The sequence below is a fragment of the Carettochelys insculpta genome, chromosome 3 (assembly GCF_033958435.1).
Source record: "Carettochelys insculpta isolate YL-2023 chromosome 3, ASM3395843v1, whole genome shotgun sequence".
Classification (NCBI taxonomy): Eukaryota; Metazoa; Chordata; order Testudines; family Carettochelyidae; genus Carettochelys; species Carettochelys insculpta.
Genome location: NC_134139.1, coordinates 106,867,673 through 106,928,620, shown reverse-complemented (window position 1 = coordinate 106,928,620; position 60,948 = coordinate 106,867,673). Strand labels below are relative to the sequence as shown.

At 44.2% G+C, this 60,948-nt stretch overlaps 1 protein-coding gene and 4 non-coding genes across 5 annotated transcripts; all 5 read left to right on the top strand.

The window, feature by feature from the left end:
- Positions 1 to 17,236: 17,236 nt before the first annotated feature.
- RPS12 (ribosomal protein S12) lies at positions 17,237 to 21,794 on the top strand. Its single transcript, XM_074990548.1, has 6 exons — positions 17,237 to 17,343; positions 17,499 to 17,544; positions 17,867 to 17,983; positions 19,240 to 19,342; positions 20,323 to 20,424; positions 21,707 to 21,794. Exons 2-6 carry the CDS (start codon positions 17,531 to 17,533, stop codon positions 21,767 to 21,769), a joined length of 399 nt encoding a protein of 132 aa, XP_074846649.1. The 5' UTR covers positions 17,237 to 17,343; positions 17,499 to 17,530; the 3' UTR covers positions 21,770 to 21,794.
- Positions 18,376 to 18,450, top strand: LOC142011730 (small nucleolar RNA SNORD101). The gene has a single exon (XR_012645194.1). It is a non-coding gene; the product is annotated as a small nucleolar RNA SNORD101 (small nucleolar RNA).
- LOC142011741 (small nucleolar RNA SNORD100) lies at positions 20,169 to 20,257 on the top strand. Its single transcript, XR_012645205.1, has one exon. It is a non-coding gene; the product is annotated as a small nucleolar RNA SNORD100 (small nucleolar RNA).
- LOC142011740 (small nucleolar RNA SNORA33) lies at positions 20,806 to 20,938 on the top strand. The gene has a single exon (XR_012645204.1). It is a non-coding gene; the product is annotated as a small nucleolar RNA SNORA33 (small nucleolar RNA).
- A 195-nt stretch (positions 21,795 to 21,989) lies between the features above and the next one.
- LOC142011742 (small nucleolar RNA SNORD100) lies at positions 21,990 to 22,074 on the top strand. The gene has a single exon (XR_012645206.1). It is a non-coding gene; the product is annotated as a small nucleolar RNA SNORD100 (small nucleolar RNA).
- The last annotated feature ends 38,874 nt before the right edge of the window (positions 22,075 to 60,948 follow it).

The window sequence follows — 60,948 nt, the reverse complement described above, 5'->3', positions numbered from 1 at the left end:
TCATGAGTAAGCACACTTTCATGGAACTTTGTGAACTGTTTTCCCCTACCCTGGAGTGCAGCAATAGCAGAATGAGACCTGCTCTAATCGTGGAGAAGCAGGGAGAAATTACCCTGTGGAAGCTTGCAACCCCAGACTGTTATCGGTCAGTCAGAAATGAATTCAGAGTTGGTAAATCTACAGCTGAGGCTACTGTGAGCCAACCTGAGGGGATGTGCACCCTGCTCCCCTCTGTGCTTGCTGGAGCTGCAGCAGCAGTGAAGAGGCACTTCTCACCTGGCCCCAACTACTGTAGGGAGAGGGCTGGAGTAGTTCTCTCTCCCCAGGGCAGCCTGCATAGTGAACGCCCCACCCCCATTCCATAGCAACAATTTAAATGATGTATGTATGTTTTCATTCTCTTTTCTAAAGCCAGAAAAATTAATTGAGTTAAGGACCCAAGCAAGACCATGTAACTCTTCTAGTAACATGCAAAAAGGGTGGAATCAGTTGATCCCTATGGTCAGTGTCCACAGCTGTGTTCTTGTAATCAAGAGTGTTTGGTCAGTCACTCACGAGAGATTTGAATGCCACCACAGCCAGTAAGGCAAGGCAAGGATGATTTTTTACTTATGGTGCATATCTATATATAACAAAACTTATTCTGCACATGGATAGAAGAATATAGATGGAACATTGGTCCACAGTAATGAACTTTTTCAACATCCTTTTCAGGAACTTTTTGAGCAGTTCATCAACAATATTAGATGTCTGCAGGGTCTTTAAGTTTCCTAGATCACACTCCTTCTACAGCTGGGATGTAAAATTGGTTGCCTTGACAGGATAGGCTCTCCTTCGGTATCTTTCCCCTGGACAAGACTTTTACCAGTCTTTGTTTTAGAAAGCACTGTAGAATTGCCTCCAGATATCATGTGATGTAACCAAGTATAATATGTATTTATTTCTAATTGCAGCGGGCCCATTCCTAGTCTTTCAAAAAGGTTGCCTAGTACAGAGAGTGAATCTAAAGCACTTTGGTTACCTCTTTAGTTCTAACAAACTGGCACTCAAGCAGGGCTGGCCTGATGATAAAGACAAGGTAGGTGATTGGTGCCCCTTAATGCCTGGTACCCTAGGCAAATTAGAAAGAAGTGAATTATTTTTCTGTATTTAAAATATATGTATGTATGTTAATATTATTACTGTTATTAATAATATTACTAACATATTAATATATTGTTATCTCTTATAAACAAAAGAATCAAATATTGTACTTGTAAAACAGTGCATCATTGTCTTGTTAAAAGTTGAGCTATATTATTTATTTCACATTGTGCAGCAAAGCTATGCATGTAAGCACAGTTAAAATGTGTCACTGCATAGCCTCAAAAGAGCATTGATTGGGTTTGACACTTAGAGCCAGGGTCTGGCAGTTCATTCATTCCAGACTTCTCATTTTTTCTCTGTATTAATGTGGTGGGGTGGAGGGAATACCAAAGTCATAATTTGCCTAGGGCACTAAGAACCCTGGGGCTGCCCTTCTGATCAGGACTGGAGCCACAGAATCATAAAGTTGGAAGAGACCTCAGGAGGTCATCAAGTCCAACCCCCAATCAAAGCTAACCCCCAACCCCAACTAAATCATCCCAGCCAGGACTTTGTCAAGCCAGGACTTAGAAACCTCTAAGGGATGGAGATTCCACCACCTCTCTAGGTAATGTATGCCAGTGCTTCACCACCCTCCTGGTGAAATAGTTTTTCCTAATAACCAACCTAGACCTTCCCCTCTGTAACTTGAGACCATTTTCCTTGTTCTGCCATCGGTCACCACTGAAAACAGCCTCTCTTCACCCTCTTTGTAATCCCCCTTCAGGTATTTGAAGGCTGCTATCAAATTCCTCTGCACTCTTCTCTTCTGTAGACTAAATATGGCTAACTCCCTCAGCCTCTTCTCATAAGTCATGTGCTCCAGACAGCTAATCATTTTTGTTGCCCTCTGCTGGACTCTATTCCATGTGTCTACAACCTTTTTGTAATGGGGGGGCCTCAGAATTGGACACTGTATTCAAGATGTGACCTCACCAATGTCTAAGTCTTTGTCCTCTTGCTAAATCCTAAGCCAGGGTGTTTTCATGACCATCATGGCCAGTAAAGAGGACAGCAGGAGCTAATCAGATGACCTCATGACAGTGGAGCTCGGGGGTCAGCAGTTGTGATTAAATTTTGTTTATTTGGCAGTTTTCTCTGGATGGTGCAGTTACTGTACTTGGCGTTCAAATCCAGGGTGCTACTCTGCTCACGTCCTCATGATAGGTTTGACTCAAGGTTTCGTGCTCCCTGGTGAAGTTGGTTCTTCTAGTTATAATATCCTCCTGTTGTAAAGGGGAACGAGCATCATGGAGCTTCTTTGTCCAGACTCCCACCTTCCAAAATGCACCTTCTCAACTACACTTGCCAACATCTGTATCCCCATCTCTCACAGTATCCCCAGATAATTCTTCTGGGGCTGTTGTAAATCCATCTAGTACTTCTGACGAAAGTTTGCAATCCCACTCCAAGATGTTGGGGTGGTATAGGCTAGTATTGAAGCCAGTCCCTCTACAAGGAGTCTTGTGTTTTTTCCCTAAGGTCAATTGTGCACATGTATGAGGGCAGGGTCTGACATCCTGATGAATACATTGTAGAAAAATGGCTTCCTTTGGGGTCTCTGGGTTTGGGATTATGTGATTCCAGACTAGAGTCTGACCACACCTGGCATCAACCAGGCCCATCACTTCTGTCTCTTTTATCCAAATAGGGACAGTTAGTTAAACCCCTTATGCTTTTGCTTTCCACCAGCCTCACCTGTTCGTAACTACACTCCACAGGGGAAAATGCAATATAGGTGTCCTGCATGCCCATATGAAAAGCAAACTCTCACTACTGGCAGGAGGAGCTCCATCCCTGAACCTAATGCTTGAGGCAGCTACTCCCAGAGCTGCTCATATTCTCCTTTTTAGAAGTCCTGTAGAATAGACTTTAGCAGTTCCAGGATCTTTTGTCCAGGCTTGGGATTAGGGTGCCAGAGTCTGTCCAAGTGAATTGATTCAGGGTCTTACAGCTTGCTGGGCCTCTTACAGGCTAGTACTCCCACAATAAGAACTGGGCTATCAAGCCACCAATAACTTTAATGTGACACTGTCAAATATACTTCAACAGCCAAATAGCTGTTTCCATGAGGCAGACTGCACTGGTTAGGGCAGGGGTCTGCAACCAAAATAGTGAAAAGAGCAATTTTTTTTCAAATTCAGTTACAAAATCAATACTTCAAGAGCCGCAATGCATGTGAATATGAGACGGACCGTAATAAATAACATCAAACCGCACCCCTGTTTTAAGAACAGTGATGGGTGGCACACTCGAGGATTTGTGCCAGTGAGAAAGTTTAAGTTACTTTCACCCCTGGATTGGAGAGCAAATGAGGAAAGAAAAACGCTGTGCCTGGGGAAAGTCTCTTAAGAGGAACGAACAATGTCTGCATCAACCCTCCATGCCCCACCCCCCGACTTCTCCAGGCTTTTTCTGCCTCAGCCCCCCAAATCCACCCACCCACTGCCAAGCTTTACCCCCCCATCCCACCAACCTGCCCCCTCATCCCCAGGTTTAACCCCTCCCAGTGTCAAACCTTCTCCCCGTCCTTCCTCAGGATTAACCCACCTCAGCCCCAAACCGGCCCTCAGGACTAACCCGTTGATGGTGTTGGCTGCAGAGCCTATGCTAAGCAGCCACATGTACCTAGAGGAAGGAAAGCTGGTGTGGAGGTGTTCCACGTGTGGGGGTGAGCTGAGACATACCCACCAGAGGGGTGTCACCATTCAGTTAGCGGGGCAAGTGAGGGGCTCTCTGCAGTTCTCTACCCTACTGGTGCTGAAATAATGGAAATAAAGTCAGTTGGTTATATGGCCAGATCCTTCCCGCTGCCCTTCCAGCCATTAAACTAACTACATTTAGTACTACTATTTCAGCAGCAGAAGGACAGGGAACCGCAGAGGAGTCAGCGATGGCAGAGTCAGGAACCACAAGTGACTCCTTAAAGAGCTGCATGCAGCTCTGGAACCACAAATTGCTGACCTGTTGGTTAGGGTTTCAGCCCAGTACTTGAGTATCTATCACCTAGCCCCACCTATGAATATGGGAATGAATATCATGAAGTGCTCAGCCTGCTCTGCTTTAACCTGAGTCTCCAGTTTTAACTGTCGCCAGCACATGTCAATTCATTTTTTGCATAGATTCAAAGTTCAGGAGGAACTATTGTGATCCTCTCATCTGACCTTCAGTAGAACCCCAGCCATACCTAATTCCTACATCATGTCTTCATTTAGAATAACCTCCTGTCAGTGGCAAAGAAATCACCATGACCGTTGGTAAATTGGTCCAGTGGCTAATTACTCGTTTGGTTAATGATTTATGCCCTTATTTCCTGTCTTTATGTGTGTAGGTTCAACTTCCAGCCATTGGATTGTGTTGTACCTTCCTGTTCTAGACTGAGGACCTCCATTATTGAATATTTGTGCCTAATTTAGATACTTACAGATTTTAATCAAATCACATCCAAATCTTCCCCTTTTTTCAGCTTAACAAATTGAGCTCCTTGAGTCTGCCTCTGTAAGATATGTTCTCTAATCCCTTAATCATCTTTGTGGCCCATCTCTGAGCCCTTTTCAATTTATCAGCATCCTTCTTGCACTGTGAACACCAGAACTAGATACAGTATTCCAGGCACATTTGCTCCAGAGCCATATCCAGAGATCAAATAATCTCAGTGTTCTTATTCAAGATTCTTCTGTTTATGCATCTCTGGATTGCATTAGCATGTCTGGTCACAGTATTGCACTCGGTGTTCATATTTAGCTTATTATCCACTATGATGACACTCAAATCTTTTTCAGTCACTGCTTTCCATGATGCAGCCTGTAAATACATTTTTTGTTCCTATAGCCACACTTTTACATGTAGTCCTGTGTAGACAAATTAGATGTCTTCAAATCACCAGGGCCAGATGAAATGCATCCTAGTGTATGCATAGAGCAGACTGAGGAGCTATCTGAGCCATTAGTTATAAACTTTGAAATGCCATGGAAGACAGGAGAGGTTCCAGAAGACTGGAAAAGGGCAAATACAGTGCCCATCTATAAAAAAGGGAAATAATGACAACCCAGGGAGTTACAGACCAGTCAGCATAATTTCAGTGCCATAAAAGATAATGGAGAAAATAACTAAGGAATCCATCGGAAAACATTTAGAAGATAATAAGGTGATAAGTAACAGCATAGATTTATCAAGAATAAATCATGTCAAACCAACCTGATAGCTTTCTTTAACATGATAACAAGCCTTGTGGATAAAGGGGAAACAGTATATTTGGTTTATCTAAACTTTAGTAAGGCATTTGATACATTCTCACATGACCTCATTAACAAGAAAGAGAAATACAACTAGATGGACCTATAATAAGGTGGGTGCATAACTGGTTAGATAACCATTCCCAGAGTAGTTATCATTGGTTCAGTCATGCTGGAAGGTCATAATGTGCCAGGTTTTGTAGGGAACAATTTTGGGGCCAGTCCTCATCAATAACGATTGAGATTATAGCACAGAAGGTACATTGATAAAGTATGTGGATATCCAGCTGGGAAGGGTTGCTTGTGCTTTGGAGGGCAGGATTAAAATTCAAAATGATCTGGCAAAATGGTCTAAGTTAAACAGGATGAAATTCAACCTGGACAAATGCAAAGAACTTCATTTAGGAGGGAACAATCAGCTGCACATATACGAAATGGGAAATGACTGCTTAGGAAGGAATATTGCTGAAAGGGATCTGGGGGTCATAGAAGACCACAAGCTAAATATAAGTCAAAAGTATAAAACTTGGGAAAAAAATCAAACATCACTCTGCGATAGTAACAGAGAGGAAGCCGTGCTAGTCTATACACTATCAAAACAAAAATCAGTCAAGTATCACTTTACAGACTAGCAAAATAGTTTATTAGGTGAGCTTTCGTGGTCTGAAGAAGTGGGTCTGTCCCACAAAAGCTCATCTAATAAAGTATTTTGCTAGTCTTTAAAGTGCTACTTGACTGCTTTTTGTTTTAATCATTCTGGGATGTATTAGCAGGAGTATAGCAAGGCGCAAGAAGCAATTCTTCTGCTCTACTCCACGCTGATTAGGCTTCAGCTGTCTAGTTCTGGGTGTCACACTTCAGAAAGATGGGGACAAATTAAAGAAGGTGCACAGTAGAAAAATACAAGTGATTAAAGATCTAAAAAACATGACCTATGAGGGAAGACTGAAGGAATTGGGTTTGTTTAGCCTGGAAAAGAGGAGACTGAGTCACCATTGCCCTACCGGGCTGCAGAGATGCACCTGCTGGCAGTGGCAAAGAGATATCAATAAGAAGCTGCTCTAGCCCTGCTACACTGCCAGTGGTGACACTACGTGTGTGTTTTGGGGGAGGGGTGTTCATTTTTAATCATCCAGGGGCCTGGGCAGCAGTTATAAGAGGCAAAGGCCTCCCCTAGGTCTTAGTGCTCCACCTCTCCCATTCTTTCCATCCCTATTCTTAGAGGTTTTCTCAGTAAGAAGGGTGCTTTCGAGAGCAGGGTTTCCCTTTGAAAGAACCCTGTCCACGCAGCTGTTTTGGCTTTCAAAATCAGCTCTTCCAGAACTGAGATCCTGTGTGAGTATGCAAATAAGGCATGAGCTATCTAAATCCGCAACTCATTTGCATTTCCAAATGGACATATTTGCTACAGCCTAGAGTATTACTATGTCTGCAGGATCTCAGATTAAAATTTGCTTTAAGTGTTTCATTAGTTTGTGGCTGAACTTTATAAAATCATATCTCTAAAAAGTCCTTGCATATTTATTTAGATGTCTTCCTGTCTTTCTATCCATCTCTATTTCCCTTCCACCCTCCCTGTTGAAGAGAGCCCTTAAAGAACAACATTTGTTTTCTTTCGGATACCTATTTTGCCTCTATTTACTCATAATCAAATCTAGTGTTCTTTTTGGAACTATTGTCCTGTCTCTACAAAAACACCTACCCTTGTGCAAGAAACTGTTCTGATGCCTGGATGTAAACCCTATGTCAGTTCCATTGAGAATTCATCATCTCCTGCCAGATTGTGCTGCGGGCCTGGCTTGTCTCCTGCCCTCTGGACCTGTGGTACCATCACAATCTGGGACCCCCAATCAGTTGAAGCTCCACAGAGTGGCGAGATCTCTCTCTCTTTGTCTAGGCATAGCTTCCTAACCTTGCCTTATGTAATTAGTTCTATGGTTTATTAGCCCTGACAATTGTAATCAGTTTATTTACTATTGTAACTGTTAAATATATAGTCACTACCCAGAAATAAAAAACTTTCATTGTTAAACTGGTTGCTGCTTTCTCTTTTTCTTCCTCTCTGGTTCACTCTTCCTCAGGGGTGTTGGTTTGTCTTCCCCATTCACTCTGCAACAACACTTCTTGTACCTAAGCTAAGAGATCCCTGTAGTGCCCAGAACTCCTGTGGGGTTTGCCCATTGAGTGGGTTACTAGTAGAACGATTGTGCTGTGAAAGTAGGGATTGGAGAGGGGGTGCTGAACTGCGATGACATGTGAGGGTGGCAGCTGAGAGTACTATTTAACCCTGCCACTGAGTCCAAGGGCTCATAAGGGTCACAGCATGGCACTGCTGTGCAACCCAGCCCATTGAGTACAGGGACATATAAGGTGTCAGCTTGTAAGTGCTGATTAACCAGTCCTCTCAGATGAGCTCTCTCACAGAGAGAGAGAGGGAGAGAGAGAGAGAGAAGAGTGTTTACCTGAGGCTGGGATGGGAAGAACTTAATCCTGTGGAGCTGGGTCAGGCAGAATATCTCCATTGGGAGGGAATTAGAAGAAGGGAGAAGTGAAGATCTTTAGGAAAACTAGTGTCACAAGCAGCACACTGATAGAATTACCCACCTCTCCCTGCTGTAACCCCAAATAAATGAGCATACCTCAGAGTAATGGGCAAGTCTGGTAACACTTCTGCATGCTCAGCCTTCGCAATCTGGCTTGCAATTGAAAACATACTCCATTTTGTTTAGGAAGAATTTTTTTTCCAAATATTGTTTGATACATTTGGGCTTAGGGATTTGACTGGAATGTAAGCAGAGAGAAGAGGGGAACAGTGGGAAGGAAGGGGGGCAGTAGGCAGGGTCTGGACAGAGCTGGGGTGGAGTATGGGTGGGGCCACAGGCTGGGGAACTTGCCTCTCCAAGCAGCAGCTTCATTCACCACCCATGACCAGGGCAGCAGGCAGGGCTGGGGTGAAGGCTAGTGGTGGTGGTGGACATGGGAGTGGCTGATGGGGCTAGGAAGAGCCCTGACCCCTAATTTTAGTGAAGCAGATCTCCAGGCCAGGAAAATTCCTGGTGTCTGGGCACCACGGTCTATAGAACTCACTGCCTCTGCAGAGAGGGATGAGAGCAGCTATGAAAGGAAGAAACCCTCCATTTCTGAAGGCAGAGAGGAACAATCAAAACAATCTGTTCCGGTGGATGATGAACACTGTCACAGATGTCATCACTGCCCCACTTTTAAAGTAGTTCTTCTGCATCAAAATGCTCCCCTTCCCTATTCCAATTTAGCTTTTTCCCTATTCCCTGTCCAATTCTGTCTTGTGATCTTTCTCAAACACAGCTTCTTTGCATTCATCATCCTGGAGGCACTGACTCCCGCTCTAGCTGGAGGGGGAGGGGGGCAGGGGGCTCGTCCCACCCCTGGTCTGCTCCACCTCCATCTCCAAGCCCCCGCATCTTCCTCCAAGCATGATCTTCTCCCTGGAGCTTCCTTGGTACGACAAACCGGCTGTCATGGCACTCCAGAAGCAGTGGAAGGGGGGTGGTGAGGAGTTGGTAAGTGGAGTCACTAGTGGGCATAAGGAATGGGGACAGGAGGAGGCAGAGCAGGAGCTTGGCTGCTAGTGGGTGCTCTGTACCCACTAATTTTTCCCTGATGGCACTCCAGCCCTGGAGCACCCACGGGGTCAGTGACTATGCATCCTACACTTTTAGAGCCTGAATAAGAGTTCTCACTTATTCTGACATAAATCAGGATTAACTTCACTGAAGCCTATGGAGTTACACTCATGTAACACCAGTATAGGCCAGAGACTTTCCTAATGACTATCATGAGTAACTAGTAACTATCGTGATCACCAGACAGGGTTTGTAGGCAGCTCACAAGAGTCAACAAAAACCCCCATTATAGATGCTTAGCAAAAATTTTAAAGAAACAACATTCTTCTGGTATCAGAGAGGTAGCTGTATTAGTCTGTATCTGGACCTTTTCCACCCTGACTGAACAGACCTTGTCAGCTCTTGCCCTCCCTTCTACTGGAACCCCACTCTTTAAATACCCCTCTGAAACCACCCCCCTCCACTCATGCATCTGATGAAGGGTGTCTTTGCCCACGAAAGCTTATGCTCCAAAATATCTGTTAGTCTATAAGATTCCACAGAACTTCTTGTTCTTAACATTCTTCTGGAATATTGGGTATACAAAGTTCATAGCTTTTTTGCTGAGGTGCAGCTTTTAAGTTGTTAAGCATATGCTGTTATAGGAACAAATGGATTAATTAATTAATTAATTAAATCAATACATAGATTCTTTGTTATGTTTAAAAAGGGAAATGATCCAAACGGTTACAACACAAATATTTTAAAATTGTACATTTGGAATTGGCACTTGACATTAACATGTGACATGATTAAGTCACAAACATGGGCTCACTCAGGGACATAAAAGGAAGAAAAGCAAACCATAAAAGTGCTTTCTTACTTGTATCAAGCCCCCAGGAACTTTTCAAGTCACCCTCTGTTCAGGATCCAAATCGCATGATGTGTCAAACTCATGCCTCGGTGCCACAGGCGCTCTATAAATACTGTCATACTCCTGTTGACCTTAGCAACTAGCCCAAAATTAGTAGTTTGAAAAATTGGTGATAGTGTCAAGTAGTTCTTTGATGCAGTTTTATTTGCAAAGAATGTACAAAGTCCTGTGTCTGTAAACACAGAATGAATCAAATAGCTCCATTGTTCATGGCACCAACACCATTCTTTTCAGCCTGACCACAAAACCTCTCTCTGGTTTCCTTAAAGGTCAAACACCAGGCTTCAGCAGCTCCTTCAGGCTCTTCATATGGCTCTCTTCAGTTCTTTGTATTCTGCCAGTTTCCCTCTCTCTCTTACCCCAAACAGCACTCAACAAAAGCTCTTCAACAGAGTCATTTACTCTCTTTATCTTAGGTGAGGGATTGTCTTTAGAGTTACATGAACTGAAAGGTGTACTCACATACATCAATCTGAATGAGATTTTAACTTAACTCATAAGGTTTTACCCACTTCATAACAATACTATGAATGAACAAGTGCATTCATTTTTTACTTTTTCACCTAGTACATGCAAACACAATGGCTACAGTTACACTGAGGTTTGTGTTTTGGGGTACACTTTAGGATACACCCCACAGCCAAACATGGCGCTCAAATAGCAGGGAAGTGTTTTGTTCCCACTACCTCTTGTTGTAATGGAGACAGTGGGAAGTTCGAAACAGGCACTTATTTCGAGGTAGGCCTACAATATAGCCCTAGCCAATAAGAATAAAAATTTCCCTTCATAACACCGTGGGAATATGTATTTCTCACTCAGGTATTGTATATTTGTAGAGGCCCATAAAATATTTTTGGCCCTTCCTTCAAGAGACATACCTGATTGGTATCTGCTGGCATGACACTTTGTGAAAAGGGACAGCCCCAAGTTTTAGGAAAGTTTTCATGAAACCTGAGGCTTTGTTGGACTCCCAATTGACCCATTTTGTGTAAAAAGGGAATCTTCCACTTGTGCTGAGATTTGTGCATCCTTATCAACATTTTCTTAAAAGAAGGTTTGCAAGAGTCATTAGTTAAATGAGTAATTTCAGATCTGAAGAAGTGGGTCTGCCCCATAAATGCTCATGTCCTAATAAATTATTTTGTTAGTCTTGAAAGTGCTGCATGACTGCTTTTTTGTTTTGTGAAGAAACAGACTAAAATGGCTACCTCTCTGTGATTAGTTAAAATAAGCTGGGAGTGTGTGAATCAGTGTACTGTCCAGTTAGGGATTTTTGTTTGCATTTTGGTGAATGTTAACACTTTATAAATCTTAATTAAATCACTTCAGCCTCTGAAGTAGTTTTATCATCATCATTTTACAGATAGGAAACTCAGGCTATGTCTACGGTATAATGTTTCACCGATTGTAAAGGATTTTGATCAAGTGGTTCCTCACTTGATCAAAATCCATTTCACCAATGTGAGATACATCAGTGTACTGCCAAGGACATTTGTATAATGCTTGAGAGTATCCACGCTTGGTAATTATGATGGCCCTCCATGTAGTCACCAAGAGCAGAGGACAACACAGTGCACCATGGATTTGTACCCCAGTGTATCCTGCACCACCATCCAATGCAGTGTCTTGTTAGGACATTTTCAAATGCTTTGGGGATAATAGTGATTCACTTACGAGAGGTATGGAGCAAATTCTCATAAAGCCAATGCATAATGCTTATTTCAGTCCACAATTTGTGTGCTGTTATTAAAATTCTCACGGTCCCATGCTCTGCTTTTTTAATGTCTGCTCTTTCTCTGTCAAAAGCCTATGCTCTGCAGAACTTAGGACAACACTAATGTCTGTTGCTGATACAATACATACAATTCTACTGCATTTGTGGAGTTTTAAGTATGTGTGAGGAGGAAGAAGAGGAGAAATTTGATGACAATGATTGGGAACTGATGTACATGGTGAATAAAAATGGCAGGTTGCTGCTGGCTCTCACAAAACAGTTCTATGTTGTGGATTGCTTGCTTTTGGGCCCAAGAAACAAGTACTAGCTTGTGGGGTTACAACAGAATGCAGCAATAGCTTCAGAACTTTCAGTTGCAAAAGGCCATGTTCCTGGATCTGTGTGCCAAGTTTGCCATAGTCTTCCACTGCAGGGTCATCAGAATTAGAGCTACATCGACAGTAGAAAAGTTGGTGGTGATCAGACTAGGGAAACGTACAGTGCTGGATTGCTATCAGTCAATGGGTGATTAGTTTGGAGTTAAATCCACAGAGGGTTCCACTGGCATTCTTCTCTGACCAATGCATTTGCATTTGTGATGTTGACATGCCAGTAGTGAGTCTGCAGGACCCTACCCATGGTTTCCTTGACAGTGTCAATGAAAGACTCATCTATCGGCTGAGCAGGTCCTGGATTATTGTTGAATGTGGTTTTTGGTAGATTAAAAGGTACTGGTGATGTTTACTAACTAGATTGGATCTCAGAGAGAAAAACAAACCACTAATTACAGCTGTTGTTATGTCCTGCATGAGCTGAAGGAAGGAAGGCTACCAATAGCGTAGGTGAGTTGTCTACTGAGATTGAACTGCCAGACACAAGGCCTATTAGAAGAGCAAACCATGGAGCTATATGGCTGTTGAAGGCCTTAAAAAGCATTTTAAGTAGTGTTGTGTGATGTTTTTCACAAATGAGTATGTGTACAGAGTTTGCATGCTGGTAGGTTGTTGACTTTTGTTATGAATTTTATAGTGCAGCAATTATGCTTGGTGAAAAACTAATATACTCTGAGTTTGCATACATTCTATTTTAGAAACAAAGTTAAAATGCAAATAAACAAGGTAGGAGCCATACTGTAAGACCGTGGCCCATACCTTAAATCTATATATAATTGAGAGAGTCTGTATCCGTTTGTTCAAGAACTCCTAAATGGTAAGAGCTGGTACCACCACATTTAGTATACAGCTTCCTCTTATCTAACTTGAAACAAGGTAAAGGTTTGGTTGCATAAGAAAATAGGATATGCCTGGAGTGGGATTGCTTCTCACGAAACCTCACAGAAAAGAGACAGAATCATCAGGCAGGGGGAAGGGGCTGGCTCGGGGCAGGCCTCCTCATCCAGGACTGCCTCAGAAGCACCTGTCCCCTGGCTGTGCCTGCTGGGGAGCTTCTCACATTGCCCCAAGCTGCTATGATGAGAGGTAGTCCTCTCTTCCCAGGGCATCCTGAACCTCTCATCTCTAGTCCCACCCTAGAACAATGATTGAAATGCAACATGTACATTTTCATTTTATTGTACAAAACCCCAACATTAATTGAGATAGGGACCCGAGCAATGTCAGGTAAATCTTCTAATACCCAATAAGAGATAAAAACTCAAGTTAGTGTATTAAAAATATTGTAATGCATCATTCATGTGACAAAACATGTAATGTAGTCCATTGCCAATAATTCTATGGTTTTCATAAGCCAGTGCATTGGGATGGATGAGATTATAATTATTTTTCTTGCTTGATCTAATATGTACCTCTTCAGTTGAGCATACTTCCACCTATTGGATAGAATATATATTACATATGTCATTCAAATAGCTCCCTGTACAGGAGGGTAATGAGCCTTCTGACCCACTAGTGGTTGCCTCCCATGATGACTTTGAAGGAAAGGAATACAGTAAAATTCATTCTCATGCTTTTTCATTCTAAGACTATTCCAGTTTTTCTATTCTATTTTGATGCTTTTCTGAATACATTTATAGGCCACGGAAATCTTTTCAGACATTGTGGAGAAGAATATATATAAATGCTGAATATTGAAATGTAACATTGACAGGGTGTGGGATGTGTCTGGTTTAAATGTCTTGTTAATTCCTTTAATGTGGGAATACCTGAAATTCTTATACTTGGTCCTGTTGTCAGGTTTGTGAGATGAATCTGGCTTCTGACATACAAGTGTGTACAGTAAACCCTCAATATAATGGACCCTGTTATAACAGACATTGGTTATAACAGACGTCTGCTAGCCACCCCCTCTCCGAAAATAGAATACTGTGCTGTACAGTACTGTAAAAGACTCATCAGAGCTGCCACCAGGCCCTACAGTGGCTCAGATCTCCACGGCCACGGGGTCCCTGGCTGCACTGCAGCCGCCACTGCTGCCACCACCACCAGGTGCACACCATCCCCCCCAGCCCCCCCACCCCCCGCAGCTCAGACTGCCACAGCCAAGGCGTTCTTGGCCATGGCTGAGACTGCCACAGCCGCAGGGTCCCTGTCCCGGGCTGAAACTGCCACAGCTGCAGGGTCCCTGGCCATGCAACAGCTGCCACTGCCAGATTCCCCACCACCACTGAGACTGCTCCAGAGGCTGGAGAAGCCCCCGTGCTCTGCCCTGAGTGTGGGCAGCTCAGGGCCAGAGGAGCCGCCATGCTCAGGGCAGAGTGCCGGTGGCTGGGACCTGGAGAAGCCTCCTGGCTCTGCCCCAAGACCCAGCAACTCAGAGCCAGAGAAGCCCCCATGCTCTGCTCTATCTGGGAGGAGCTAGGAAGGTCAGTGAACTAAACCCTTGTATATAATGAACTTTTGGTTGTAACAGGCACCTCTCTCCCCCATTAGTCTGTTATATGAAGGGTTTGCTGTACTTAAAAGTTGCTATTAACTATCCAATGTCTTATTTTTGCTTCTGAAGTAATTCACACCTACATGTCATTATCACTGTTGGTCACTGAAACAAAGGGGAAGATCTTCAAAGGCACAGTTCTCATTGTGCAGTTGAAAAGGTATCCCGGATTTTCAGTATGCCTATGAAGCCAGGACTACAGGTGAGTATTATTCTCATTTTACAGATGGTGAAACTGAATGAGGCATTCTTCAAAACTGAATGTGTCTTCCTATATGTGTGAAAAACCTCTGGGGCAGTCCTTGTGCTACTAGCATAGAAATAACACGTTATTTTTATCAGCTCATATAATGAGTTTTCAGAGCAATAGAGAATAGAGCCAAGATCGTCTGACTGCCTTTCCCCTGCCCTAAATGCCATTGCATCCCCATAACCATATCATAGTTCAATTTCATTGGGCTCTCTGTTTGTTATCTTATATGAATAGCTTTGGCCTAGCAATGTGTTTTTTTTCAATTATTAATAGTGCTTGCAGGTTCAAACCGAGATCTGGGTCTCATTGTGCTAAGTGTTGTACCAATACTTGGGTATTACAACACTGCAGCCATTACAGTGGCACGACCAGGCTGTACCTGTGCCATAACACCATACATTTCCTATAGTGACATAAGGGGATTTTCCATCAATGTAGTTAATCAACCTGTCTGAGAGGCAGTAGCTAAGGTGCAGGTTAAATGCACCTAACTATGGTGCTCTGGATGCAAAAGTTTTAACAGCCTGGAGCAACAAAACTGAGGGCTGGTGAACACCAGGAACTTATATTAAAATAGCTACCTCTCTCAGGGGTGTGAAAAATCCACGTGCCTCAGAGATGTAGCTGTACAGACCTAACTGCCAATGTAGATAGTGGAAGGCTAATGGAAGAAGTGCCCCATGAATGTAGCTACCTGCCTCAGCTACATTTCTGCTAGAGTAGGTAGTATCCACAATAAAACACTAGAGCCCTGTAGCTATCCTACTGCTATGAAATTTAGTTCAGGGTAGGTTTAAATCTATAAACCAGCTCTATTGACCCTGCAATAAACTTTGTATAATAGGAGGACAGGTTATATTATTGGGCCAAATGTATCCCTGTTGTAACCTTTGAAGGAAAAGGATTTACAACAGAAAATAAATAGGCTTATCAATTTGTAAAGCAGCATCTTGGGCTGCCTTTGCTCAGTGCTAGGCATGAGTGTAAGTGTGCCATGGTTGACACTGTGTGCTTCATGTTACATGAGTGGCAACAAGTGCTACAGTCACTTAGGACATGTTTACATGTCCAGCACTGCAGTGCATCAGATGAAGACACTCTATGGTGATGGGGGAGAGAGACCTTGGCATAATAAAGCCACTTCTGGCAGGTGTCTCCTGCTGAAGTAAACTTATGCAAAGCAGTGCTTCTGCTAATGTAACTATGTCATTCAAGGGGGTGATTTAGGTTATGTCTACACCACACTTTTCTCAAAATTTTTGTTGCTCAGGGATGTTACAAAATGCCTCTCCAGCCAACAAAGCTACTGCGCCTGCTTGGGGGTGGGTTTGTCTGCATGAGAACTTTCTCATGGCTGAGAAGAGTGACCACGTAACCTGCATGTCCTGAGCAAGACTGTCGGGGGCTTGTCTATACTCATTGAAAGATCCATGTGCTGAGGGTTGATCTTCAGGGTTCAATTTAGCGTGCCTAATGGGGTTGTGCTAAATTGAACGATTATAGCACTGCAGTCAATCTGTCGGCACTCCTGGCAACTTTGAGAAGGGAAGTAAGTGATCAATGGCTCAATGTCTGATTGGGAGCTGGTTTCAAGTGGAGTGCCCTATGAAGCAGTTCTGGGGCCAGTATTGTTCAACATCTTTATTAATGATCTAGATGAGGGGATGGATTGCACTCTCAGCAACTTTGTGGATGACACTGAGCTAGGGGGACAGGTAGATACATTGGAGAGTACAGATAGGGTCGAGTGACCTAGACAAATTGGAGGATTGGGCCAAAAGTAATCTGATGAGGTTCAGTGAGGACAAATACAGAGTCCTGCACTTGAGACAGAAGAATCCCAAGTATTGTTACAGGCTGGGGACAAACTGACTTAATACCAGTGCAGCAGACAAGGACCTGGGGATCACAGTGGATAAGAACCTGGATATTAGTCAACACTGTGCCTTTGCAGCCACGAACGCTAACGGCACGTTAGAAGGAACATGTGCAGCAGATCTAGATAAGTTATTATTCTCCTCTACTCAGCACTGGTGAGGCCACATCTGGAGTATTACGTCCAGGTCTGCCCCCCCCCCCCCCCGGCATAGAAAGGACGTGGATGCATTGCAGCAGGTTCAGCAGAGGACAACGAAAATGATTGGGGGGGAGGGCTGAGCACGCTCCCTGGCGCGGGGCGCGGGTGTCTTCTTTTTGGCAGGGTCAGATAGAGCGACACCACTGAGCTGGCCTAGCTGCAGGGCTCTGCCGCCGGACACAGCGCAAGGGCCGACCGGGCTACGCTGCCGGGTGCACGCAGGGCTTGACTGCGGGACCGTAGTTCCCAACACAGAAGTAACAGCCGCCTGCTGTCAAAACCTGTTGGCTGACACACGTCACTGCGGGGGCGGGGCGAGAGCCACAGGCGGCCGGGGGAAGTGGTTTACGGACAGCAGCGCGTGCGCCAACGGCAGTCCGTCACGGTCACCGCCATGCGCTCGCTGGGAATCAGGCAGCTCCGCGGACAGCTCTTCCGGGAGCGCGCGATAGCGCCGGGGTCCTCGCGCCCTTAAGTACGCGCCTCCGAGGCCCCGCCCCCTCTTTCGCTGGTGTCTCGCGCAGGCAGCGGGGTAAGTGGGAGCTGGGGACGCGGTCCCCCCCTCTCCCGCCCCGTTTCTACTCCTCCCACCTGCAGTCTGGGCAGCGGGGGGCGCCCGGAGGGGGAGGGGCGTCTCGGGGCTGCACTGCGGCCGCCCCTAACCGTCTGGTTCTGCTTCTGTTTCAGCAAGACCCGGGCGGGAGCGACCCCCACCGACCATGGCCGAGGAAGGGTGAGAGCCGGGACGGGGGCGAGCGGCGTGTGGGGAGGGGCCGGGTCCCAGCAGCTCCGCTCGGGCTCGGCGTGGGGTGGGAGGGGGGGGGGGGGCGGTTCCGTCCGGCCCTGGGCGCGCCACGTGCCGCCCCCGAGGGTTGCCGGGCCGGGCCTACACGTCCCCGTCGAGTGTTCGGAGTCGTTGGGTGGCGTGATTGCAGCGGGGCCCTAGAGCAATGGTGAACCCCGGGTGTCGCCGTCCCGGCGTCTGCAGGGACGGTGCCCGGGGCGCCTGAGGCCAGGCAGTGAGTGAGGAGCCTTGTTTTTGTTCAATCATTCAGCATTACTGCTGGAGGTGTAATGGATGTTAACACCGCCCTGCAAGAAGTGCTGAAGACCGCACTCATCCATGATGGCTTAGCTCGTGGTATTCGTGAAGCTGCCAAAGCCTTGGACAAGTAGGTATCGTTTTGTGGCTGTGTGTTATAGATAAGACTTTTCTTGGGATTATTGGAAGAGAGAACCGTTTGACCTGGTGTCACCAAAACTTTCTAGTGTGCCTTTAACTTGAGATGAAGTTCAAGTTTTTAAAGGAATAGAATTATATAGATAAACTTGTGTTCAGCGTTTTCGTAACCTTTTATTTTCTGGCTTCATTCAGTGGGCTTTGGTATAATATATTGTAAAGAGAACATTCCAAAATAGAACAAGAAGCTGACACTTTACTATGAATGTGTTACCAAATGATGTATTAGTTGGTGTTGGAACACCCTCTGAGTAGGAAAAGTAAGCTAGAGATGTTTGTGTGAATAATCTTTGGTACAACTATAATAAATTTCAAAACTACAGTGTTTGAATGATGACTCTCAGAAATGTCGGATACCCCTTCACTCTTTTTGTGAGTGATAAAAGTAGTCTGACAAACCTGTAAGATTAAGAGAATAGCTAGTTAGAAAGATGTAATTCTATTCCAGTCGCCTTCATAACAAGGAAAGCTATGTGAGTGAGAGTACATAAGGAAATATTACATACAGAGTTTAATCAACTGCAGTGTGTTTAATGATCAAAATGTAAAGTTAAAAAATTTATGCCTGTTTTTTTCCTTGCCTGGAGTCCTGTAACTGAGTCCTTTCAGAGCTCCCATCTTTCCTTTCAGTCCATCCAAAACATACCTACTGTGGTAGTGTATAAAGATCCTAATTAAATTTGAGGTCCTGCTATGATAATTGCTGTGCAACCTAGGCAGACACATTCCCAGTTTTAAATGGTTCATAATGTAAATGTTAAATATGACTAGGGAACATACATTTCTACTTCAAAATCATACTTGTGCTAATGGGTTGCTAACCCAATGATGTAGTGTAGGCCTCACTCTTGTTGATTGCTTGTTGTAATATGGCGGTGTCCACATGCAATCTGAGATCTGACTATATTACACTACATTAAATCAAGGGTGGGGCTTCCATTTGATGAATTAGATCCCTGTCAGCTAAACCATGAATTCTGATATTGAGGCAGTAAAGCTTGATTGAAAGATAGTATTCTCTTGTAAACTGAATCTGAACATATTGATGGGATCAGGTAGGTTTTATTAATTTAAAAAAAAAACCACTGATTTAATATAGGCAAGCACATTGAAAATATAGTTCATGAGTTATACTAATGAAAAATCAATTGATTTTTGGACTTGCTTGTATATAAATGCTCATTTTAGACGCCAAGCCCACCTTTGTGTTCTTGCTTCAAACTGCGACGAACCCATGTACGTAAAGTTGGTTGAAGCCCTTTGTGCAGAGCACCAAATCAACTTGATAAAAGTGAGTATACAAATTTAGAATTGTCAGTATTTGCATGCCATAAATAACTCGTTTCTGCTGGAGTGGCATTTTAGTGGTATAAGTATGTTAACAGTGCAAAACCACCAAAGCATAAAATATAAGACAAGGAAGAAAACAGAAATATAGGTTGAGCTTCTCTATTCCAGCACCTTTAGGACCTGACTGGTGCCAAATGAGAATTTGGTGGACCATTGGAGGTCCATATTAAGTAGCATGTTACCAATATTTCTGTTGTCTTATTGGTGTCTTAGAATAGTAGCAGAGGTAGCCATGTTAGTCTGTATTCTAACAAAACAGACCAGTAGTCCCATAGTACTTTAAAGACTAATAAAAGAATTTATTAAGTGATGAGCTTTTGTGGGCAGACTTACTTTTTCAGATCAAGAAGACGACCAGATGAAGTTGGTCTGTCCCACAAAAGCTCATCACCTGTTAAATTATTTTGTTAGTCTTTAAAGTGCTACATGGCTGCTGGGGTTTTAAAAGACACTTAGGGATAAATTACAGCTAAGCAGCACAGTACATTGAGAGCCAGGACTGGTGACTGTAAACAAACTTCACGGGATCACAGGAAACTTGGTCGCATGCATAAGTGTTTCTTTGACTAACTAAAATCATGCCAGAATATGGATGCCAAGCAAGTGAGTTCCAGTGTAGAGAGGTTCAACCTGTATTTCAGTAAGTAATGTTCAAGTCCAAATAGTTGGGTGTATTTTGTATGTTGTGAAACATAGTTGCTATCACTTCTGGTGGGTCAGAGGCTCTTAAACGTGGCTTTGACTGTTTCTTTTAGACTCCTATTAGAGCTGTACAATGATGATAGGTTGGCTCCCTCTACTGATATTTGTGAGGAAAGCAGCCACAAATGTTACCCAATGTTTCTGAGTGTACAGCAGCTTTGGTTCTAGTACTGCGTATTCTCTGATGCAGTCAGAATAACATACTGTTGTTTTTAACAGGTTGATGACAACAAGAAACTGGGTGAGTGGGTAGGTCTCTGCAAAATCGACAGAGAAGGAAAACCTCGCAAAGTAGTGGGCTGCAGTTGTGTGGTTGTCAAAGTAAGATGACAGTTTTTTCCCGTTTTTGCTCAGTTTTCAAAAAACGAATAATGAACATAGAATGTAGTTTAAATACAAAAATATGTCCAGTTTGTAAATTCAGTGCAAGTCCTCTTCCAAAAAATTGCTTCCTGTATTCAAAAAAAAAAACAAACCCAAAAACAAAACATGCATGAGTTTACATTTGTGTTGTGTAATTAACTAGTGGGTTTTTAACATAGTTCCAGTCCAAGGTCAGTCTAAATTTTTTTTGTTGCTAATTATTTTTAGAAAGCATAACTAGAAATTTGAGTATAGGATTGGTAGGAAACAATGCTTTAGCCTTAAAGCAGAAATTTGATATTACCCTTTGTTTGAAGAGGGATGGTTTTGTTATAACAAATGCCAGTAAATTATGTCTGCTTAACCTGGAAATGTTCTGCAGAAATCATTAGGATGGTACTGGCAATAATAAAGCCGTGGTACGAGCCTTAAGACTTGCTAGTCTTTGAGGTCCCTGAAAATGGCTACATATCTTTATTGGGCGCACAGTTGACAGAAACATGACAATATTTAAGGTTCTTGTTTTGGGTTTTGATAAATGGATTTCTTATGATTGTTACGGCTTTCCTATGCATTCCATGTTAACAAAACAATTAGTAGTGCTCACCTACATTTTACTGTTAAGTTCCCTTAAGTCTCAGGCATTCAAATACCCTCCTCCGTACAGTTTATTTTCAGAGAGTCAAAGTATCTGGGAAAGTGCAGTTTACTTGTGCCCAAGGGAACATGACAAAGATGGTAGATGCAATTAGATCTTGAACACACCATTGTTTTTGTCAAAATACAGGGTATTTGTATGTTTGAGGGGAGTCCTGGGTGGGAACAGTCTTTCTTTCAAAAATACGTGGGGGAAGAGAGAGGGAATCCAGCAGTTAGTATGCATATTTATCACTGGATACTTTTTATCCCGTCTTCAGAGCTTGATTTCTTCAGAGTTGGAAGCAGATGAGGTGTTCACAAGTATTAGCATATTAAAGGAAACTAAAGTAAAGGCTGTGGCAGTCCTGCTGATAGAAGGGTATACATGAACAAGTATATACATATATGTATATCTTAGTTGGAGAATGAAGTTTGTTTTTAAAGGTGCCTATTTTTCTGACTACTGAACCTCTTCCATTAAAGTTTACCCCTACATAGGCAAACAAAAATATACTAATTTAGCCTGTGTAACTTAATCTGAACAAAGCTGTTAACTTCCAAACATGTATTTATTCCATTAATTGACTATTTCATATTCTAGGACTATGGTAAAGAATCTCAGGCCAAAGATGTCATCGAAGAATACTTCAAATGCAAGAAATGAATGAAAAATAAATTGTCAAGCCTGATTGATTGATGTGTGTCTGTTTTTGTTGGATGACATCTACCAAGATGTTTCAAACTCAAAGTACGCATTCTTAAACCCTTTATCTTAAGTGTGGTGGATAATTTCATTCATTCAGCAATACCACTTACTAAGCCAACTCTTAAGCTATCACTTGTAGAGAGACTAATTTTCTTTGAGGCACAAAAGCCTGTATTGTAGCATCTGTGATGAAAACTTGGCTCCCTCTACTGAAACAAGTGAGGAAGATTGCCTGAATTGTTACCCAAATCTTCTGAGATGCAGCCACATTTACTAGCTGTTCTTGTGTTTTCTTAGTTACCAGTGGATACATTAAGCATGTTTTCTTGTCTTTTGAAAAAATAACCACACAATCCTAAACATAATTAAGGTTTGAATTCACCATTACAGCTCAAATAGGTTTTTATAATGGGCTGAGTATATAAGTAAGCTTTATCCCAACTTTTGAGAGCTTTTGGATTTTATTTTCTTATGTTTAGATTTATTCTGTTAAGGATTTTGACTTCTCTGTGAACCAAAATTAAGTTATCCTTAGAAGGTTCCATAATAAGTGAAATGCTCAAATTATTTTGATCTCTTGATATTGCTGATTCTGGCTGCAATTTACTCCTGTGAAAAGTGCATGTTTAAACTACACTTTTTTGCCAGTGTGGGGAACAGTGGTGACTAACTTTTTCCATCCGTGGCTGGAATAAATTTTGTGTACCGAGGCATGTGTGGATGTGCACCACCAGTAGAAACATAGTGCCTATTCAGAGAGGCTGTGGATGCTCTGTTAATCCACCCAAGCACTCAATTTATGGGGAACATTGGTGGGGAATGTACTGGATTGAGTTCTGAGGGAGTTTATAGCAACCGCACTAGTTCATGTGGCTTTCCCTCATATAGTGTGTTTAATACTTGTTAGGGTGCATCTGTACTAGGAACTAATTTTGAAGTAGCCAGTGAGAGCGTACACACATTTTTCCCTTACTTCAAAGTAGGTAGGGATCCCAACTTGGAAGTCCTTATTCCATTCCTGAACTTAATTTTGTAGTGTAGACACAGCCTTGGGGTAATATGATTAAAATGTATGAGGTTGAATGGCTACAAGAGTAATGTCAGTCTTTGATAAAAAAGCACTTTTCCTGCAGGATGAGTTAACTCAGGACAATTAGGACCTCTTAAAATCTCTGCAATAAGGCAATTAGGTTTCTCTTGGATGAGAAGCAGCTGTCCTCCCTATAAATAAAGGAAACAACTGGTGTTATATAGGGTGAATTACAGGATGCACCTCTCAAATATGGTAGGCCCATCTGGCAGCATCCTCTGGGAGCTTGGAGGCTGCTGTGGGGCTGGGAGTTGGAGACTCCATCTGCCCTGCATTAGCGAATGGCTGTGCTGGGGGCTGGAACCACAACTTCTGCCTTTGCCCAGTAGCAGTGGGGGGGGTGGGATGCTGTGGGGCAGGGAACTGGAACCACTGTCTGCCCTGCAGCAGGAGGCTGTCATTGGAGTCCTGTCCCCCATCTACTTTAGCAAGTGGATAGGCAGTGGCTGGCTAGAGCCCTGTGGCAGCCCCTAGGAGTCTGGTCTGGGGCTAGAGCCCTAGGCAAGTGCTCTAGCAGTGCCTGAGCACAGCCCTGGACCTTCCCTTATCTGGCAAATTGTTTGGGACCTGTTTGGTTCTGAGCATGCTGGCTAAGGGAAGTGTTAAATATGGGTTGGACCTGGGTGAGAGTCACAGTGCGGTGGTGAGAAATTGCATGGAAGCGGGGAGATCTGAAGAAGTGGGTCTGTCCCATGAAAGCTCATCACCTAGTAAATTGTTAATCTTTAAAGTGCTCCAGGACTGCTTTTTTTAACCCAGAAAGTGTTTGGCTTAAGTGACTTTCACAACATCAAGGGCTCTAATGTGACAGAGGCAGGAATAGAAGCCAGTTCTTCAGGACAGCTATTTAGCTAATCTGAGACACCATCCTGTGCTTTGTTCACTGCACCATTCTGATTTGTTCTGAGACCTAAACTGCACCTGACAAGGCATAGTTCTGTGTGAGGGGGACAGTCTGATAATTCATATTTGTAGCAGAAGCCTTTTGAGACTCAAATCTTAGGCTGTGTTCAGGTGATGTAGGCTACAGTGTATTTCACTTGTTGAAGAAATGCCACTGTAAACCAAGTTATGTAAGCAGAAATATTGTCTGGCTGACAGCTCATCTATGCTGGGTTAGGGCAGTATAGTTAATACAGGATAGGTTTTTTCCCCCCTAAACCTTGGCCCTCATAGCTATTAGTCTTGGAGGGGAAGCAGTGTTAGTCTGTAGCTTCATAAATAACAGGCAGTCCTGTGACACCTTAAGGACTAACACATGGATTAGGTAATGAGCTTTCACAGGTAAGACCTGCTTCCCCAATCAACCTAACAAGTGTGGACCAAACCATAGGTTTGAAAGGAGTGTGCTGTAGTAGTTGGATCCTTGCTTGCCCTTTCTGTGCTTGAAGGACAACCTGACCTGCTTCGTCTCTAGCCTATGAAGAATAGTCCATCTTTTGTCCTTTCTGCCTGGCTTCTCGTGCTGTACCTCAGTTTTCCTGCAGTTTTGCCAGCTGTCTTGGTTTATGGGCCCCCCCCCCTTTTGCTGTAGTCCATCAGCTTCTTCCTTCATTGCTGCCTCAGCATAAGCTAGGGAGGGGAGGATTGAGCACAGAAGTCCATTTGCTCTGTTTCTGTACCATAGTTCACAACAGCTGGCAGCAACAGTTGCAGGGAAAATTGAGTTCAGTTGCTGCAGCTTGGAGCATTTTTGGTCATTCTCTGGGAATAATGCAGGCAGCATGTCTGCAGTGATGGGCTAGAGTATGGGATCTTCTGAGACTTTATCTGCCGAATTCTAAGTTTCTACTAAGCATGTGCAAAGTTTCTTCTGAGTCTCATAATTTAGGCATTTTTTTCCCCTTTGGGACTTCAAAAGACCCATCCCAGAAGCCAGGGTGATTGTCCTATCAAAATTGAAGTCCCATATCTAACAGATGGTGGTACTACTGCATCTCTGTGAAAGGTGAGAACTTTTTTTTAACATGAGCGAAGCCCTAGCTCTGACTCTGTGTGGTTGTTCCAGTACTGCAGCACCCACGGAGAAAAATTGTTGGGTGCTCAGCACCCACCAACAGCCAAGCTCCCTTTTCTCCCCTGACCCCAGCACCTCTCTCCTGCCAGTGGCACCACTGATCAATTGATTCCTTCCAGCACTTTCTGTCTGTTACAAACAGCTGCTAAGCAGTCTGCAGGAGGCTCTGAGAGGAAGAGGCAGGGGCAGGTATGGGGTACACTTAGGAAGGGTTGGAGTGGGGGTGGGAGGAGGTTGAGTAGGGACTTAGAAGTGGCAGTACATGGCTGGGTGCCAGGAACAGAACTGAAGGGTTTAATCATGGCTTGGCTAGAATGGAAGTCAGTATCTATGGGCTAAACAATGTAATTTCTTTAAACTCTCGGAAATGACTGAACTTGTTTCTCACCAGTGGTGCTTGTAATCTGAGTGCTTGGGCAGCTGTCCAAGAGATTCAGGTACCATCCATCTAATTAGCAGAGAGCTCACAGCCAGCAGCATGTTTCTATGGGTAGTGCACATCACCCCACGCTTCATTTCACACAGCAAAATGTATTCCACATGTGAATGGAAAACATTAGAGGGAACACTGCCGCCCACCCCCTGACTCTTTACCTGCACCCTCTCTTGCTGCCCTCTTTCCCCAGCCCTGCTGTTTTTTCATCTCTCCCTGGCCAGTGTGTCTTCCCACTGGTTCATGGAGAGCTGGAACCAGGTCAGAGCATTCCTGTCACCTGTAGCCTGGATGGCAGTCTCCTTCCCTGCCTCACTACCTTTGGGTAGGTTGGCACCCCAGGAAAGACCAAGATCCTCTGGCCAGGAGAAGCCATACCCTACATATGCCAAAGCCCTATACAGCACTGGCATGAGGAAGTCTCCACCCCTCAGCTAAGCTCTAGGATGGCGGGGGGAGACATTTGATTTCCAGTCTGTTCCTGCCCCTGCTCTGCCAGTTCTGCTGTAGGCACCCTAATAGGGGCTTACTGCTCTCCTCACCACCTCACCTGGAGGCCTACCTCAGGGCATCTTTCTGTAGCTGGTCACTAAAGCCCCTGCAGTCAGCTTCCCTGGGCCTGGTGTACAACCACAATGCATCCTTAAGGCTTAACCCCTTGCTTCCAGCACTCATCTACATTTGAAGTCTGTGAACGATAGCTGATTTTTCTTGTGGTATTTTTCATGTGTATATTTACCTATCTGCATTTCATATTGCCTGTGAGCCCTGGTCATGAATCAGGAACTCATTGTGATAGTTGTTGTACAAATGATAGTTGTTGCCCCAAAAAGCATATGGGAATTTTAGTCTTTTTTTGTGTTGCAAAAAATGAAAATTATATTTTCCCTATCTCTCTCTCTCTTTCTCTCTTAAAAAAAACAAACAAACCCACCACACGCTCGTGGGAAAGATTATTTCTGTAAAGTCACAAAGGCTATGTCTACACTAGCCCCAAACTTCGAAGTGGCCGTGCAAATGGCCATTTTGAAGTTTACTAATGAAGCGCTGAAATACATATTCAGCGCCTCATTAGCATGCGGGTGGCTGCAGCACTTCAAAATTGACGTGGCTCATCCCAACGGGGCTCCCTTTCGAAAGGACCCCGCCTACTTCGAAGTCCTCTTATTCCTGTGAGCAGATGGGAATAAGGGGACTTTGAAGTAGGCAGGGTCCTTTTGAAAAGGAGCCCCGTCGGGATGCGCTGCGTCAATTTTGAAGTGCTGCAGCCACCCGCATGCTAATGAGGCGCTGAATATGTATTTCAGCGCTTCATTAATAAACTTCAAAATGGCCATTTGCATAAGTTTGGGGCTAGTGTAGACACGGCCAAAGACTTTCTTATGTTGGGACTATCTTCAAAAAAGGCACCTCAGAACAGCACTGATGCCACCTTTAATTAGATTTTCTAACATTGGATAATTTTTATTTATACGTATTTAAATTTCAATATCAGATGGAAGGAAGGACATTCAACCAACTAATGACTCATTACATCCTTTCATATGTTCTCTTAAAGGTCTGTTACCTAGTTCTCTTACATTTCTATTCAATGTTTTTGTATAGATAAACAATTCACAGCAGTAAATCCTATTTTTCCTCTCTGTAAACTCCAGTCATTTATCTTTTTTATTGATGCCGAATGTGGCTAACTAGTTGGCAGAGAAGGAGGTGGGGAGGGTCATCTTTTTACACCTGTGCTGATCGATCTGATTCCATTTTCTCCTGTGACTGGTCTACACTTGCACAGCTATGTTGGTTAGGGATGTGAAACCCCTCCCCTCTACTCCACAGGCATAACTGATAAGATAGCTAGACTGACAAAAACTCCCATTGTGGACATTGTTATGGAGACAGAACAGTGCTTTTGTAGGCATAAAGGCATTAGGGGAGGTGGTGTAGGTACACTGGCAAAAAAAAAAAAAAAAAAGTGTCAGTGAATGTAGTCTGTTTTCACTAAGGGGATTATCCTGGCAGAAGATCTGTACTGTATACAGAGCCTGCGTACAGATTTTTCCAGAAGTTACATCTGATTAATTCTGAGTATAGGTGCTGTATGCTGGAATAAAAGTTTTAATCTAAATTAACTTAATTCACTTTGGAAGAGAGTCCCATCTAATTTAGAATACAATATTCTGGAATAAGAGTGCCCAGAGTAAATTGGGAACAGTTAATCCACTTTAAATTCATGCTAATTTCAAATTATAATGAGTAGGCAAACCCTTGTGACTCCCTTTCCTTGTTGAGAGCTAAATGCTACAAGAAGAAGTGGGATTTTCTTAGAGTGTTTAGCCTATGACAAGAAGAGCAACCACGAGGGAGTGAGAGGTCAAAGGGGAGAAACCCAAGACATTCATACACATTATATACAGGTATGTGGAAGTGGGCCTTTGAAAGAAATCATGTGTTGTCAGGGATGTGAGAGCTTGGTGTTTTGTTGACAATCTAATTTTGTTAAATTGTATGACAAAGATGTCTATAGCCTTGGGTAAGTTAATTTTTAAATATAAGAAAGCTAATTTTTTTTAGAAAAACACTAAAGTGAAATATCTGGTTCTTACTGGGACTAGAAATCACTTCATGACTAGTTTGAGTTTTGACATGGGGACCCTGAAATGTGGGATCAAATTAAAAGCATTTGGTTTTGTTCTCTTTTATTTCCATTTTAATACTATATTGGGAGCATAAACACTGCTCTTTATTGTTGCCATTAGCTATAATATTGTTAAGGGACACTCTTAAAGTCCAATCTGCATTGTAAATTGGAATGTTGTGAGCAAATTCTATGGCACAGGTGTAATTGTAGTGTAACTGGGTCCTGAAGGGAAGAATAGTTATTACTTTTAAATCACTAAAGCACTAAATAAATAAATAAATCCAGGAAGTGAGACAGTAACATCTCAACTAAAATTTTAATAGAAAAGTTTACTTTGTTCAACATATTTTAACTCATTACACTGCAAAAATGTTTGCCTGTTGTTTTCAGCATGAGGACAATAGTAGATCTCTTAATTATAAAAAAAATTTGGTGGTTTACACATACAAAGTTTACAGCGTTACTCCTTGGAGTATCCGCTTCAATGAAATACAACAAAACTAGCTGGGTAAAATTCCTAGTCCATTGAAACCAATGGGAGTTTTGTCTTTGATTACACTGAATTTGGAATTTAAACTGTTGTGTATATGCTAGGGATTTTAGGAAAGCTTGCACAGTTGCTGTCACCACATTATTATCAAAGGTTGCAGTATTAATAGCAGTGGTAGATCAGTTGTGCTGACCTCTAACCATGCAAGTAACAATGGGAGATGTCCCTAAAATCCTTATTGTATGGAAGGCTTGTATGTCTAGCCATGTTTATGTTTCTCATGTGATGGTCTAAACTGAAATGATTTGCATTATTTGTATTTAAGGTCAAAGTTATGCTAGAATAGATGGATGGTCACAGACTCAGCGAGATAACATGTTTCTTGCTCCTAAAGGACTGTGTTCAGATGCAGAAACTTATTTTTAATGAAAATCTGGAGAGCTCAACAAACTCCACAGGGAGCCATACATATGTAGAATTTATGGATTTCTTTTGTTGCAGCTTGCAAACTTTTCCCCAGGTATATTTGTAGTTAGCTGGGTCAATTTGATAGGTTAAGCTGGTCGTACTTGAAGGCAGGAAGCAATCTGGCTGGCTAATGAGGGTTTTGAGGCCTGTAATTATTTGAATGAACTTATAAAAGTTGGAAGTCATTAGTTTCATAGCAAATGTTATCAGTTCACAGAATAAAATTCATAGTAAAATATTTATTATACCTTTAAGTTCCTGTTCTCTGTGTTTTCAAATGTTGAAGAACTGGCAGTTTTTAAACTTCAAATGATATGAAATTGACGATGCATAGAATATAGATCTTGTCTCAGGATTTTCTCAGGTCCTGTTTACATTAGAGAAACTTGCATTGGTGTTATGACTTCAGTGAAGTTATGATGATGCAAACGCTCTTGGCAGCAGTAGAAAATGGGGCTTGCCCCAATGCAGCTTCAGATTCTTGTGACTGCGGAAATAAACTTTCAAGAGGGAAAGAGACTGAAAGATCTGTTGTCTACTGTCATCCTCGATTTTCCATAAGAATCCCATCTGCAAAGGTGTATGTATTGTGAAGTAAACAACTGGACAGTATCAAGTAGACTGGTTCCTTGGGGCCAGATTTTAAAAATATAAAGCCCTTAAAGATGCAGACAGTCACTTCAGTCATGGGATTTTTAACATGCTTTTGCACCTAACTTGCATTGTCACTTCTTAAAATTTCAGTAGGTAACTGTCTACCCAAAATCTGTCCCTTAAGGGCTTTTGAATATGGAACTTAGGCTCTTTAGCCCCAGTTTTGAAATGTTAATTGCTAAGTATATATCAGAATGGTGCTGGACCACATTGTTTAGCAAAAAGCAAACGTCTGTTTTCCTTAAAATAAAAAAAGAAATTCCATAGTGGTTTTGAGTAGAAATAGAATATATTGCAGTTACTCTAAATACAAGCATCTGGGCTATGACCAAATTCATACTGGCAAATGTGTTTATACATATTTAGTCAATGGGCTAAAAAATCCAAAATGTTCCTATGACAACTTCATGGTGCACAATGGGATTTCCTTGTGAAATTTAGAAGAAAATTTAATCCAATACTTGGCATACAGGTGAAATATTTTGTATTGATTAATATAGTGAAAAATAACATTCATTGGGCTTTATGGCAGCTGGGGAGCAAACTTTCTCTTCTTTATGAGCCTTGTCAAATAAAAAGGAAAATGTAATCAAATAAAAATAGCTGTATTTAAGAAAAAATAAATTTGTTGGACAAATTTTAAATTTCTTTGTAAGTACTTAATGGTATCTGAATGAATTTATCATAGTCTGTATACTTTTATGACTTACTCATTTTAAAAAAAGAAAAGTCTTCCTAGATAAGAACATTTTATAAGATGACCGTCAGTTTAATGATGATATTATTAGAGCCAATTGAAACTGATGGTTCAAGTTTGGAAAAAACTGTTGAGGCTTCAAAGTTTGTTTTCATTCCTCATGAATTAAACCAAAATGTTTAAAATGCTTTTTTGTGAAAAGGAGTTCCGTGGTAATGTCCATTTTCAGGTTGAAAAACCTGGCTTTCAATTCATATTTCTGTGAAGCGTGCAGCCTTCACCCTGGACCTCAGAAACCTTCCTATCAAAAACACCTCTGTGAGATGTACCAGACAGTATAGTAAGGGTAGTCAAAAATATTTTGATTCAACCAAGAGTTTGTTTACTGAGTACTGTACCCACAAAGAGATGTGATGAGGTGCCTTTGAAATGCTGTGGGTGTGAGAGATGGGCACACATGGGGTGTGCTGCGAGGGCTGTGCAGCTGGCTTGGTCGGCAAGCATCTTGCGCTGTGGTCTTGGAATGTGAAAGCTTGTGCAAGGTAGTGTGCCACCTGGACTCAGTGCACAGCCCCTGGACAAGGGGGCCATCCTGCTGACTGCCTCATGGGAGGCCAGATGTGCCCCAAGCTCCCGTGGGCGTCCCTGCCAGCACTGGCTACGGCTGGAAGCAGGCTGGGCACAAGGGCACTGGCCTGACCCCAGACACACCAAGGAATGCGGCACCTGGCAACCAGGCGTGCCCAGAGGCACGCGACAGCACCAGCTCCTGCCAACAGTGCTGTGAGCTGCAGCTGGGTGCAGGGGCACCGAGGAGGGCTGAGCTGCCTCCAGTTCACCCACCACCAATGAGGGGACCCCTCTGTGCCTAAACACCGCCCTTGGCCACTAGCCCATCAAGTGGGAAGGGCAGTGCTGTGGTCAGCCTGGTCCTGGAGGCACCATGGAGCCATGTATAGTAGGGCTCATTGTGCAGGCCACACATGGCTTTGCTCCCAGGACGCTCCTTCCTATCTCTTGGCCAGGCAGTTGTTGGTTATGATTCATAGTGGGGGACATGGCCCTAGGGGCTGCGTTACCTGAATGATTCACTGACTTTCCTCCTTGTGTGGGGAGTAGTGGGGATAGGCATGTCCCTCAGCCACTGGAGCAGGTCCAGGATGCCCTGTGGGATGGCCAATAGGGGTGGGGACAGCAGCCATGGGTGTCTGGGCCTAAACTGTTGGAGAGTCAGGCCAGCCCCACCTCACCACCAGGGCGAGCCAGCCACATTTCACTGCCAGGACAAACCTGCAGCCGCAGGGGCCATCAGCTCATCCAGCAGGACCTCCCCTGGGACCATAGTGCTGTCCTCTGGAGGATGACCTGCATTATGGAATGGTGGCTGCAGATCAACATAGAGTGGCAGTCACAGACTTGGGGCCAACTCGTGTTCCACTTTGACACCACCACCAGTGTCTGCTGGGGTATGGTGGCTGCTCCCCAACCCCTGCCAACCATTGGAGAGGGTGTCCTGGACCTGCTCCAGTGGCTGAGGGCCATGCCCACCCAACCTGCTTCCCAGGCCCTGCTGTCTTCCCCTGCCCACCCAGACCCCACAACCTCACCTTCTCCCTACCTCCCCCTGGTCTCTGCCCCAACCAGCCCCAACAGGGGCCTGGAACCTGCTGTGGGAGGGAATCCTTGTGCCAATGCTGCTTGTGGTGCCTCTCCCCCTCAGGTTTGTGGCTCCCCACCCTCTCCATGTTTCGTGATCCCCCAGCACCCTCTGTCCCAAGTCCCCCCTCAACTTCTGATGCCCTGCTTTCTCTGTCCCAAGTCCCACCCCACTGGACATATTTCAAAGATTTTTGCAGTTTGCTTTATTGAAAATAGTTCATTACCCCATTTCTTTTCAACATTATTTTTTAAGTAAAATAGTTATTTGTTTAGCTCACCCATGTCCCTCTTTATTGAGCAGGAGTCAGGGAGGAGTGAGGTGGGGAAGGGAGGAGTCATGGTGGGGATGGGGTAGGGTTATGGGGCCAAGACCCCTGCTGGGGGGCCCTGGGAGGGTTACTGGAGGCCTTGGGAGAGACTTTCCCTCAGGGCTTTACAAATCTGCACCCCATCCTGGTGGGCCTGGCAGATGGGAGCTGCACCCATATGCTCAGATGCGCAGCCCTTGTGGCCAACATCTGCCCCTCACCCTGAAAGGAGGGCCTCCCTTTTCCCCTCCACAAGGGGAATGTTGAGCTTTCCCACATTCAGACAGGTGAGCAAGCACCTAATCATGCTTTGTGGCAGCAGAAGACATACTGGGCCTGCATTCTGGCCCTGCTGAGGTGGGCATTAACTAGTTCCAAGCTGGGGTCTAGCTGGCTGGTGCAAAGTTTCATGAGCCAGAGCATGAGGGGGTAGGTCACATCCCCATGTTGCAGAGTGGCATCTGCATGTCCCCAACTGCCAGCTCACTGTGGTAGATGAATGCGCCTACCTGCATCCTCTGGCACAGGCCGGAGTTGCAGAACACATAGGTGTCATGTGCCTGGCCCGACCACTCGATGCAAATGGCTGAACTCTCCATGGTGGTAAATCTGGCCACAACTGCATCCACGTTTTCCATACAGATGACCCTCCACAGCAGAACAACGTTGATGGCCGTTACGACCTGCAGAGGGAGGAGTCTAAACACACACATCAGGTTCTGAGGGAGGGAGTCCCTGGGCCCCAAGGGGCGTCATCCCCTGCCCCCCCCAAGGGGACTCATGCCCTACCCATTCCTCCCCGTCCCCTGTGAGGGTGCCCCGTGGCAGCAGGGCTGTGCAAGGGTGGGACAGCACCCCCACACCCTCACCTGCTTCCCGAGCATCCCCCTTTGCTGGGACACCTGCTCCCCACGCAGGGACTGCATCCCAAGAGTTCCTTACCTCCATGAGGAGGGTTCTGATGATGAACTTCTCCATGCCAAAGTGGTTGCCCACTGAGTGGTAGCTGTGGGGGGTGGGAAGCTTCCAGAGGGTAACTGCGACCTGCTTTTCCAGAGGGATGGTAGGATGAACCTGGGTGTCCTGTCTCTGAGGGCAGGGGTGAGCCAGGCACAGAGCTCTGGAAAGGTGTCCTTCCACATTCAGAAGTTCTGGAGCCACTGCTGGTCATCCCACTGTCTCATGACCAGCCAGTCCCACCAGTTGTAATGGGTGCAGTGCCTCTAGATCTGCATGTGCACAGAAGGCAAGGGGTCGGGACCAGGAGTGACCATCCTGCAGCCATGGTGAGGTCCTTGAAGGTGGTCTTGGGCTTGCCATCCAAGAAAAAGAGGAGGACAGCTGTTAGGTGGTGTAGCAGATGCTGAAGCTCTGCTGTGTGTGGCCATTGCAAACCCAGGGGCTGCTCTGGCACCATGTCTCCCTGGAATGAGCTGTGTCCCCCAGAAAGAGTCAAAGCCCTGCTCTGGCTGTGCCATCCCTCCAGGAGGTAGGCAAGCCTGCACCATAGGCAGGGAATGGGTGTCTGGGGGGGAGGAGGGGGTGAAGGTGGGAATCCCTTTAACAGAGCGTCTCACCAGGGCTCCTGAAATGCAGTGGTGACCTGTGACCCTGTCTGCTGTGATTCTGGGTGGCTGTTTTGCCAGTGGAGCGGCCAGGCAGTCTGACCACTCTCTGTCGACAGAGCGGATTGAGCTTTCCATCTGCTTTGCTGTCTGGACACGATCTGTCCACGTAAGTTTTATTGCAAAATATCTTCCTATAAAGACATCTGTTGATACATCGCTCTAATCTAGACATAGCTTTAAAGAGCAACTATGACTGTATTGCTACAGATCACTGTGTGAAAAGTTAATTTTGAAAACTTTTTAAACATATCTTTGACTGATGAAGACAGCAGCAGCAGGGCTGACAGCCACTGCAAGGCTGGGGACAAGACGTGTGTGGAGATGGTTCCGTGCCCCAGGAAGGGCAGAGCCTCGGGTGGAATGGGTGGGGCCAAAGGCACCCTGCCTCTGCCCCTAGCCTCCACAGGGAGTGGCACAGTGGCACTCCCACGGTGTTTGAAAGGCACCTGGAGCTCCTGGCTGCTACTGAGATACAAGTCAATACAAACTTACAACCTGTCTGGTTTTTTCCTGATCTGACGTTTGAAGCATTTGGCTAGATTCTCAGGTCAGTAAATGTGATGCTGATCCAGGGATACATTGGGCCAGTTCACTCCTGCTGTAACTCTACTGAGGTTACGCAAGGATGAACTTTCTCTTTGTGGCACAGAGATTACAACATTGTATACGTGAGGAATAGAATTATGTTGTGTGAGATCAGCTGGTCATTACTTTAGCAGAAATAAACAAGCTGTTCTCCTATTCCTCCCGCCATTGCTATTAAATGTTGAAATAAAGCATTTAGGCCAGCGGTTCCCAACCTTTTCCAGATGGGGACCCATTTTGATAATTCAGGAAGACTTGGTGACCCAAGGCAATTCAAAAGCTGGGTGGGGGGGGACAGCACCATAACTAGCTAATTTTGTGGCTGAGAAAAGAATATAAAACTGTGTCCCCTCATGTTTATATATTCATAGTAGTTATTTCATAGAAAGGGAGAAATATTTTAATAACATAATAACACTACATTTATTATAGTCAATCAGAGCTGTGGTGGTGAAAAGGCTCATCTCCAAACTGCTCCCCTCAGCTTAAACCCCACAGATAGGGGCTAGGGACATCACAGTCGGGAGGCTAGGAGTCACTCAGGGTCTGGAGGGGGCTAGGGGAATCACATTCAAGGGCTAGGAGTCACCCAGGGCCTGGAGGGTGCTAGAGGTGTCTCACCCAGGAGCTAGGGCAGTCACACTCAGGGGCTAGGGAAGGCTGGAGGGGTCTAGAGGAGTAACACTTAGGGGCTAGGAGTCACTCAGGAGCTGGAGTGGGCTAGGGAAGGCACAAGAACCCCCACAGCTGGAAGCCAGCTGGGGCGTGGTGCTGCAGTCGGCAGCACCATCCACCCAGATGCAGGGAGAACCCCGAGCCCCACAGCTGGAAGCCAGCTGGGGCAGAGCCCTGCCAGCAGTCCCAGCTGCAGGAACCCTGCTAGGGGGGCATCCCCACCCCACCAAGGCTAGAAGCCAGGGAGCTGATCCTTCCCTCCCTCCCTCCCAACCTCAGACCCAGGCCCCCACCTTACCTGAGCTGGGCACTGCTCCTCAGGTATATAATTCTCTGCCCTGCAGCTGAAATTGTTCTTAATTTAATTGATTGGCTTAACTGCCTGATGGCTGTTAATCCAATGAAGTTGAGAACCACTTCAGGAGAGTAAATGGCTTCTTCAGAGCCATCTGTGGAGCTGCCCAGCCCAGCTGGTGACCCTTTCGAAACGTAATCATGACCCATGTTTGGGTCCCAACCCATAAGTTGGGAGACCCTGATTTAGGCCAAGATCTTGCATGCCAAGTTTTTGCCCAATAAAATTTTGCAGCTGAGTTATAAAACAACAGAAAAAATAATACGTTAATATGTAGAGAGACCTTAATTAAAGCAAATTTTATCCAATGTTTTTCCTCCTTGAAACATGCATAATGCTAATTATACTGAAGTTTTGCTGATAATTTTTTCATATGGTTCTTAAATTGTGTTTGCCATAGCTAACCAGTTTAATCCCACACAAAAATAGGCTTCATATTTAGCAGGCAGAGCAAAAAGACCATGCGCCCTAAGTGACCTTTTATATTGATTGTATTGTTAGCAACTGAAGTGTTGGAGAACATAATGCAGATGCCTGGGACAGGTTTAAGAAAGCAAAAATTTCTGAAATGATTCCAGTTTTAAAAGTGTGTGTGTATTGGGGAACAGAGGTCACATTTTGTAGGGCAAGTAGAGCTCCTAAATGAAAAATGAAACACCCTCAGATACCCATATACTTGAGAGTCTGTATGTGTGCGTTTTCCTTTTCAACCTTTGACTTGAATGGCCAATATTGAGGTAATGCAATTTTTTCTCTTGCACCCAGACAGCAAACAATCTGATATTTAAAAGCTCATAAACAATGTGGGTATGTGCATACAAAATCTCAACCACTAGACAATCCTAGTACATATGTACTAGGTTGCAGTCTGGAAGCAATATTCACTGTAGGGCTTTTGATTTCTTGTGCAAACTGGATAATGTCTCTTCTCAGTCCATAATCATTCACATACCACCTGTGCAATCTGCTCCCTATACACGCATAATTCTTAATATCAGTGTGGGTTTGGCACATGTGTGTGTGTGTGTGTGTGTATGCATGCACACACATTCAATATTTAGTGAATGTATTTAAAATAAGGACTACATTAAGTATTCTGGAGATTTAACCGGTACTGCTTGGACAGCAGACAAAACAGATTTCTTCATCTTTTTCCGAGAATGAGATTAGCAAAAATATGTCAGTGCCCTTATTAAATTCTTACAATCTTTTTGCTGAAAAGGTCTAAGCCCTCCCTCCCTGCAGGGACTCGAAATTTGGCAGTGAGGTTCCCATGGTATAAGAGATGTATTTTTTGTAATCTCCATGAAAAATCCATCCAAATTTGGCCAAGTTGCAAGCTTTGGAATAATCACAGTTCATGCATGCTTAGTAGACATTCGTTAGCTTGGCAGTTAAATTCTTCAAAACTTCCATCTGCAACAAGTCTGTTCCAGGCTGTCAGTCCTGTGTCACCAGCTGGACAGAGTACTATACTGTACTCTGCATAAACCAAATGATCAGGCTCCATCCTAGGGCTTATTGAGCCTGACAGGTCCCTCCTTAGGTATATGCAGCATACCAGGTGCTCAAATTTAGTGGTGCCTCATGCTGCATAAGCTCTGGTAGCCCCATCCCCCAGCCTTCCCCCTATCCCACAGGTTCAACGCTGTCTCTGGTGACCCCCAGGCGCAGTACTCAGCTGCCCAGTCAGCCCCCACTCACCTGGTGAGCTTGGCCTGGAGGACTCCAGAGAAGTAGGGAGCTGCTGCGTAGCCAGTGGCTGGAGAGAAGTGGACGTTTCCCTTTCAAAGTGCCACTTCTCTCCAGATAGTGGTGTGGCTGCCCTCTGCTCCTTATTTTTTAAAAGGGAATGATTGTCCCGTATTTGGGCCCTCCCACCGCTGACCTTTTCCAGCAGCCGGAGAGCAGGTAGGTCACTTCCCCGAGCCCTGGGGGAAGCGGGGGGAGCGTGGGTGGATGCTGCATTGCTGCCACTTTCCCTGGGAGGGCCGGCAGCTGCCACTTCCTTTCCAGCTCCCCGTGGCTTGGTGGAGCTGGGAGGAGCTGCTCCTCCCCACCATATCTCCCTGTCCCGTATTTGGGAGAGGGAGATCTGGTCGCCCTAGTCATAATGTACATGCACAAAGAGCTAAAATTAAGGCTGCACAGGAAATATTTGTTTTAACATTTTCTAATTTTTATGCACACAATTTTGAAAACTTACCATTCTTTAAATGTAGCTTTTTAAGCAATGAATATAGGGTAGAATATTTTAACAGTCTGTGTGAGATCTATAGAGTATTAGTCCTCAGACAGAAAATATTTTATATTGTTCAGCTAGATATATTGATAGGTGGTTCTTCCCATATGAAGGAATGATTCTCCTCATTCAAAGATTCTGGTTTCTAGCTTCAGATCATGTTCATCTCTATACTCTCCCCAATGTGGTCCTCAAACTGTTAACAGTTCCCATGGCCAAACGAAGTGGGACTTTGCCCACGAAAGCTTATGCTCCAAAATATGTTAGTTTAGAAGGTGCCACAAGACTTGTTCACGGCCAAATAGATTAAACAGGTTCACTTAAACAGGTTCACTTAAAATAGATTAAACAGTATTTCCTGGTTTCAACAGGAGATGGCAGCATTGTTACAGCTTAAAAACAAACTAAAAGAAGCAGATCAAGTCTGCAGGGAGGGAACTGACTGATATTAGAGTTCTACCAACACCTGCCGCTATGATTCCATCAAGCTGGGTACATAGGAAACAAATGTGAAATGAAACTGTTTAATGTCTTTGAGTGTTGTAGATTTTTACACATATTTTCCAGTATTGTAGCCCTGTCCCCTGTAAACATAAATGGGTGACCAGATGTTTAGGTTTTTTACAGGAGTCAGAAAGCTGTGCATATAAAACAAAGGGCTTTGCTGTACAGCTGTGACACTTTTAATCTGCTTTCTCCCCAGTAATAACACAGAACAAATAGTGGTTTCTACTTTCTTTAGCTTAGCTATTTAATCCAAAGAATGATGACAATGCACCATTATTGAAACTTTTGTAATGATGTGTAATCAGTCATTCATTCTATAGCTCCCCTTTATATGTTGGCAGGACCTGGAGCACACATGAGTTAAAACAGAAGAACACCAGGTCTCAGGTTAAGCAGTTAGGGATCCTTTGGAATGTAGTGGGCTATATAAATGTAAGATAAGCAGCAGTGTAGGTGAAGTTTCTTTCACCACCTCAAGTGTCTGATGCATTACAGTCTTCAAAGCAGTTCAGTACACCCACAAGGCGTTCACACATATGTATTATATTTGAAACATTCCTACCAAACATTTTGGTAAAATCTGTAAAACACGGCTTGCTGGATTTTCACTATAAAGTAATACAATCTCCACATGTGTGAAGGCTAATACAATACAGTGTTCTATTTTTTCGCTTAACCCAGGGAATGTGAAATGAAATTTGTCAGCTTGAAAGCTTACATGAGAATCCATAAATATTTTTTTGACATCAATCAGTGGTGCATGAAGAGAGGGAAGAGAGAAAACATTGCTCAACTGAACAGGCAGCTTTAAAATTTTCATCTTCTCTGCTGGTTATTTTGGAAAACTAGTCACATCAGTCAGGCTACATCTACGTCTATGTCTACTACAACGCTATTTCAAAAGAGGATCTTCTGGAAAATCTTTTGAAAAAAGAGCGTCCACACACAAAGAAGTGAATCAAAGGAATGATCTGCTCTTTTGAAAGAGAGCGTCTACACAGCCTCCACTCTTTCGAAAGAATGGGCTAAGGATCGAAAAACCAGGTGCCAGGAGGACTGCTCTTTAGGAAAAAAAAGGGCCCACAGAGTGTCTATGTGGCCATGTCTACGCTACCAGGTCCTTTCGAGAGAGGAGGGCGCCCTCCTGGAGCGGGGCCAACATGAGGGACCTGCTATGATTCTGGCAGGAGAAGGAGATCCTCCTCCATACCACTGGCTGGTGCTGGAACACGGCAGCATTTGGGCTCTTGTCCACTGGACTGACCTCCCAGGGCCGCCCTGCCTGCACTCCTGACCAGGTCCACAGCACGGTCAAGGAGCTGCGGCAGGCATATTGCTGGGCTTGGGGGTTGTGGCCAGCCACTCAGGGGTAGCCCCCACCAGGTGCCCCCACTTGGATGAACTGGACTGCCTCCTTGGGGCAAAGGAGGCAGCTCCGGCACATGTCATCCTGTATGCTGCTGGGCCAGACCTGGAGCCTGAGACTGAGGTTGAGGCCAAAGACCTGGTGAGACCCTTGGGCGCCAGCATCCCCCAGTGGATGGGCCAGGGTATGAGGCCACCAGCAATGATGGGGGCCCCAGCAACAGGACCTTCGTCATTGCTATCCCATCTGGGTCATCTGGCTGGGCTCCCTCCACCCAGGCCTGCCCTGGAGGGACCCTTGGGTAGGCCCCAGGCACTTTGGACACCTCAGTGTGTGGGAAGGGGGTGCCCTTCTCAGCCACAGCTGGCAGCGGGTCACTCACATGGCCACCAACCCAGTCTAGACCCACCCCAGATAGCCACATTCCCAGGGCCCCAGAGGGGGCAGCCCGCAACACTCAGCACCTGCCCACCATGGACAGCACCACTGGCTGCACAGCCAGGGAGGAAACGGGAGCCCTGATGGAGGCCTGCACTTGCTCCACCCATGCAGGGACCCACAGAGAATGAGGTCCCTGGAGGCCCCTGGGGAAGTAGATGGGGGGGGGGCGGAGGGGTCTACAGGGGGTAGGGGCAGGACTGATGGGTCACCCACTCTTCCCTTGTGTCTCCACAGATCCACCATCTGGGAGCTGACTGGGCCCCGTCCACAGGCCAGGGAACCCTGCAGCAGCCAGTGAGAGGTCCGGGGCTCCCACACCCACGTGGGCCCATAGCAGGGCTGTGTGGTCGCACCATCAAGAGGAGGAGGCCACTGCCACCCATAAAGCTGCCCTGCAGGACTAAAATAGCATCCTGCAGGAGTGGCTGGCGATGGAACAGGAGGTCTGGGACTGGGTGGCTGGTGCCCTTGACACCCTCACCGAGATTGTGACTGCTTGCCTGTCCCAGCCTCCCACTCTGATACCAGCCACTCCTGCGTCCTCCCCCACTGCTCCCCACAGACCTCTCTCCCAGCCCCTGACCTCGCTGCCCTGATACCAGCTGACCTCTCTCCAGCCGCCCTGCTGGAAATGGCTCAGCTGCTTGTGGCCAGGGCAGGCTGCACAGAGCCAGTGCTCCCTGTTCCCTTGCCCCTCCTTCCCCACTGCATCCCACTGAGCCCACGGCTGCACATGCCCACCCCCACACACTTTCCTGTAGTCCCGGCCCCATCCCAGCCCCGACAGAGACCCTGGACTTGGGGCAGTAGGGGCTCCCATGGCCATCAAGACTCCTGACCCTCCTACCCTGTGGAAGACTAAGGCCCTCTCACCCCCAACCCAGGCTTCCCTTTGAGTTCGGTGCTGCCCCCCACCAGCACGGTGTACATAGTACCCCCTCATGACCATGAGGATGGCCCCAATGGTGGCCTTGCCCATCACAAACTGTTGGCCAACTGAGCGATGGCTGTCCAGGATGGCCAACTTCCAGAGGGCAAAGGCTGCCCTCTTCTACAGGGGGAGCTTAAGCCATATCCAGGTGTCCTGATGCTGAAGGTCTGGAGCGAGCCAGTAACATAGCTCCAGAAACATCTGCTCAGTCATGTGGAAGTTCTGGAGCCACTGGTCATAATCCCAGTCCCCCAGCGCAAGCTGGTCCAACCACTCACTGCTGGTGGGATAGCCCCACAGGCGCTGGATCACCTGAGGTACGTGGCATGGGAGTTGCCCCACAGGGGCGGTTTGCAGGAAGGCAGCTATGCAGGTGTCCCCCCAGAGCTTCTGTGGGATGGCCACAAGCATCACGGCCAGCAGGCTGGCCATGACCTCGAGGAGCTTCCCATCGGGGACCTGCTGGGATCCATGTGGCTCTGGAGCAAGCGTCTGGTCCCTGCATGGGGTCTGCTGTGCTGTGTGTGGCAAAGCAGCCCTCATCATGTGCAGCAAAGGATGCTTGGGACGGGCAGGTCCTTTAAACAAACAGCTGGCTGTAGTCCCTAAAGGGCATTCTGCCATGTGACCCCATCCACTCCTGTTCTTGGCCCTTTCTTCTGAAAGAACGCCCTGGGCTGTGTGATTTTTGAAAGTTCACCTTTTGAATTCACACTGTAGTGTAGTCATAGCCCACATGTTTGTGGCGCTCTTCCTGAAATGGGAGTGGAAGAGCACTTTAGAAAGGAGCAACACATTCTTTTGATTTAATTTCGAAAGAACGCTTTTTGTGTGTAGATGCTCTGCTGGATATTTAGAAAGAGCCCCCTTCTTTTGACAAATATTTCAAAAGAACTTGCTAGTGTAGATGTGGCCTCAGTGTTTGAGGCATTGGTATTTGTTCCCAATGATAAAAATCAATTTTAAATGTGAGGAGGTTTTCTACTTACTGATTTAATGGCAATTTTAAATTCTTTTTCATGGAGCTCATCGAATATTTGTGATTTTTCCCCCCATGGATGTAATTCTCTCAATCATTTGTATGTGTAAAGAAAATTTTAAAAAGCCAAGGTGGAGGCAGAAACTCTTGTCTCTTTCCAAAGATATAAATAGACAGTGCCTTTTTTGTTTAAAAAAAAAAAAAAGAGGAGCTGGTACTCAGCCGGCTGTCTTCCCTATCCCCACCAGCCAATCCCAAAGCTGAGGCTGCTGAGGTGCTGGTACTCAGTACTGTCAAGTACCAGCATAAAAACGCACTATAAATCTATATCTAGAACGTTTAACAACAAACGCAAACAGACAGAGAGGTCTACTGCTTATATCCCTTGGTATTCAAGAAGCCTAACTTTTATTTTAAAATATTCCTCAGTGGCCACTAGAACGTCAGATGGGCACTCTTTACATTTAAACCAAAATGTATTTATTTTTTTCTTTCAGTTTGGCCCAGAAAAAAAGTTTAAAGTGCATCCAGGCTTTTGAGGAGAACAGAATTGCGAGACAGAGAAAGAGGGCGGGGGGTTGTGCTTGTTTGTCTGTGGTGTCATTTTTGGCTTGGGATTGGAAGGGTGCTACTTGATTTCTGATTCAGAATTATATTTTAAAATATTTGTCAGTGGCCACTAGAACCTGGGATAGGTGCTCCTTATATATCTTTTTCTCTCAGTTTGTCCCATTGTCATCTTATTTATGATCTACTCATGGGAAATGTGTTGTGGCAGATCTCTAATCTGTCTTTCTTTTTCTTGAGTTAGCTTCCAAAGACTTTTCATTGCTGGTGTCCCAAGCAAATAGACTTATTGTTGCCAAGACTTCTGGGATTTCCCTTTCTACTGGCTGCTAGGACCTAGCCTGTTCCCTCCAGACCCCTTCTGTGGAGATTGCCTCTCCTGACCCTTTCTCATATAATCATAGCACTGGTGTAAGGCATCAGTGGCAAGCTATTACATACAGCCATGTCTTTAAGGAAATTTATTCCTCTCAGGGATTGCCACAGAGAGGGGAGCAGTGTGTTTTCCTTCAGACAACCCAGCCTCTGCCTATTCAACTGAGGCCCATCCTAACATTTTTCCAGAGTAATCTTTTACTACCCAGTCTGGGCACAACTCCATCCAGTTATGTCTCTAGAGGCCTCCTTCTGGCTGTTGCTTTCTATCTCCATTCTTGCCTGTACAGCTGCATTTTTCAAATGCCTCTTGGGTGATGATTTGGGAGGAGGGGGCACAGAAGGCAGGAGCTCCTTCCCTCAAGCTGTCTGCAGGGGTTGGTCCCCACTCCTTTCTGGAACTGGGAACACCATAGGAGCAGCAACCAGTTCCCCAACTTTCAGGGCAGTGGGGCTCAGGCTTCTAGCTTCAGCCGTGTGGTGGTTGGTCACAAGCTTTGGCCATACAGCAGTAGATTTTGTCCCTCAGTCACAGGGTTTGGGCCTCTATCCTTGAAGTCACACCCTGCCATCACCTCAGTCTCCACTGTCTCCTCTGCCCCTCCCCCACACAGTCCCTTTCTCCTTACCAACTTCCTCACTCAGGGCTTAATTTGCCCCCCACCATGAAAGAACCATTTTCCACAGCAGCAGACTTACTAACTAGTGATCTAAAAATAAAAACATGCAGTTATATGTTTCTATTCTGTTTAGGTCCAGTAAGTTATTTTTATTTATTGAGTCTGCAAAAAAACCATAACACTACATAAATAAATTACGATTGGACATATACATGTGCATATTTATTTGTTTTCCTAATATTAATAAAATATGAAAGGAAAAAAACTGTCAGACCAGCCACCAAGTGTTGGTGGTATCACACTGAAGCCACCAAAATTTTCTTGTGAGAACCCCTAAGCTAGAGATCACCCCCAGTTCCTGCTGTGTTCATATAACTGGCTCCTGGGCATAACAGTTTCTCAATGCTGTCCCAAACCTCTCCAGTCACTATTGTTGGGGCTGTCTGCCCTACAAATTTTGATCCAAGCCTATGGTAGCTTTTATCAATATGTCATGAAAAGAATGCACCCAGTCAATGGGACTGTATCTGCTGTACCCTTTAATTTTCCTCTATTGTACTTGGTCTCCAGTCAGCCCCTCCATTAGCCCAGTGAATGTTCCTTTGTGCAAAATAATTTACCATCATTTCATTTATGCAGCTTCATCCTCCATGCAACGGAACACGGTGGGGGACCAAGATGGGGCATTCACCGCGCACATGCCCTGAAGGGGTCAATGGTGGCCAGATGGGTCAATTAACCTATTAGGCTACAGGATGGGGGGGCAGGGAATTAAGGCTGAGAGGAAGGCTCAAATTAGGAGAGGCTCAACTTTTTAAGAACAGATGCCTTCCATAACGCCAAAGACCAAGCACCAGAAAAGAGCTGTATGTAGGGAGAAGTGTTAGTCACTATAGAGACAAGTACTACATGGTTATTCCCGGTAAGGATGGAGTTATTGGGCTGGCAAACTCAGAAAAGTGGGGAGAGTTAGAACGTAAGGAAAGGCTCAGTGGAAAGGTAGTCAGGTACAGACCTTGGGTGCTGAGTACAGGCTCTCTGAGCTGGAACCCAAAGTAAAGGGTAGACCCAGGTTCCACTGCTGTCTCAAGGAGACGTGGCACCATAGGGCAGTGAATTGGAAGATTTCCTCAAACTGCCAGTAAATAAAGACCTTAACATCTTGGAAAGGGGAAACGTGCATAGTGAGTGGGCCAGGGGCTACTTCTGTGCAACGTGGCCCTCCCAGCATTATAGAGACAGAAAGCAGCAGCTTAGAGCGAGTGTATAATTTACAGTGTACTATCATTTGCATTGCTACACAATTTATCTGTAATTCTTATAAGAATTATTTGCACTTGTACCTGGTCTAAAGTTGAACCCAAGCCAGTAGCTTTTCTGTATTAGCAGCCTGGAATCTAAAACTTCTTGTTCTATTATTTAATTGCTTTCACTTTTATGTAATTTTTCTGTCCTATCACAAATGTAGTATGCCTTTCCACCAAAGAACACCGGGCACAATATTTTTGCAACTGAAATATTTATAGAAGTATCGCCTGAATTCCCAAAGAAAAATACACAGCAATTCTGTGTTCAGCTCTTTGTTCAGACTTATTGTTCCAACCTCCAGAATATGTTTTCCCTAATCTAACTGTGTGGTAAATTGGAGAGAGTGTACAGTTTAAATATTTGGCAGTGGTTTCGCTAGAACTGTTGGGATGGGCTAGATATAGAAGGTTTCCTCATTAAAGTGAAATATTTGTTATGCTCACCAGATAGTACATGCATTAGAGATGTTTTAGACAGATCACTTGATACATGTGATAGCTGAGATACTTGGTGTGCTTAGAATGATATCACTATTGTTTTTAATATCCTATTTCTTAGGCTTTTATCTTTCAAAGTGCTAAATTCAGCACTGTCGTCATCTGGCAGGTGCTTATGTACATGTAGGACTTTAATGTCCCCCTTAGGAGTCTATTCTAATACCAATTGTTTTTGTTTTGTTTCTCTAGCATGTGCTTTCCCCTCCTGTCCAGGTTTTCCTCATCTCAAGTGAGAAAGGATGGTTTTGTGATCCTTTCCGGTAATTAAATACATTAGGCTACATCTGGGCTAAATGTTTGGCTTTGCCACTGCTTAGCCTATGTGACCTGGGGCAAGCCATTTAACTTCTCTGATCCTCATTTTACTTATTTATTTTTTTAATCTTTTACCCAGGAGGACTGATAAACTCAGGTATATAGTCTTTACCCACACCTCATTTGAAGAATGTGGATGTTAATTTATTCTTATTTATTTTTTAAAAGCAGTATGCCACAAGGATAACACTTCCTTTCTTCCAGCACTTGTGCTCTGTTAGACTCAGGCAGATTAGGATGTGGGCTGTCTCGCCCTGGGTATATACAGTGGTCTAATCATGGAGATGGCCTGTAGGTGAAGCTATAATATGATAATATTAGGCTGGTGTACTGTCTATGCACTATGTAGTAAAAGACCTTGCAGAATCTGTCAGTGTTTAGCAGCATCTGGTAGTTTGACCAACTGTGCCCTTGAGTGTCAGTTTCAACAGTGCAGTTGTTATAGAATCCTCAAGATCTTGGGGAACCTGAGTGTGTGGCATGAGCCTACTCTGTTTCTCTAAGCCATATATACTCTGTTTCTCTATACCGATATATGTGTAAAGAGCAAGGTTATTTCGAAATAATGGCTGCTACTTTGTGAATGTCTACACAATGCAACTGCTATTTCAAAATAACAGTTGGCTTTTTTCAAAATTGGTAAACCTCATTCCACAAGGAATAGTGCCTGATTTGAAAGAGGGGCTGTTTAGATGAGGAATAAGGGCTATTTTGAAATAAGATATTCCAAAATAGCCTATTTTGAAATAAAGGTGGTATGTAGACATAGTATTTTGGATTAGAATTCCAGGGTCTCTAATCTGAAATAGGCTCTATTGTGTGTGGAAACACTATTTCAGAACAAGTCTTGCTTATTTTGGGGCTACCCTGTAGTGTAGATGCATTTATTTTGGAATAGTTTGTTTTAGAATAACTCCAGAATAAATTATTCGTCTATGTCTACACTACAAAGATCTTTCAAAAGAAGTCCTTCTGGAAGATCTCTTTCGAAAGTGTGCATCCACACACAAAAAAGCGGATCAAAAGCATGATCTGCTCTTTTGAAAGAGAGCATCCACACAGCCCCCACTCTTTAAAAAGAACAGGCGAGGGACCAAAAAATCAGGTGCCATAATGACTGCTCTTTTGAAAGCAGGGCCCTGTGGAGCATCCACACACATATCCCTTCGAAAGAAGCTTTTGAAAGAAGGCGTTTTTCCTGAAACAGGAGTGGAAGAACATTTTTGAAAGGAGCTCTGCATGCTTTCAATTTACTTTCAAAAGAACGCTTTTTGTGTGTAGACGGTCCGCAGGATCTTTTGAAAGAGCCCCCTTTCGAAAACTTTTTAGAAAGAACTTACTAGTGTAGACGCAGTCTTCCAGAATAGAAGTGAGTCTTTGCCCACGAAAGCTCATGCTCTAAAATATGTTAGTCTATAAGGTGGCATAGGACTTCTTGTTGTTTCTGTAGTGTACGCATACACAGAGGGTTGGGGGAACAGGCAAGTAAGCTGCCTTTTGAGAGTGGCAGTCAAGAGACGATCTAGAATGTGTTGAAGTAGAGACATCTGGGGAAAGGTTACAGAAACTCAACAGGTTCTCTAGTTTCTAGCGTAGATTTTATCTCCAACTTTAGAGAACAGAAATGAGCTGCCAAAATGTTAAACAATTGCACTGAGATTTTTTTTAAATGAATAATTAAAGCAATTCCCCTTTGTAAACCTTTCAATGAGACACATCTGAATTTATTTACAAATTCTACACAATTGAACTTAGACCTGAACAGAGATCTCAACTTTGTTATGCATTACAAGTACAATTTCCCACCTTCGATAGTCTCATTATGGTGTTCTTAGGTTAATGAGACTTGTTTCTAGGCTTCCCTGTACTCCTATTGCAATGAGGTTTACAGGGATGCTGGAATAGGGCACCCCTCATCTCGAAAACTGTTTCAAGACAACTGGCATGTTTTTCTACTCCATTTTCTTTGGAGAAAGTGGGTCTTACCCATGAAAGCTCATGACTCAATAGATTTGTTAATTTCTAAGGTGCTACAGGACTGCTTGTTATTTGTGAAGTTACAGACTGACCTGGCTACCCCTCTGAGACTTAAAAATAAACTTACTGAACTAAGTTATTGTTTCATACTTCCACACTTGACAGAATTATCTTAAGCTGTCCAACTACTGTAGTTCAGTTTCTCTAGCCTCATTTCTTCTGAGTGCACATAGATGCTTTCTTTGAGTTCAGCAAGAGGATTACATATTGTCCTTCCCAAACTAAAGATTCTGCTCCTATGAGTCCAGACATTTAACCAGCTTAGTTGTGCTTGGACAGAGTGAAGTAAAGACATTTTAAAAGGCTGGTGATGATTTGTGTAAATGGATGCATCCAGAGGAGATCTTTCCTTGCTCAAAATTGGTTGGGGATTTGAGTTATATGAACTTGCATGTCTCATGCTATAGGCAAGTAAGCCGAGATAATGCTGTGGGGATTTTTTTTGGGGGGGGGGTGGGGAGAGGTGAGGGAGGGAGAAAACGATTGTGTTTTGCTCTGGAGACTCGTGGGAATAGGACTGCCAGATTTTTGGGGAGGGTTTGCAAGACAGGCAGCCCCAGCTGTGGGATCTCTGACTGAGGGCCGGGGGACCCCGACAGCCACACAGCTGGGAAGCTGACATGGCTGGGAGGCTGCCTCTGGCTGTGGGGCTCAAAACCTTGCACCCCAGTTGGCTCCCAGCTGTGGAGCTGTCAGGGTGCCCTGTGCCCCCAGCTGGGGCACAAGCCTCACTGGCAGCCTCTGTTGTGGGAACCTGGGTGGGGGCTTGTGAATTTCCATGATTGGTCCCATATCCTGCATTTATGCAAAAAATCTCCCTGCAGGACATTTTTGCGTGTATGCAGGATGTGGGACTTGTCATGGAAATTAGGGAATGTCCTGCAGATTGCGGGACATCTGGCAACCCTACCTGGCGTGTTTCTTAGATGTGGTCAGTTATTTCAGGATACCTCTGTATCCGGAAATAGTGCCCGCCGGGTACACATAACCTAAGGTGTGACAGGACTGCTTATTAATTGTTTTTAATCTATGTGAATGGGCAAAGCAGCTGGATGTGGGGGTTGGTCGTTTAAAATCTGCTCTAGAACAGTGTTGTGGTGTTAGATGAATGGCAGCTAAGTGAAATCATTGGTGAGAGGAGGAAAAAGAGGTTCAGCAGCAAGCCATTTGATATCATTCTACATGTGTGGATCTTCCATAACTGGTCTAGGCAACTTTTCTACCAGAGCTTTCTAATCTTTCCTTGATGCAAACATGAAATCTGGAAATCTAATCTAATACAGGACTTCCTTTTTGACATAATCCACAAACCAAACCCAATCGCAGGACAGCAAGCTTAGTGTCCTCACTCATCCGTCAAACACTGATGCAAATTATTAGTAGTCACTTAAATGGATGTGATAGAATGGCTGTTAGGTATATTTCTTCCCCATCCACCCTAACAAGTCTAGACTTATTAAAACTCCTTCCTTGGGGAGGGATTGTGATGAGAAAAAACAGGTCACATTAGTAACGTATTGTTTGAACTAAAATGTGTTAAATCATAGTTGAGGAGGCAAACAGGAAATAAAATGCAGGTGAGTGTAAACCCTCACTTTTGTGTGCTCTAGGTACTTGAGAAGATGATAGGAGGAGGTATATCAGTCAATACAAACTTTATTGTGAGGGAAATACAGGCATTTACTGTCTGGCCTGCTGAATATTCTCACATTAAAGAGCAAACTCTGTTGTAGTCCTGAAATCTCTATCGCGGTTAGATTATTGAAACTGAAAGAACTGTAGATCTATAGTTTTCACAGTTAATTTGCTTTTTGTGTCTTTAACTCTGTTAGGACTATGAAATTATTACAGCTTGTCTGTTTCACTCCTCTTTAGGGTCAGTTTCACTTGCCTTTTCACTTTCTTCTGTGCTATCCAGACTTTACAGGGGAAGGTTTAAATCCCTCCCTAGGGATAAGTGTAGAACTGATTCATGTATTTTCATTATCCAAGCTGAGGAAAAGAAAAAGGAAAAGTCAAAGTCAAACAAGCTGCATAAATAAGTACATTTGACTTTTAATATGCTTTGAGATTTTACTCTGAGGTATCGGAACCCAAGAAAGGATTTATAAATTATTAAATTCAAAGCTTTTCTTACCTATGCAGAATCATCATAGTATGGAATAATGTTTATTAGCAAATGCACATAAAAGGCCAGTTAACCTACTGAGCTGCTCTAATGATATAATGAACCACAACAGCTTAGCCTGAGTAAGTTTATCAGTGTTCTCAAGCCCCCAGATGGAATTACAGCCTGAAATACATTGTTTAGTTTTATGCTATTCATTATAACACATGACAAACATTATGGTCTATTAAATATACAGCTGAGAATTCATACTTGAAACAATTGTTTAAAGACCAGAAGTAATCTAACACTGGGTAGTAATTTACAGTGGAGGAGTCAATCCACTCTGTAGTGCCTTTTAAAGCCACCTTAGAGCACGTAGGAGGGTTGGATCTGAGCCCTATAAAGAAAACAATATTTGAGATTTGTTCTTGTGATGTCTCCTCTGCTGCTTTGTTGGAATGAATGACTACAAAGGTATTGCAGTGAAGTTGGCTAACCTTAGAAGAATGCTGAAGCCTTACCCTCTATCTTCCAATTAAATTAACTAAGAATGGCAAATTTGTGGTCAGATCTGCAAATGTTTACTTATGTGAGTCATCTATGACCCATTGATGTCAATTGGACTATGTGTATGAACACAGGTGACTGGCATGAGGTTTGTAGGATCTTTGTTTTGCCTAATTGACTTGGGTATGGCTGTTGTGTTTTCATTCTCATTAAAAGAGTTGAGAAATAAGGAGCAGAGAGTGGGAAGAGGGGAAAAGTTTAGTAAAAAAGATCACAGAGTGAAAACTGAAGGCTGAGAAAAGGAACTCAGAGAAATATTCTCAAGGGAAAAAATACACACACTGCAATATAGACCCTTATTTAGGACACCCAGTTTATTTCTATAAATGAACAACCTGATAGTCTGATCTTGGTGGGAGGGGAATGGTCCCATGATGTGAGGCAATGTAGATACACATAATAGAAAACAGTCTGTGCACCGAAATAATTACTATCTAAATAGACAGGACCCATAAAAGATAGGAGAGGACAACAGAGAAGCAAAATGACTTGGTCAAGGTCACACAATAATCAGTGGCAGAGTCAAGATCACTTTATTGCCCTATCCACTCAACTACTTTGACTCTAGTTTTCAAGTTTAGGGGTTTTTTTAATGGTTTTACCCTTTATACAGAGAATCAGTTTTCCTCAGGCTAAAAAGAAACCAAACCAAACCACTAACACCTTTCCTTTTGTTATTAAATCATTCACCCAGGAAAAAACATGGAGTTACATTTATATGGGATAAGCTTTTGTGATTCTCATTTAGTTTGAAGAACACCCCATATAGTTCAAAAAGTTTGTACTACTTCCAACTTCACAAGGTTCCCCCAACTGTAATTTAAACAGCCACATTAGCAGAAGATATTAAAGCTCCTTTGACACACAGTGATAGCATGCTAAAAACAGAACAAGTTTGGGGAAGTGATGAGTCTCCTGTTTGAACCCAGGGACAGGAAAGCAGTGCATAAGAGATCTGGAAATGCTCATCAGGGCAGCATGGAGGAACTATAAGAGACGCATGACATTGAGAGCAACATATTTGGTATTTTCCTAGTATGGCACCACAAATGTGCTGGTAAAATCATAAAATGCAGCTCTCTATAGATAGAACTTTATTACAAAATAAAAACTTTATTTCATGGACTGACTGACCTTGGAGATAGGGTAGGTTGCTGAATTACCAGCTCTCCCTCAGAGTAACTGGGAGTCTGGCAAAGTTAAGGCTCATTAGTCATCACAGCTGAGTGCAATGGGGCCTACTTAGAAATGCTGATGCCCAGCTGTAGTTGAAAAACAGTGAACTCTGGTAAGGGAAGGATAAGGAGAGTGCCCCTCGGGGGAGCTATTGAAGAATACAGGTTGAGCTTTGTGCAACTAAGCAGACTCAGGGAGAGCCCTGAGAAAAGGCTAAAAGGAGCAGAAAGATCCTTAGAAGCAAAATGCTTCAGTTTTTAGCTAAGGGAGGCTCTAGGGAATTCTAGTAGGAAAGAAGACTAATAAGAAAAGCTTCCCTCAGGAGAAGGGACCAGGAAGTGGATGTTTCTGGAAAGCCTGAAAAAGCAGAAGAGCTGTCAGTCTAGGCATTTGATCAGGACTTGATGTGGGATGTTTTATCATGTAACTTAGCTGGAGGATTGAGCCACAGAGAACCTAGAGAGAGACCAGAGAATACTCTATGGAGGACTGACTATTTTGCAGCTAATGAAGTGGCTACAAGTGGGAACTAATGTGAGAGGGGAGATCCCTTGCAACAGCCTATCCAGGGCTGCCTTAGGGGTATGTATAAGTCTTCGTATATTCTTAATGTTTGGCAGGTAGAGCTTAGATTATCCCCCTCTAGCTCAAGGAAGGCATTCTGCCTGCTTGGATGCAGCTCAATGGTCAATTAAGCATAGAGAAAATGACAGTACATTTAGAGCTGAACAAATCATCCCTTTATGTAAAACCAGGGATATTGAAGATAAGCACTTTTTCTATCATGATGAAGAGAAGACAGTGCCAAAAAAAAAAAGAAGTGTGAACTTCCTGGTGGGCATAGTAAACTGAGTCCCCAGGTGGGCTTCCTGACTCTGAAAACCCAGACTCTGGGGATTTAAGCAAAAAGTGTATGAAAGAGTAGCATTTCTCACCTGATAAGAGAAACCAGTAGTTTTGAGCTCTGTGTGGGATCCTGGCTAAGAACTGTGGTGAGAAGATGACTTAAAGCCTTTGTTTTATGACTAAAACCTAGGTTAAACTTGGAAGCGTGTGTTTTATATGTGTAACTGTTTCTAGCTTAATTCTCTTGCATAGTGTCACTTCAAATTTTTGTTTAACAAAAAACAGACTTGTTTTATTACACAATCATCTCATGCAGAGCTTCAAGCTGAAAAGAGAAATTCTCAGCCCAACTGGTGCTGTGTGTGTGGTGGCTTTTTTTTTTTTAAAAAAAAAAAAAAAAGGGGGGGGGCAGAAAGCTGATAAGTTTTTGTGAGTGCTACAGTGAGAAGGTCTGAGCATTGCAGAAAGGGTTTTGAGGAAACTTGGGAACAGAAGAGCTGCTGGTCTTGTCCTGCAATGATGAGCTCTGTGCTATGAGCAAACTGCTAGTGTCCAGGCTTTGAGCCACAACAGTGCAACAGGGAAGATCCCAGGTTGCAGGGCAGGTGGTAGTGTGGCCCTTTACAGGTCTGGGTGGCCCTCCAAAGCATGTCACACTCATCCAGTCACTTCTTGCAAGGGTACTGAAAACAAAACCAAGCACGAATGCATTGCTTCACTTTGCCACTCCTTGTTGCTCTGCTCCAATTCTGCACATGCCTGCTTGCTCTGGGGAGGCAGAGTGGGGGTGTGCTTGCTAAAAGCAGCAGGTGAGAGGGTTAAATAAGTTTCTTAAACAATTTCCATCATGCTGCTACCTTAAAATGGCTGGATTAGTCACCAGAAGGACTGCTTATTTCATGGAGCTGTGGGGTCCCCCTTCAACCAGGATGTTTGTAGAAAGAGAATTGTTCCCCAGGATTACAATGTTTCTATTAAGTGTGAACTTCATATTAAATTATATCTTGCTAGCAATTACAATTAAACAGCACAGTAGGCTGAAGTGGTAATAAAAGGGGCACTTTGTTTAAGGAGGAATATGGATGGTGCCACATGGCTCCAATTAGGTGGAGGAATGTTCAGGCATTTTCATCAAATTGAATTTTACATGGAAGCTTCTGACAAACCAATAAATTAGTCTAGAAAGCTGTGCATATACAGTAAGCCAGAAGGGCGACACCTCCTAGATCATCAATTTTGGCCACTTACACTAAAATAATACTGGAAGGAACTCTGTTATTCTGCAGCTGTAAATATAAAATAGTATGCTGAATGCAGGTGTGAAGATTGAATGAGACTCTGAATTGATTTTTTTACACCTCACAATTTTCATATTGAAAGCTTTGAGAAACTTTAATTGTGTCTGAGGTGCAGGGATTGGATTTATATCAACAAGTAAACATGTTTGTCCCTTAAAAAGTTAAAATCCCACAGAAATCACCCCACTCATTTTTAAACCGAAGCATTTCAGTGGTCAAAATCTGTATGCATAATTCCACGTAACAGTCATTAATGATGCTTAATTTTCCAAAAGGAAGACTTCAAACCACCCAAGGTCCATTTTCTCTTGCTCCATCACTTCTTTGGGGGTGGGGGAGTGTGTATAGGGGAAGGAAAGAAACTTGATGGTGGTTTTGTTTTGTTTCACTCAATGAGTGAGATTGTCAACCTGTATAGCTTACTATAGTCAAGATGAACCTCTCCAGTCTGGCACCCTTAGGACCTGAGCAGTGTCAGATGAGACTTTGTTGACATCAGAAGGGCTATACTGTTTAGCAGGATTAGCAACACTTTTACTGCTTACTAGGCTCTTAGACAGTTTTAGGGTCTATTACAGCTAAATAACAGCCCAGAACTCTGAGAGTCAGGATGGGTGGCTGTAAACAAACTTGAGTACACCCATGATAAATGGTCATCTGGCTAACTAAAATCAAGCTGGATGTTGTGGGACAACAGAATTCTGGGTTAAAGAGGTTCAACCTGTATTTAAATTAGCTTTCTTTCTTTAGACTTTTCGTTCAGCAGTTCAGAGAGTCCTAAACGTAAGGTATAAAAAGACCATGTTTAAAGGGTCAAATTCTGAACTCAGCCCTAAGGATCTGTAGCTGTTGGTATATTTTATAGAGTAAAGCAGTGGGAAGCCATCATGTTTTATGCACTTTGTTACACAAATGTTTGACTTCTGGATTTTTGGGGAAACCTGTAAACTTTGAACAAGATGAGAATTTCAGATAGTGCTATCTGTATTTTTATCAGCAGAATCCAGCCCAGTGAACTCTAGTTCATGTGGTTTCATGAGATGGTGTGTTTATCAGCACGATGAGCTAATTCACTTCTCATAGTACATTTTACTTTGTGGAGCAGTATTAGTATAGGATGTCTCCAGTGCCTTGAGAAGATAAACTAAGATCTAGAGCATGGTTTCCCAAACTGGGGGGTGTGCCCCCTAGTGGGGGTATGAAGAAATTCCTGGGGGGGCGGTGAGGCAACCCAGCCCCCCACATCATTCCCCCAACCTGAAGAAGGATCTAGCCTTTGCTTCCAGCTCTTAGCCCCTGCTATTTTATGTGGGTGACCTAGAGCAACCTCTATAAAAGCAGGCAGCCAGCAAAGACCCAGGTGGAGCTAGCTGCCTCCTACAAAGGTGAGGGAGTGTATGTCTCGGGGGGAGGGGAGGTGAAGGGGGATGGGGTTAGATGGGGGGGCTGGGGATGCCTGGCTTCGTAAGAGGGCAGGGGAGGGGCTCGGGTGGGTGACTTGCAGAGCTTGTGGGGCTTAGGCAGCTGGCTCCAGCAGAGCAGGGCTTGGGCTGGTGGGTGGGTGCCTGGCCCCAACTGCACAGGGCTCAGAAGGGTGGGTGGGTGGCTGTCCCTGGTAGCGTGGGGCTTGGGCTGGTGGCTCAGGCGGTTGGCCCATGGCTGGTGGGTGGGCAGCTGGTCCTGGTAGCACAGGGCTTGGGTGGCTGGTGGACAGCTGACCCCAGTGCCTGGTGGGTGAGCTCAGGCAGGAAGCTCTGGCAGTGCAGGTCTCAGGCAGGTGGGCAGCTGACCCATGCAGCTCTGGTGGCTGGGATGGGGCTCAGGCAGCTGGCCAGCTGGAGCTGCACCAGGCAACCACAAGGAGCCAAAAAATTTTTTGTGCTTATTTTTAATATAACATTTTTATATCAAGCTTTTGTGTTTTATTTTAAATTATGAATTGAATGTTTTGTTAAAGAGGGGGTTGGATGATGGTAAAGAAGAGGTGAGGGGCATGCAGGTTTCTCAAAAATCAAAAGGAGGGCATGATGCCAAAAAGTTTGGGAACCACTGCTCTAGAGTCTTAGAGCTGCCCATACCCAGATCAACCTGAACAACCACATAGTATAGTGCAAAAACTGAGTGATGCAAATTATCTTTAAAAGATGAACCATGGGGTATCAATTCTAGTACTTGCAGGAAGACTGATAGTGACTGAGATCTGAAACATCTAGTTTCAGATGCTGTCAGGCACAATATAGCTCGGGAAGTGGACCATGTCTCTTCTCTCATGAGCGCTTCCAGTTTTGAAGGAGAGATTCGATATAGTGGGGAAGTATTGCCTGGGAGCAAGACTGCGGAATTCATTGTTCTATATTGTATGCACTGTTGTCCATGCTGTAGGAGCCTCTAACCATCTCCAGAGAGGTGACTGCTCCTACACCATCTTGGATGTTGCCTAAAGTTGGCATTTGAGAATGGGGAAATAGATGGTTTAAAGGAAAGTTGTTTTCAAGTGCTCTACTGAACCGGTACAACTAGCAGTGTTGCTGCTTCACACTTTTACTGCTTTCTTCTTCAAGATACTTTATGAACATAGATATTAATGTTGTAGTCCCATTTCTCTGGTGGATAAGATGAGAGAGGGTGGGGTTAAATCTTCTGCCCAAGGAGTCGCTGTCAGACTTTGGGAGAATACGGGATGTCCTGACTCCCAGGCCTAGACTCAGATCTTTCTGCTGGGTCTCAGTCCGGTGTCTGTTGCTGCAAACATCAAAGTTACCTGCTTGATCTTAGAGGTTTTAAGTGTATACGTGAGTGATTGCCACAAGTGGCAGAGGAATTCATTTGATTGCCTGCCGATATATCACTATATTCCTCATTTTAGCTGGACTACTGATGCAAACCACCACTATGGTAGGAAGATGGGTCTAATCCCATTAAATGCAAAGCTCTATGCTGAGGTTTGTCTTGTGAACATATTGATATGGACCCCTTCATTTTTTGCTCTTGTGAGCATAAAAACTCCAACTGCAAGTCATCTCTCTGAGATTCTTTGGAATCCCCGGGCCTTTTTTTCTGGCAGAATCTACTGGAACAGAGTTCTGCACCTTTTTTCCATTAGAACACCAGAAAAAATTTTACCATCCACTGGTCCTGCAACAGTGCAGGGACCAGGTAGTTAAAATTGAACACACTAACCCCTCTGAGAAATTGTCAGACATGAGTTCCAGCATCTTTTTTCCCTGGGGGGTGGGGGAAAAGCACTGGGAGTCCCCATGTCCCCCACTTCCCTAGATTCATTTCCCTTTTCTCTTTGTTAGAAGTGTCATATGGAATGTTCACGAGGCTGCTGGCTGGCCAGCCAGCTCCTTTCTTTCTGGGTTTTGAGCTGACAAAGTAGCTTTACCCCCTGCAATCTTGCCTACATGTCCCTCTGGCTTCCTGCTGAAGTGGAATTGTTAAACTCTTTCCTTTTTTCTGCTGTTGCTAGTACCAGCACATTCTTGTTGTGGCACCTGAGCTGTCTTTGGGGGCACCATAGGTCAACTACACCTCTCATGAGGCTTTGGGAAGTAAAGGGGGGCCTTTTGGCTAGTCTAGAAAAACGAGATGATGGTCTCCTGTTGTTGGAGAATTCAGGCTGATTGAACAGACAACTTCACACTTGCCTTGAAGTATTGTCCCAGCCAGAAACTTGTTTGGGGAGCAGCAGCTGCTAATGAGAGACCCTGAGGGAAAGAACTTTATCGGTGTCTGTTAGAGTGCTGCAGAGGCCAGCTCTAGGTCAGAGGGGCTGGTGTGTTTGTTGCTTTGCCTGAACTGACACTCGGGACCTTCGCTAAGCTGTCTCCAATCCAGTGAACAGCAGCCACATGCCAATGCAAGTAACTGGATCTTTGATGAGTAAAGAGTGTATGCTCTGGGGTGGGAGAACTGATGGCCATGTATGTGCCAGTTACATTTCACTTATTTCTGTGTATATTGTTAATTGATTTTATTCATGTTTAGCCTGTAAGTCTGTCTCCTTAAGCTGTTAAGTAAAAGTGTGTGTTGCTGCTTATGTGGTCTATTAGATGTAGGCTATTTACAGTTGCTATTTTGGAATTAAACCCAGATTATAACTGAAATAAGTTTCCTGGCGGTTCCCAAGGCACACCATTAAGTGTGTACAGGAGCCAGCCAGGTGGAGGCACTGCCATTTTACAGAGCTTTAGAAATCAGGCATGAAAAGGGGATTCCCAACTATCCAACATCACCACTGGGACGCTTAGGATCCCCTTTAATATTAAACCCGTCAGGCACACAGACGCACAACTGTGTGTTGCTTGCTCCTGAGTCACCCAGGGAGGAGGGAAAGGTGGTAACACTAGTTAGACTGTAAACTCCAGGGGCAGGGACTCGCTTGCTGTACTCGTGTACGTAGCCCAATACGATAGTACTGTGACCTCAACTGGGGTGTTTAGGTATGATCATATGAATAACCCTAACTAATATACACTGCACTGATGAGTATCAAATAGGCAGTCATGTTAGTTTTTTATGGTGCCACAGGACTAGGTTTCTAGATACAGACTAACAGATTTGGGCAAAAGCGATGTGCCAGTAGGATGTGTGCCACTTCTGTGAATATTGAAAGGTAGGGAAATAGCCCTTGTCAAGCATAAGATAACTGAGATCTCTCTTAAGGCCTAATTTAAGTGTCAAATTTCCAAATGAATTCCAATTCAGATGACTCCCTCTTTAATCTTGTGGTAAAATCCCTTTATAGAATGGCTACTTCTAAGTCCATTATTGACTGTCCAAGGAGGTTTCTGACAGTCTGATCCTCCTCAAACATTTCTGCTGCTTACTGGGCTCTTAGAAGATATTTAGGGGTAAATTGCAGCTAAATGACAGCACTGGACACTGAGAGGCAGGACTGGTGGCTGGAAACAAAATTTATGGAACTGCAGGAAACTTGGCCACACCTATGATAAGTGGACAACCAGCTAACTAAAGTCATGCCAGACAATGGATGCTGCCAGATCAGAATGTGCTAAACAAGTGAGGTTCAACCTGTATTATTGTCAACAGAACCTTCACTTGGACCTCACCTCATCCATCTGTTGGTCAGACAAATCAAGGAATATGGTCTTCTCTGGAGACATGTATTGAAACCACAAGTAGAAGACAGCACAAACAGAATATGCAATATCTGGTATTTCAACTACAGTGTTCCATTTGCATAACTTGCTACTATGAATGTTTGGTTGAGTGCTGAAGGTGTGTGTTTTTTTGTTTTGTTTTTTTTTTGGGGTGGGGGGAGTGAGTTAACAATGTTTCAACAAACCAAAGCAGCAGAAATGTAGCACTTAAAGACTAACAAAATGATTTATTCGGTGATGAGCTTTCTTGGGGTAGACCCACTTCATCACCGAATAAATCATTTTGTTACACTTTGCAGTGCTACATTTCTGTTGCTTTGGTTTGTTGCCGTACAAACTAACATGGCTACCGCTCTGTTACTATTCAACCTGCAATGTTTCAACAAGTTTTTTGTGTAACGCTCTAGCCTCTACGATAGTTTGAGTAGTTGTGATGTAAGGAAATGGCTTTCTAATAAGGAACAAGTTCAAAGCCTAAATTCAAATCCCTTATGTGACATCACTACTAGATCCCTAACCATTAGGTGGATACCTTCATTGTGGTTATTGCCTCTTCTAACCAGACCTAGGTGAGAGCACTGTGGGGTACTGCTTACGTATTTTCAAACCATACTCCTTGGCTTAGGCATAGAATCAAGTCATCTTTCTCACACTTTGTGAAAGTGAGAGGTTGGGTAAAATCTCCCAGCATGTAACACACCATTCTAATATCTGGGATGTAAATAGGTGATGAGACTTTTTTTTTTTAAACTTATTCCCTCCCCACTTACCAAAGAAGCTAGATATGTTTCTTGCTGTTACACATTAGATCAACTTCTTGTGCTGCAAAAAGATTTGAGGAAATACTGCCTGGCAGGGAGTATGCCTCTGGGATGGCATATCGTGGTAACAGATTGATACTTCTCTCCACCACAGAAGAGAGTTGCCAACCACATCTACCCATGTTTCCTCCTGGGAGTAGTTGCTGAAGACCTCCCAGCTTCGGGATACATGGCTTTGTCTAATCTTCCTAAAGGGTGATTCTTTCTTTCTCATTACCAGGACAGTGTAATGGTTCTCCATGACATTGACGGTTGGGTTGGGAGCAGGACTGGAGCACTGCCTGCTGCCAGTGTCCTCCCTGTGACAGAGCTATCTCCTCCCCCAGTGGTGTGCCAGCAGGTCTCTGTAGCTATAAACCTTCCTCAGCCTTTAATGTCTCCAGATGAATAATCTCGGATTTCCTCGTGGGCAAATATTCATCTCTGCCTGTCTCCCCACCTTCTCCTGTAACTCTTCCACCTGCTTCCCAAGAGATTCCACCAGCAGGTACTTTTCACATGGGCTACTTCCCTCAGCCTGACTTTTTTCTAAGTGGAAAATGTAGGTCATAGTCTCGGCAAAACCACATCAGGATCTGAGTCGAGTCATGTATCGTCAGGTTGTCTGTCTGTAGACAGACACGGGGAGTGGGGAAGGGACAGGAGCCATACTGGCGATTTTATCCTTCCTAAGCATAGTAGCTATGTTAGGACTCATAGCACCAAACTCCCCTGTTTGTGGTCCTCTGGTTGCTTAGCCTCTGGCTTTTAAGGCCGTCTTGTCCTCACAAGGATGACTGAGGCTGATCCAGCAGCCTGACTGTAGTAGTGGGCGCTTAATTTGTAATAGATTATCTCCCTCCCACCCCTGCTTCCAAAAAAGCCCCTTTTTATGAGAAGTACCCACAAACCGATTACTTTATCTAATTTATCTATTGTACAACATTCTAGGTCTGTAGTTTGCATGTTCAAAAATTTGAACTATTTTGATTTGGAGACACAAAATATGTGGTGTTTCTTTTCCCTCCTTGGATGAGGAGAATAAGGTTTTTTGCTTCAAATATTTGATTTCAGAATTTACTTTCCTAAATACCCCACATTTGTTGGATATTTCTGGAAGGTCCTCAAAATTGGCAATCAGAATATTTTGTTTATAAATCTGAAATATGCTCATTTTAGAGTATTTTAAGTATCCATCCAGCTTGACTAGGAAGCTAGTTAAATTGAAGTGTTGAGACATCCAAGTGTTGAGTCTTAAAGGCTAGATATTGTTATTGCGACCAGGTTTACACTTCAGACATATTAATAAGAGTATTAACTAAATTCTTCAAGTCT

Coding starts and splice junctions, on each gene's coding strand:
- RPS12 (XM_074990548.1), top strand. Junction 17,984..19,239: donor GCTGCCAAAGCCTTGGACAA/GTAGGTATCGTT, acceptor TGCTCATTTTAG/ACGCCAAGCCCACCTTTGTG. Junction 20,425..21,706: donor GCAGTTGTGTGGTTGTCAAA/GTAAGATGACAG, acceptor TTCATATTCTAG/GACTATGGTAAAGAATCTCA.